At 42.9% G+C, this 70,671-nt stretch overlaps 3 protein-coding genes across 9 annotated transcripts; 2 read left to right on the plus strand and 1 right to left on the minus strand.

Moving 5' to 3' along the window:
- Positions 1-2,975: 2,975 nt before the first annotated feature.
- Positions 2,976-26,544, plus strand: CCHCR1 (coiled-coil alpha-helical rod protein 1). 7 transcript variants are annotated; one of them, XM_015888844.3, is made up of 18 exons: positions 2,976-3,082; positions 5,299-5,385; positions 9,146-9,350; positions 9,854-10,358; positions 10,544-10,686; positions 10,777-10,897; positions 11,330-11,440; positions 13,257-13,406; positions 13,677-13,787; positions 16,607-16,713; positions 18,143-18,255; positions 20,031-20,106; positions 20,785-20,915; positions 21,263-21,472; positions 22,551-22,652; positions 25,912-26,063; positions 26,141-26,246; positions 26,363-26,544. In XM_015888844.3, the coding sequence occupies exons 2-18, from the start codon at positions 5,316-5,318 to the stop codon at positions 26,461-26,463; spliced, it is 2,514 nt and encodes an 837-aa protein (XP_015744330.1). In that variant the 5' UTR covers positions 2,976-3,082; positions 5,299-5,315; the 3' UTR covers positions 26,464-26,544. The 7 variants fall into 7 exon arrangements, with proteins under 7 accessions (XP_015744330.1, XP_087990771.1, XP_087990770.1 ...); XM_088134645.1 differs by having other exon boundaries at positions 3,003-3,076; XM_088134644.1 differs by having other exon boundaries at positions 3,017-3,072.
- A 3,348-nt stretch (positions 26,545-29,892) lies between these two features.
- On the plus strand, positions 29,893-38,287 carry TCF19 (transcription factor 19). Its single transcript, XM_007432749.3, has 3 exons — positions 29,893-31,249; positions 31,859-32,495; positions 34,150-38,287. The coding sequence occupies exons 1-3, from the start codon at positions 30,976-30,978 to the stop codon at positions 34,382-34,384; spliced, it is 1,146 nt and encodes a 381-aa protein (XP_007432811.1). The 5' UTR covers positions 29,893-30,975; the 3' UTR covers positions 34,385-38,287.
- Positions 38,288-39,984: 1,697 nt separating this feature from the next.
- POU5F1 (POU class 5 homeobox 1) lies at positions 39,985-60,219 on the minus strand. Its single transcript, XM_088134804.1, has 5 exons — positions 59,596-60,219; positions 48,172-48,283; positions 47,192-47,322; positions 42,416-42,580; positions 39,985-40,269 (listed from the first exon to the last, which is right to left on the minus strand). The coding sequence occupies exons 1-5, from the start codon at positions 60,217-60,219 to the stop codon at positions 39,985-39,987; spliced, it is 1,317 nt and encodes a 438-aa protein (XP_087990930.1).
- Positions 60,220-70,671: the final 10,452 nt, after the last annotated feature.

Consider the following 70,671-nt stretch of genomic DNA (forward strand, 5'->3'; position numbering starts at 1 on the left):
CTTATTCATTGGCGTTAAATATGGGAAGTGTCAGAACAAAGGGGGAAAAAAGGAAGTATTTCACACTGTCAGACAGACTACACAACACATAATTAAATGATGGACCAAAGAACTGGTCTGCAGCCTCCCACCATTTTATTTTCTTAAATTTCCTCTGGAGTCTATACAAGGCCAGAAGCATGGTCGGAAATGCAGATAATGCTTGAAGCTGGTGTTTTGTTTTACAACACTGTTTTTCAAACTTGGCAGCTTTAAGATGTGTGGACTTCAACACCCTTTGGTCTGCCTCTACATTACCTACCATCACAGCTCACCTTATTCCCTTCAATATTCCAATGACTGTATCACTGATTTATCTTTGCTTCTAGGAGCAGGTGTGTTAATTGGCTACCAGCTTGCCCTGGAGTCAGCTGAAAATCTAGTTGCTGAGGCTCAACAGTGGAACTGTATGCAGCAGAAGTGGCTGGCTATCACGATGAGATCACACACTTCTCCCAAAAGGAACAGGAACTACAAGCTGGGATAAATGCCATGAATCAGAAGATCTCCCAGATCCAAGCCCAATGTGATGAGGTGCTTGCTCTCCATGAGGATGTTATAATGAAGCAGTCCTGGATCAGAAAATGCCTTGCGCTGCTGGATAACCTGGCAGGCAAGGTCCATGCAGCTGCAGTCATGTCTCAACATGCTTGTATCCCTGAGCTGTTGGTGGACATCTTACAGGACATTGCACGAGTGATGAGTGGGAAGGATGGGGAAGCATTCCTTGAGGATAAGAAAATCCAGGCTTCTGTTGTGGAAATAAACAAAGCAGTGAAGACTCTGAAAAGCAGGGTAGGAAAGAGCATGTTGCAAGATTATTAATGTTTCCATGGCCGCCTCCATGTTTTTAATTAACATGACTGTTTATTCATGCTATTTACCAGTTCCTTATATGGTACAAACATGGAACTAAACACTGAAGTGTACCTACCAATTTTATATATATTCTGCCAGCATGACTTTCCCCAACGTTGTGCTTTCCAGCCATGTTGGAATACAACTCCCAGATAGCATGAATGTTAATTAAGTTATATTGTACTTCAGAATGAACATTTTGCTAGCAGGGTGCTTCTAGATGAGGGTTTTTATTATGGAATTGCCCTGCCTCTTTGTCAAGGAGATAGATGCTGCTGCCTTCAATGTGGAATGGCCCATATGTTTTCTGGCCACTTCCACCATTTTTATTACAACAGAAGAATCCTTCTTAGGTGGGAAAGGTAGAATGAGTGCACAGTGTCTTTGCATTCATAACCCAAAGAGCCATCCATGTTCTAATTCACTTTTCCCAACCTTCTCCTTCCTGACTGAGCATTTCTGGAAATGCAGGTCCAACACTTCTGGACTTCCCTATCTGGAAGTAAAATTCTAATAAAAATATTATAGTCTGCACTTTTTGTAACTGAAATGTTACTGAACTCCTGCGTTTACTTTTTTCTTTGCAACCCTGTGAACACTGAAAATCAGTCTTCATGTATTTGTTGAAACTTGCACCACAATAAATGTGTTAGCTTTGAAGATGCCAAGACGACTTGCTGAAAATGTTGTTTTGAAAATTGCCAGATTTTGAGTGACAAGCTCTCTCCTGCTTCATGAACCCACATCCCTCTGCCTCACCTTCCTGACTGATCAACCCAGTTATCTTTAGATACAACTTTAACACTCTTTCAAGAGAGTAATACACTGTAGTTCCACATTTGGAAAAACTTTGTCAGGTACCTCAACAGGTGCCTCATCCCAAGCTCCCACCTACATTCATGAAGCCCACCAACCGCAAAGGAGAGTAATTAGTCATTTTTCCCACCAGCAGGTGATACCTGCTGGGAGGGGAAAGAAAAGAGGGCATCCACCCATTGATTTAACTCAGTGTTTTTCAAACTTGGCAACTTTTAAGATGTGTGGATTTCAACTCCCAGAATTCCCTAGCCAGACACTCAAATTTGTTTCTCCCTGTCAGCCCTCTTAGGTAACGGCATTCTCTCCCAGCTTGTCCTGCTCTAAATCAATAGCAACACCAACACTCTTAGGGAAGGAGACTAGGGTGCAACATGGTTTATAAAAAATTATATATATATATATATATATAATACTTCTAGCTGAAGGACTGGAGGAAAGCACATTAAAATACTTTTCTTCTAGCTGAAGGATTGGAGGAAAGCATTTTAAAAGGACTTCCTGGCTGTGCCCTAAGTGAGAAACTAGGCGTTCTGGACTATACTGAGTTTGTTGATCTTCTCTCCAAGTGCCAAGGACGTTCTTACTGACAATTATAACGAATCCCATTTTATCAAACTTCAAATTACTTTCATCAAATGATATCGAGCAAAAGCACTGAATAAACGATGTTAAACGTTGTAAGGGACGAAGTACTCCGATTCTCAGCAACGGAACTGTAATACTATTTTGCTGAACCTGTACTTTTATTGCAACGTGTTGCAACGCAACCAGTATGCCCATAGTGGATCTGACGCTATTGCACCTCACGGCGACAGAAGGCAGAATTGCAACCCGACGGTAAGGTGAGTCAAAGAGGTGGCAAGACGCATTCCTTTTGCAAAAACGCTTCCACCAGCAGCTGAGCTCCTTCCCTAAAGAAAACAAGCGGAGTCTGCGGTTCCACTGAGATTGCAAGCGGATAAGACTTCGGAATCCTTGCGCCCCCGACCAACAAGTCTAGAAAGGCGGACATTTCCCGCCTTCACGCGCCGTCTTTACGACGTTTAGGGGAAGAAGCCTCACGCTCTTTTCTCTTCATTGGCTGTTTTGGAACATGCCCCCCTGGAAACCGTTATTTAAATATAAGGTTCTCTGATTGGACGGAATCGATTAACTTTCACTTCAAGAGTCTCGCCCCGCCTATCTTGCGCCGTCTTCGCTTCTTCTCCGTTTTCATTGGCTTAGCGCTCGCGGATGGGCGCGGCTAGTACCTCCTTTCTTGGGAGCCGAGGCTGCTTTTGCTCGCTTTCAATCCGTTCGCGGCACTACGCGCATGAGCAGCTTGGATCCTCGTCCGTTGACGGGACCTTCGTGACCGTTGGTGAAGGTTTGAAAGGGGCGGGGGGGACCCGAGAGTAGGCGTTCCCTTCTGGGCGGTGGCAAATTGGAGCGAGGAACCAACCAATGAAAAAACAGGAGGATCTGGGGATCCTCAGGCGTTCTAGCAGTCAGCCAATCAGAAAACTCGCGGATCTTGGGTGCGCTAAAATTTGTGAGAGTTGGCAAGAGGAGCTGCTCTGACGGGCGGGCGTTTTTTTGACCTGCCATCTTTCGTTTCTGGTTGGGTTTATCTCCCATTAAAAGCTGGGTGACAAAAACTGAAAGGAGGCTGTCACCTGAATTCCCTCGTGCTCAGGTAGCTATGAAATGTACAGCAACGTAGCCAGGAGAAGCAGATTACTATTTAATGTGGGGCATTGGGGATGTCTGAATCGCAAATACTGTCAGGGAATCCTTGGCTTTAGAGTATGGTTTATGTTGGATTTGCCAACCAGGAAACTAGATTAGAAATATATAAGTTTCCTGCATTCCTGCAGTGGCATGAATGATGTTTCATCAGATTATGTTTTAAACCACTGAGAGTCATAAGATTGAGGAGGTTTAAAAATCTAATAAATGGGGGGAAAATGCCCTGGAATTTCCTATGTTGGAATTGAAACTAAGAATCATGTGGCTAAATGTGGAGACTGCAGCTCCCAGTCACGTGGAGCCCCATGTTGGTTGTACGGCCTAAAGCATCTGAAGTCATCGGACTGGGGAGGCTTGGTCTAAGCCAGTGTTTTTCAAACAGGGCAAGTCTAAGCTGTGTGAACTTCAACTCCCAGAATTCCCTGGCCAGACATTTGAATCTGTTTCTCCATGTGATCCCTCTTAGGCAGTGTTTCTCAACCTTGGCCACTTGAAGATGTGTGGACTTCAATTCCCAGAATTCCCCAGCCAGCCCTGGCTAAGGAATTCTGGGAGTTGAAGTCCACACATCTTCAAGTGGCCAAGGTTGAGAAACACCGCTCTTAGGTAATGAAATTACCTCCCACAAAGCCTGTCTGCAGGGAATAATAGGCTCAGTGAGAAATAATAAACTGGAATAGAGAGAGAATGAATCCAAACAAAATGAAGGAATCATAAGGGGTCATGATCTGGAAGATGGAAGCATGCTCCTGTTTCCCCAGAAAAAAAATGTGGTCTTGGTGTTTCAGGTTGAGTTTATGGTCAGTGCTTTTTCTTAGCTGCAACTGATTTGGTAGCTCCAGCCTTTTCTTGGAAAAAAAAAAAATCTTAAAACAATGATGCATCATAAGCTTTCCTACAAAATGGAATACTGCAAACTTTGCTACATATTGAAGTAAATATGCATACCACACATCTACATGTCATTTAGAAATTTCAGTAAGGTGGCAGATTTATTTATAGGGCTATTTAGGGGGAAAAAAGTTGATTTGTCTGTTCTTAAATAGTTCATGTAGATTTCTTGGTAAAATACTGTATAAAGCAATGGCTGTCACCTTAAATCCCCAAATAATTTAGGCTAATGTTACCCAAGAGAACACTTTTTTTATATGATCTCCATTGCTCATTACAATATCAGGAGAGTGTCCTTTTTTCTATAACAGTGTTTCTTAGGGTCTTGTTCTCTCAAGACCCTTTCCTACTTTTAAAATTATGGAGGACCCCAAAACAGCTTTTGTTTGTATGGGTTATATTTATTGATATTTACCATATTAAAAATTAAAATGATGCATTCCCTGCTGCTACCATTTCTCACAATTATTTGATGAGATTTTAATATTGTATTATTTTTCAACATAGGCTGGCAAATCATTTTGATTTTGTGGACCCCTGAAGGTCTTGGGGGACCCCCAGGGGTCCTAGGACCACATTTTAAGAAACACTGCTCTATGTCATCCTTCTCAGGTAATGGAATTACCTGGAAAGATACCCTTGAGGGCCATCAACTCATCAGATTGTGACTTGTGGTAGTCTTCTCAGTCATTGCCTCTAGGATTATGGAACATGATTCCTTTATCGGGGTCTAGCTTCTTTAAAGTCCTTCAAGAGAGCCTTCAAGATTCATCTTTTTAATGCTTTTTAATAATTCTAATAGATTTAATTAGTTTTAATGTGAATGCTATGTTCACTTGATAGTAATTTTGCTTTCATGTGTTCAAACTTTTAAATTGCTATAAGACTTTTAGGAAGGGGTGGCATAGAAATGAAATTATTATTGTTATTCAGTGATGGACAAAATATTTGTATATTTTAAAGAACTCTGAATTGAGACCATGGACAGAAGGAAAGATTCAGACAAGCACCTGGACCCCCCTGGTGTATTCCGGACTCCAAGGCCAACTGGTAAAGAATCAGCAAATTCCTTATTTGAGATAGCTGAGCCACAGTGTTGTTGCTACAGTTGCAACTTCTAAGCTGGCCTACTTAATCATTGTGTGTATTCTGTGGAAGTGTCTCTGAAATCCGCTAAGAACAAAGTAAATCTGCTGGAGTATTTCCTGGGACTAGCCACAAAGAGCATAACTTGCCAGTTGTTAAATGGTGAGGCTGATCCACTTCTGGTTGCAGTTTAAAATGTTGCCTATAAAGCCTTTACAGAGCCAGTTTGGTGTTGTGGTGAAGGCACTAGGCTAGAAAGCAGGAGACCGTGAGTTCTAGTCCTGCTTTAGGCACAAAACCAGCTGGGTGTCCTTAGGCCAGTCACTCTCTCAACCCTAGGAAGGAGGCAATGGCAAACCATGACTTGAAGGCAGATAGATAGATAGATAGATAGATAGATAGATAGATAGATAGATAGATAGATAGATAGATGTATTTAAACATGGGTAGATCACTTCTAGTCTTACTACCAGCCTTAGAGAATAAGAGCAAGGAAAGACCAGCCTTATGATAAAATGTAAATGTCTACTCACCACTGTTTGCTTTGTTTTGTCTGTTGTTCAACTGCTCACTCCCCCAACTTGCCTTTTCTCTCCATTTTTTTCCCCATATTTTTTTAGTTTGTGAAAGTGATGATAGAGCCCTTTTTCTGCTTTGGTTTGTGCACCGTGGCTGTTACCAATCCTCTCACATTTTCCACTCAAATGAGGTTCTCTGCTTTTTTCCCCCTAAAAGGTATGCTAGCAAATAAATAAACTATCCAGGATAAGAGTTAGTCCTTAAATTTAAACCAGACAATATGCACAGTCCTCATTTGTATAAGGAAAAGCTGTCATTTTTCAGCTACTTTCTCAAGCCATGATGATGTTATTAGTAGATCAATCTCTTAATAAACATGGTTTGAGAAAGAAGCTGAAAATAAAGACATAATATTTAGCTGCATGTTTTGCATGTTGATTTCTGCAAATCCCCTGTTGTTAAAAAAATATTACTGTACGCTGTAGATGCCTTTCTCTTCCTCTCATCACTTTTTCCCTTCCTGGTAATTTGTACTCTACTCTTCAGCTTGAAGGCTCTCAAATGAGGCTTATTAGACAATGTTTGATTTCATGAGATAAAAATTAAAAATGTTTACTATTCATGGGATCCATGAGTATATGAATAAGCTAGTTTAGTGTGCCACATTAGCAGTTTATAAACATGCCTTTTGCAGGGTGGAGAAAGGCTAGTTCTAAAAGTCTAGGTCAGGATAAGGAAAGTCTGAAAATAACAGCATAGTAAACCTGGTTTTATCTTATGCATGTTCAGTGGGACCAGGTTGATCTGCTGATTTCAACCAGGGGGCTCTCTAAGAATGTTTGCTATGGTGGTTGCTGTTATGTCTAGGCGGTCTGATGGTATAATCATAAAAATAATAATTTAATGATTTATTAACTTTATATGCTACCAAACTCCCAGCAACTCTGGACATGGTGGGTTTAAAGCAGTGCAGGCATGGTGCATGGGACAATTCTCAAAACACAAGTGAAAATTAGAACGAATATTAAAGTGTGAATCAGTATAGGGACATTTAATGTCCTTAGAGGCATTTAATATGTAGACCCTTTTCTAAGATGATTTGTTGGTATAAGAGATGACTGGGAGATAATTTAGGTATAAAGTATGAAGCAGGGCCTAGCTACTTCCTGTAAACAGTGGCAAGCTGTCCTCCAAGTATTTCTTAATGTGTTTGGTTTCTGACCTCTCTTGGGATGTCCCCAAAAGTTCAGTGTCCAGCTGCAGCAAAGCTCACCTAGCTTGTTTGCAGTATAGAGTTGTTTTCAGGTCCCATCCTATCTGCATAGGAGTGGTGTCTGAAGCTCCCTGCCTTTTGTGCAGTCCCTGCTCACATGTTGATAATCTAACAATAAATGACACAAGTAGGGGGAATGGGAGGGCAAAAGAAGGAGAAATAATACAGGGACAATTTATTCATGCTTTCTGGTTATGATAACTGCTAGGGGCCCTGTACTCCCAAGAGATGATCTTGCTGGCCTTCCTCACAGAGCTGTTGAATGTAAAGGACCAGGTTACAAACAGAAACAGTGAGAGGAAATAGCAAAAACTGTCTTCCTACCCATACATGCACAGATAAATATGCAGCATAATACAGCTAAAATCATATAATAATTTTCTAGAGGTGTGCAGAATGCCTCAATTTTAAATGTTTTGAGGCTGAAACACCCTGCTTTGTGAAGAAGGAACACAACACCCAAGAGAAGAGCCATGTTGATAGGCCCCTGTTTTACAAGAAAGAGGGACCCTGAACAATGGAAAAGCAAAGATGTTTACAGAAGTTGAGGGCTACAAGACAGGAAATCCTAGGGATCTGAGTTGCTGGCTAGTTTTGGGGAAGCTAGCAGGTCCTTGTCTGTGTACCTGGGATTAGTTCTATTGTTAGGCAAAATGGTCCTTTCAGGAGGACAGCAGAGCTGGGAAATGGAATGAAATTGTTAAAGGAAGGTCATCAACTGATAGAGGATGGAAGGTTAAGATTTCTCTAGGTTGCAGTTTCCTAATAAGGGCTATCCTTAGGCTGTATGGTGTCAGCCTTCCCAGGTAGACCAGACAAGAAACATGACCAGATGAGCTAATTCTACTTTATTGTAAGGCTACATTAACAGAATCGTGCAAGTCTGATAGTACAAATCTCCTGCCTTCTCTTTACAGCCTGAGAAGTTAAGGAAGTTCCTTTCTGAGTTTCTCTTTCTGTTATGCAACTGCAGGCTATGTCTTCTCTTATCTGAGTGTTCCCTAGGCAGCATCTCTTCCCCTGTCTCCCAAGGTCATTCCCACAGATGGTTACATCTGGTGAGGAGGCTTTAATTTGGTTTAGATGGGATTGCAGGGGAGCTTTGTCCGGGGCAGGGAGGGTCAATTTGAGTCTGATGGGATTAGGCAAAGAGGGGAACTGGTTTTTGACCCTGGTCATATCTAAAATACAGGGAGGAGAAGGGTGTGACCTCCATTTTCTTTGCTAGGTTTATTTTCTCCACTACACTTTGAGCCCGAAACAGTTGCTTCCAGTTCAAATTTATTATTCCACCTCACTAGAAATGTTCCAGTCATTCCAAAAGTGCTTGTGAAGAACTTTTCTGAGTTTGGCAAATAGTGAAACAGCATTTGAAGAGATATTTTGAACTTGAAATAAAATATTTGAGCTTGAAATGGGAAGTCTTATACCCATTTTGACTTTAACACATTTTGCATACCGCTGTATTCTTCCTCTCTGTATGATGTAGGCTTGGCTTAAAAATTGTCATTTATCTTGCCTGTATAAAACTAGGGTTCCCCATTCTGTGTTTTCATTAATTTTCAATTCTTTATTTATTTTTATTTATTGATCACATTTCTACGCCGCCCATCTCACTATATAAATGACTCTAGTTGGCTTACAAGTGAAAGAACTATAAAAATCTTTACAAACATAAAGATTGTAGTCTTCTTGTGTGAGGCATCAGACTGGTTTTAGAGTTGCTCGCTATATTTGGCTCAGATCTGGTTTAACCTTTGCAGAAATTTTTGGCAGAGTAGATACCAGTTATAATGATCTACAGTAATGCTACTTCCCTTTTGAGGTTTTGCCTAAGCAGAAACTTTCTAATTTTTCATATTAGCCTGCTCTTAAATTGCAGACTATATTTTAAATGTCTAGATGTTTTTCTGTGGTTGTTTTTTTCCATAGGATTTAGTGAATTGATTCCACCTTCACATTTCCAGAGCCAGTCAGCACCACCTCCAACAGTGTCTACTACTGTGCCTTGGGGGGCCACAGCTTATCCTAACTGGGAGGCTACTGAACTCAGGCGAGAGAATTTGCGGTTGAAAGATGAACTCCAAAGATGGACCACAAGAGTAGATAAGACAGAAGATACAAGAGAAAAAACCAGGTGAACAATTCTGGATTTTACTCATTTTCCCTGAACCTTTTAATTCTGTGTGCAATCAGTGAGCTAGGAGAGGAAACTATTAGAAGATTATTGGTTTGAACTATTTCTTAGCTGTACAACTGAGAGTAGCACCTTTTAGGCTCGTTTTTCTCTTGTTCTGTTATTTATCTTTGGACCCTCTACCTTGGTTTTATCTGGTATCTAGCAGTTCAACCCACTTATGGTCTCTTTGACTCATGGCTTTTAGAAGGGAAATACCGTGTATTCCATTGTTCATATTACTGAGTGAGCAGTTCCTAGAATTGTCCTTCCTAACCTAGATGCTCTTCAGATTGTATGGACATCAAATACCTGAATTCTCAGAAATAGACATACTGGCTGGAAAATTCTGTGAACTGCAGCTCACACATCTGGAAGGTTGCAATCAGGATGGGGAAGTCTACCTCGAGTATTCTACCTTGAGACAGGAGAACTTCCTGACATTTTCCTCTCTTCTATCCAAGGTCCTTGGATGGATTGGCTGAGCCCTCAAATGTGACCCTGGCAATGTCTCAACAGGCTGAAATCATCTCCCATCAGCTCCATGAGATCCAGCGGTTGGAGTCAGAACTTAATGCCCTCCGAGTTTCCTCTGCCCAACAGGAGGCAACAGTAGCTGCTCGGGAAAGTGCCTTGTCCAGTCTCCAAGGAGAACTAACATTATTCAAAAGCCAGAACCTCACTGAAGTTGCTGCCCTGAAGACAGAACTGGAAGAAGTCAGGAAAAGTAGTCAACAAGAGAAAGAGGCCCTAAGGAACGAATTAGAAGAGCTTAGGAAGCAAAGTCAGTTGAAAGCAGATTTCCTGAGGGAGGAACTGGAGTCAACCAAGGAAAGGAGCAACCATGAAATTGCCCTGGTGCAGGGGGAGCTACAGCAGATGATTGAAGAGGCAGAAGTGGAGCAGAAGAGGCAGGAGGCGAGGGTTCAGGAATGCCAACAGGCAGTGCTTAAAGAGTGCCAAACAAAGGTAACTGCTGAATGAAAAGCATGTTGAGAGATAATGTTCTTTAGAAAAGATATAGAATAAAATAACTTGCAGAGCTCTCTGGAAGAGAAGGCACTGGAGATGTCTAGGAGAGCAGTGAGTTTCAAGTAGAATAATAGAAATGAGCCTTTGTACCAAGTTTCCAGCCTCTTTTTTTCTTCCCACAGTTGAATAAGCTGTCTGAAGTCTATGAAGCTGAAGTTAGTTCCCTGAAGCATCAGATACGCGCATTCCAGCAGGATTTGGAAGCTCAGCGTAAGGAAGCCAGCCAGTTAAGGGAGAAAAAAGATACACTCCAGAATCAGCTCAGGTTGATCCATTTCTTCATCCCCTCTTCACACCTCTCCCTTAACTGGTACTGGGATTTTATCCAAGATAGTCTCTGGTTTCTTTCTTCCAGTGTGACTGAGGCAGAACTGGCTTCCCAGAATGCTTTGGTGCTGCAGTTAAAGACCTATGTGGGGGAGCAGAAGTCAAGTAAACCTGGTTTTGAACAGGAGCAGCTAATTAATCAAATACAGGTGAGAACATAAGCAGGGCTGTGCTGGATCAATCCCCTGGCCCATCTAGTCAAGCAATCTGTTCTCACAACCAATTCCATAGGGAAGCCCACTAGGTAATCACACTGCCATTAAAGCTAATAGCCATGGCTCTTCTTGACTTCCATGAATTGGTCCAACCCTTTTTTGAAGCCAACCAAGCTGGTAGCCAGCACCACATCTCATGGTAGTGAATTCTGAAGTTGAATTACACGTTATGTAAAAAAATAATTCCTCCTGATTCTGCCAGGACCAGGATTCAATTTTATTGTGTGACCTCTGGTTCTAGAGAACTGGGAGGAGAAGAGTGTACACACTGAATGAGCAGGTCATGTTCTTTTTTTGTCTGAATTGATGAGCACACAACACTTTTTGTCTTTCAAAACTGAATACACCATTTTTCTTTTGTTTCAGCAACTTGAGGATGAGAAGGAGGCTCTGAAAATTACAGCTGAACTTCTGCAAGTTCGTGTGGCTTCATTAGGTGATATCTTGGCTGTACAGGAGACAGAGCTTGGCAAAAAGGTGATTTCATTTGAGCACTTTGGAAGGTTCTGCTTTCTTATCTAAATGGGGTTTGGAATATAATGATCCAGATAGGATTGCAGTAGTACTTGTAACAGGATATAAAACCCTACAGAACTTACGATCTGGATACCGTATATAACTGAGTGCCTTCTCTTACACATACCTGTCTGTCAGCTAAGATTTAGGGAAGATGGCCTTTTGCAGGTACCCCATGTGCCAGGGATCCACGTTGTGGTGACCTGCAAGAGAACATTCTCAGTACAAATTCCCAATAGAATCATGGAATGTAAGGGTTAGAAGGGAGTTTGTAGTTTTTCTAGCCAAACACCTGCTCTATGCAGGAATCCACTTCAACTGCAGGTGGTGGAATTTTACAGTTGTGGAACTTCCCCTGTTCAGGTATGGCTGAATCCTAACCTTCTAAGCTTTTGGACAAGTTGAGACATAATTGTTCATCAGGCTTTTAGTTAAATTAGCACTGGTCTGGTCTGATCTGATCTGATCAGGTGTTATTATCCTGTTTTACAGTTACATTTATTAAGGTTCTGTTGTTTAACTATTTTAAATTGGTTTACATTTCTTTTTAATTTTTAATGAACTGTACCCAACTTTAAGATTGCTTTTGATTTTAAAAAAGCTGGAAGTTTTATAAATAATAAATGAGCGTGCAGAAGTGGAGTTACTAATTCTGGAGGAAACTTCATTGTCAACTAAAGGAGATAGTATCTTTGGATTACATTTTGCCCAACCCTTTGGTTCAGTGGTCATGATGATCTCCTGTTGTCTCCAAAGCACTATCCAACTTTCTTCTCAGAAGGCCCTTATTATAAGCACATCCCTATTCCAAGAGTGGTGCACAATCTAGGGGTCCCCTGCACTCAGAGCTCCTGTTCAATGAGCAAGTAGTAACTCTGGTTGAGAAAGCTTTTGCACAACTCCCTCTGGTGTGTCAGTTGCACCCTTTCCTGGATTGGAGGCCCTTCAGACAGTCACTCATGCCCTAGTCACCTCATGGCTTGACTGTTGCAACATGCTGTGCATAGGGCTGTCCTTGAAGACTGCTCACAAGCTTCAAATGCTCCAGTATGCAGTAGCATAGACAATGATGGGCATGCCAATATACCCATGTGACACCTCTGCTCTGTGAGCTGCACCGGTTGCCGGTTTGCTTCCAGGTGCAATTCAAGATGTTGGCTATGATGTATAAAATAGTACATGGCATAGGGCCTGGTTATCTGAGGGACCACTTATCTTCCAGGTGTCTGCCTGGCTGGTAAGAGGCAATAGGCTTGGCATGCTCTGGGTCCCTTCAATTAAACATAGTCATCTATCGAGACCCAGGCCTTCTCTATTGCGGTGCATGTATTTTCCCCCCAGCGTTTATAAACAGCGTGAAACAAAACACTGGACGATAGATGCCTGTCATGTTTACCATCTAAGAAAACATACAGAGACAACAGCAGTCTTGGCAACAGTGCTGGAGACAGACATTTTGCTTCTCATTTTTAATTACACAATTTTTTAAATATAAAAAGTCAGATGGGGTGGTGGGAGCCTGGCAGACTCTAAGGGAGGTATCTATTTGCATACTTGTCTCTGGTTTCCAGGAGCTTTCATATCTGGATAATGTTTGAGTTGTGTGCGTGTGTAAGCCTTCTTGTGCATCCTGAATGTATTGATCTACCATTTGTGAGAACAAGACTTTGGCTTTTTCCATATGCCACCAATGGTGTGTTTGTCCTTCCTGGTATCTGTGGTCATTCCAAGATGATGAGTACATTGGATGTCTGATTTTGTGCTTTTATCTTCTCAGGTGCATCTCCAGGACCCTCTCCAGTCTGAGTCATCTCAAAAAGTTCAGTGCCTGCTGACGAGATGGCGGGAGAAAGTATTTTCTCTTCTGGTGCAGCTGAAATCTCAGGAGCTGAGCCACAGGGATGGCACTAAACAGTTGGAGAAGAGGGTATATCCATGAATAGGGGGTGGGAGCTTGAGCTGGTGTAGTGGCTAAGAGATTGAATGTGAATCAGGAAATATGTAGTTCAGATTTTGCCTTTAACCATGACTTACTAGATTTCAGCCTCAGCTCTTGCATCATCTGCATTATAATCCTGACTAGTAGCATTATATCTGGCCTTATGTATTTTTTTTTAAAGTATAAGCTGCCCACAGTCTTTTTGGAGTTGGGTGGCCTTGAAACCCAAGAAATAAGCAAATAATTCTCTGTCCCTAGGTGAAAGAACTAGAAGAAGAAGTAGAGTTTAAAGAACAGAAAGCAGTGCTGTTGCTCCACAGCCTTGAGGACAAAACTGCTGAAGCTCACATGGAAAGAGTGAAAAACAAGGTAATCCATTCTCATGCAGCTCCTCTTAAAATAGAAAGATTTGTGACAACTGTATTATTTGGAAATGATAGTCCCTGGAGTGACTGATAGTAGTTGGTAGTTGATGGAAGAAAATAAAAGGAGGAGGATTCGCTGTGTTTCAGGAGAGATTTCCTCAGTGAAGGAAAAGACTGTAAGAATAACCACAGTAGAGAAGGGAAGGTAATTAGGAAAGGGGAGGTGGCTTTAATTTTGATGAAGTGAATGAACATGCAGCTTCTGACCCTGGGGCTTTCTGCTTTCTTCTGAGCGGTGGCCATTCTCTTCCCTCAGAATTTCACCTCTAATGTTCTCTGATGTTCACCAAAGTCACAGTCAGTTCAGCAACGGTGGGCTGGGAGGGGAATCTGTATGCACACAAGGCAAACTAGGGGCAACATTTTTCCTCAGGAACATCCCATTTCTTCCTGACCGTTGCCTCTTCCCTGGATGGAAGTGCCATCAGGGAGGGCATTTGTTTCATCGCTGCTTGCTATGAAAGCTGGATTGAGAGCGATGTCTAGTGCCATTGGCACGAAACTGAGTTAGCTTCCTTTTTTTTTTTTTCTTTTGTGGGATCAGTCCCCTTCTCCTTCTTTTGAAGAGATGAGGTAAAACACTCGGCAAAGAAAAGAAGGAATTACTGGTAGGCCTCAGAGTCTTCTGGCTTCTTTGATGATGTGGACATTTCTGCCATAGGAAAAGCCATAACAAATCCTTGGTGCAGAGAACTCAGTTGCAGAATTCAGCAGGTCTCAGATGGCAGTGATCAACTCATTAAAATGGTTAACTGAGGGCAGGACTTTTCCTTCTCTCCAGAGATTGTTTAGTCAGCCTTCTCAGAGACAAGGTTTGAAGGATCTGGGGAGATCACTAAGTCCAGCATTTTTCCTGTGGAGATTTTTGTTCACATGTCCTCTCAGTAATAGAAAGAGCAGTGTGAGGCTTGGGTAGAGTCAGTCAATGTCCTCTTGAAAAAAGATTTTTTTTTCTGTGTCTAAACCCTTAGAGAAAGAGATTGGCATATTTAGATTCTGAGCTGTTTTTGTCTCCTTTGCAGACCCTGATGAATTTGCAAAGGAAAGAGAATTTGCAAAGGCAACAAGAGAACTTGTTAGTCCCTCAACTTGGTTGCAGTTGATCAGTAAATATATCATTGATTAAGCATGGGTCCTTTCCCACTTTTGTGTGTGTGTGTGTGTGTGTGTATGTATCAGGAGAACAGGAGCGAGTAGCTGTGTGTCCTGTTCAGTGAATTAGTGCTTTCTTTTCCCCTAGGCCAGTGTTTCTCAACCTTGGCAACTTGAAGTTGTGTGGGCTTCAACTTCCAGAATTCTCCAGCCCTAGGCCTTCAGAAGTTGTGAGGCAGTTCCAATCTGGGCAATCACAAGGAGAGTCTTTAGGTGCTGTAGTAGCTACAGTTAATTAAAAAGGAATAACTAATAAAGATTTTTTGCTGAAAGAATTCTAGGTTCCCGTAGCAGATGAACCTGGGATTATGTTAGTTTCTGGCAATATGTTTCAGAATTGTGGATAAAATCAGCTCAGCTTTATCCATTTAGATAGCTGTCTTTATAAGAGAGTTTCAAGGTTTTGGCTTGTAAAAGTCCTGAATTGCATACCCCAGCAGCTCTTAGTACTCTATAAAGTTTTTTGGCTAATGAGCATAGACTTCTGTCTTTGATAATAAATCCAAGATTAGTTGTCATATACAGTGGAACCTCGGTTTATGAACTTAATTCGTTCCGTGACTCTGGCCACAACCCGAATTGGTCGCAACCTGAAGGTAATTTCCCCATAAGGTTCAGTGTAATTACCGTTAATCCGTTCTGGCGTGGAGGACAGGGAGGCGGCTATTGCTTGAAGGGAGAGTCTCCCTCCCTACGACCACGTGTCAGGGGCAGAAAATGGCCGCGGACCACGTGTCAGGGGCGGAAAATGGCCGCGGACCACATGTCAGGGGTGGAAAATGGCCACGGACCACGTGTCAGGGGCGGAAAATGGCTGCAGACCACGTGTCGGGTGGAAAAGTGGTCACGGACCACGTGTCAGGGGCGGAAAAATGGCCGCGGACTGTGTCATGGGAGGGAAAATGGCCGCGTATCCTGCTCGTACCCCGAGGCGGAGTTCGCAAACCAAGGTAAAGTTTTGCGGCCGGAGCTGGTCGTAACCTGAAAAGTTCGTTAGCAGAGGCGTTCGTAACCCGAGGTACCACCGTATTCTTCGGCCTGTATCTTGGCAGTAGATGTAATGAGTTAAAATACAAAATTGTAATATACAGAGGGTGAGCAAGTTCATTGTCTGAGTTCCTAAATCATCATTAGAATGCATTAAAACAATATTTTGTATGCTTGCCTGAACTGCTGTCATCTCTACAACAAAAGTAAAAGGTAAAACAAGTTGCTGTTTTGCACAGGAGAAAAACATCCCAACCAAAACAGATGGCAACCTGCCCATGAATAAAAAACTGCTGTGCCAGGAGGTACCTCTGTGTACTCTGCATTGGTATCTGCCTAGGCAAAGGTGTTGGGAATTCTTGGTAGCCAACAGAAGGTAGGAGGTAAATCAGAAAAGGATAATAGAGTTGATCTAGCTGCTGTTCCCACGTGCACCCTCAGAAACTCAGGTAAAATTGGAACCTAGAATGAGAAAGGGGGTTATTTAATTCTAAAATATGGCTTTATAAAAGCATTAAGAGCTTCTCCCTTATACGATATGTTCTGAAGAGATCACAAGAAAGAATGTTCAGACCTATCCTATTCAGCAGGCCACATTGGTCTGGAATCTTCCTTTTCTGACAGACTCTGCAAACAGAGAGGTTGCGCTCAAACGAACAAATGCATGGTCTTCAGCAGAGGGCAGAGGCTGGTGAAAAAGCCCTTCGGGAACTGGCAGACTTTGTCAGCAGGTACAGTAATGGGGAGCAGAAGGCAAAAAATGGATCCTTGGCTTTGCACCAAATATCAGTTCAGTTTGTAATTCTTTGCTAGCTCCCTTACTCCCTTTGCCCCTACTTTATGCTGCAGGATGCGTTGCACTCTCTCTCAGCTCCTTCCTCACAGGATTGTTACTGAGGCAAATAACGAAAAGGAGACCCCCCACAGAAGTCCCTTGAGATCCTAGAGGAAAGGCAAAATATAAATCTAAATAATAACAACAGTTAGATTAGCGACCTTCAGCGGCACCTCTTTCATTTGCGAGGCACTCTGTTGGCACAACAACCAACAGTACAGGATCCACTGTGATTGTTACTCCATTTGTGTTTGGTCCTCTCCCCTCCCAAGAGGGCTCTTGGGATTGTGCAACTGGCTCATCTAGTTCAGTTTTCTGTGTCAATATTGGCCAACCAAGTGTATCTGGGAAATTTACAAGCATGGACAGGAGGGTCTAGCCCTTTTCTTTTGGTACATCATAGCAACTGGTATTTAAAGTATGGTTATGATTCTGGAGATGGTAAAGAACTATCAGCGTAATCTTTCATGAATTTGTCCAGTCTCTTTTTAAAATGATCTACATTACTGTCCATCACGGCAGTACGTTCCACAGTTTAACTATTTTTGGGGAAAGAAATGCTTCTGATCCAGGTGATTCTGATTGTCCCTGCATTTAGTTTCAGTGGATTATATAAAAATCTAATATTGTGAGAGGGAAATCTTCCTACCCACATTTTCCATATCTTGCATGATTTTATGCACTTCAGTCATGTATCCCATTCCTGCCTTTACTCCACACTAAAAAAAATGTCAACACTAGTTGTTCTTCATTGGAGCACTCCCTAGCAACTTTTTTTGCTTGCCTTTTTGCATCTTTTCCAGCTCTGCAGTATCCTTTTTGAGGCACTGGCAGAATTGATCCAATATCTATGTTCTGTTTAGTGCCAGTTAAGCTGGAGATGCAAATTCAGCTTTAGGAGGCTGCAAAAACCCAAAATGCTGAAGGGCCCAAATTCCCTATCTGGATGATTGTCAGTGTTGGTGCGATGTCTGCTGCACACTGAATTATTTCACTCACTGAGTGTTTCTAGGGAAATATTGCAAGATTAGAGTAAAACGAAGGGGTCAAAAGGATTCATTACCATACATTCACTTCTGGTATCTGCTGAACAGGGACAACTGGTTAGGTAATCAGTAGTCAGACTGTTTTTAAAAGACAATCCCAGTTAATTAGACACTATATTTTGAGAAAATTAATTGATTTTAAATATAGATAGTACTAATTTAGAGCCTTGGTGTATATTTCTGAGCCCTTTACTTTCCAAGTTAGAGAATCTAAACATTTTGAAAAGTTTTGATGCTTACTCTTGATGCAAACTGAAACACAAACCAATTGCTTCTTAGGCTAAAACAGCAATGGATGGGTCAGGAAGAGACATGGAAGGCAGCTTTATCACGGCTTCTGGGCCTGGGAAATAGAGTCAGTTTTGCAACCAAGAGAGTTGATACCATCCAAGGTAAGCTATTGAACAATCTAGATTATCTTAACTAAGCTTGTCTGGCATGTTTTTCCCCAATTATTATATTACCTCCATATAAGAAAATATAATTCAACAGTAGCTTTACAAAACTTTTGTTTTGACTTACTGTTTTAAAGCAAGCTTCCTGCTCTTCTGATGGTGGATATTATCTGCAGATATTGTTTGCTGAAAGTTGTGGCACGCAGATGGACATTCTAAGCAATACTCTTGGCTTATTCCTTATTAATACTAAAGGAAATAAATAAAGGAAATTTATTTTCCCTTTATACTTTGTTTCTGTTACAATAGTAATGAGTACTGGAACAAGTTTCACAGAGAAGTTCAGAACTATTCTCTATCACTACAGAGGGCAGAACAGGAGATAAAGTTTAAAGTTGTTTCCATCTGAGTATTAGAAAAAACTTCTTAAGCATCTGCAATTAAACAGTGGCTCCACTTATCAAGGGAGGTGGTAGGCTCCCACTCGCTTGGACATGTTCAAGCAGAAGTTTTAATTTGGATTCCTGTATACATGAATAGTTTTTGGTGCTGAGGGCTAGTATTTGTTTGCTTTTAAATTCTGGGTTAATTTTATTAGACTGATTATTTATTTGGACATCTGATTTGGTAAAGTCCTTAAGGTCCTGGACTAGGAGCAGGGAAGCCATCTGGTGATTTTGGGTCAGCCATTTCCTCTCAGCACCTAGGAAGAAGGTGAGGGCAAACCTCTTCCAAAAATGTTGCTTAGAAAACTGCATGGATTTGTCCTTGTAATCACCAGAAATCAAGTCTGACCTGCACGCACACACACACACATACATACATATATACATATGTATGTATGTATAAATACATTTGTACCCTGCTGCAGTGTAACTATAGTCGGTAACTTACAGAATATACAATACTTGTAAAAACAATTAAAACATTCATGGTATGATATAAATTAAATGATATCATAAAACCCCAACAGAGACAAGAAACAAACAGGGACAAAAATAAGACTTAAAAGTGGTGCAGTGCATAAATTAATGCTCTCCAGAATAGTTATTGTAGCTTTTGTATCACACCTTAGCAGAGGTGTGAAATAAAATAAATAAATTCAACTATAAGTCTTGCCATCTTTACTAAGCTATAGTTTGTGGAAGCCATGATATGAAACTGATATTAAACAGATGATGAACTTGTGGTATTCCAGAAACCTTTCCCTTGTTTAAAACCATTACAACTGCTTGCCTACCACTTCTCATCCTGTTATTGCAGTCAGTGATCACTGCCAAAACACAACTCAGTTACTGGGATAAACATATTGTACTTATTTTTGGAGCTCTTTATTTGGGGTATTTCCTTTGTGTGTTGGGGGCAGGGGGAAGTAGGCTTATTGCCATTGAAATGATCACTATTTGTTGTTTCTTTTCATCCTAACGCTTTCAGACTTTTGTGTATTGGAGAGGTTGGAGATGATTTTGTTTTAATTAAATGTAAAAATGTTGACATTCTATTCATTGAGTTGTGCATTAGATGACTTCCTGCAGTCTGGTATTTCTGTACTCTTTCAGATAACCAGAGATATTTCATACAATATGCTTCTTCCTACACTGCAATTATGTACTTACGTTCATGCCAGCTTGAGCAGTTTATTTCTGCAGAAATTTGTGAATAAACATTTAGTTCCCCATCTAGCTTGGATAGGATCTTGCCATGTTAATGCCTTGTTAAAGTGCAAGATTTACAGTTCAGTTAGTTTCTATTTTATCTATTTTGCATTCTAGGGCTTTTATGCCGGAAAGTAGCACTGGCAAAACTTCAGCAAGAAGAAAAACTCTGTGTTGCAGGAACAGATCAAGAGTAAGTTCAAAATTCCAAATCTCAGAATAAGTAAAATGCAGGTTGGTTGAGCCCTTGATAATTCAGTATGTTTCTTTATTTAAAGGCATAGTGCCAATTACTTTCCTCCACACGTTTGAATATTACAGATTATTCTGGCTCAGGTTTTACATATGGGTATTGAGGCTGATAAACTACTTCCCATAGCTAGTTGGTGCATTAATGGCTCAAATGGTGTTTGAGTTCCAACCAAATGCACACTTTTCTGCAGAGAGTTCATGCAGCCCTGGACTAGGGTGAAATTTTTGTAACTTCTGTAACTCCCCAGAGCTCCCCTCTCCCATGCAAAAATGCATCAAAAAGTCCCCACCTGTTGACTTTTGGTGATGACTTCAAATCATCCAGATCCCTTTACTAGACCCCAGGTAGGACACAAAGATGGTGGAATCTCTAAGCCCAAAAAAGGTTTCCCATTCGTGGTCTACATATTGTGAATTATATCAGAGAGAGAAAAGGCTGGAATGAATGCCTCCAGCTCTCAGGAAAAAATATTGGAGCATTATAAGGTAGAGTTAGAAGCCAGAACTTCTAAGCATCAGTGCGATTAAGTTACAATGTGTTTTTTACTGGACAAGGCAAAAAGAGAAAGCCCCAAGTATGATACAACAAACATGGCTTCTGCTCACCATTTCTTTCCAGGATTCAGCCATCTTACGAAGACCTGCAAGCTGAGTTACATATGCTGCATGAAGAACGAGACCGACTCTCTGTGGAGCTTAAATACGGGACTCAACTCATAGAAAAGAAGGTGGCTGAAGCAAGAGAGAGAGGTGATTTCTGTACTATTGCATTTCAGACAGTAGGTACAGGCTGGCAGGATATTCCACACAGATCAAAATTCCAGAAAATGGGCAAGTCAGAAAAAATGCCATTTTAGCCTCTTCTTCACCCAGTTATACAGGAAATCTTTTATGTGGAAGAGAATTAATCTGTGTCGACAGCTGCAGTTTGAAGTAATATGGCAACAAGGCCTTGTTCACTCGTTGATGCTTCCCCAGTGCTTAGAGCTGAATTGCGCAGCTTTTTCCGAGCTCTGGGGAGTGAATGTAGCAATATTGGTTTGCTGTGTCCTGTACTCTTTTTGACTCTTCCTGTTCACTCTTCTTCTGCCCTACAGCGGAGTCTGATCTGAGCAAAATGAGGGAGACATTGCAGAGCCTGCAGGAGACGCTAGAGGCAAAGACGGTGGTAGAGCAGGAACTGAGGCAACAGTTGGAGGCCACAGAAAAGCAACTGGAGACAACCAGCAATGAGCTCCACAGGAGTGCAGGCGCTGCAGATAGTTTGAGACAGGAAGTGGCACAATTGAGAGGAGAGTATGAGAGAGGTATGTGAAGTCCTTCAGAGGCAGGAAGAATTTATTCCTGGAGATACGCAAGCTCTTGCACCTGAAGGGTCTTTTTTTTCCTATTGTGAAATAAAGTATAGTTGCAGGAATGCAATTACAGCACACAAGCACATATAGAGAGAGCTACAGCTCTATATTAAGATTTATCTTGTATCTCAGGTACATTATCTATAAACTGAGTTTTCTGTGATGCGTCAGAGTCTTACTCCTGAAGCAAAAGTTTCCTAGAATACTGAATCAGCTCCTTCTTTCCTGAATATTAACAAAAATGGTATTTTTTAGCTTAATGACTAAGGCTGGGTTGCAGAACCAGGAGAACTTGGCTTATGGCAGTTACCACCTGAGATAGGAACTTAAAAAAAAGGTTCCTATCTATTTGAAGCCCCCTTTAATGGACAGCTGGTTTATTTTTCCCTACTATTCCTTCTGAGGCAGCTAGGTACATTTTTCCGGCTGACAGAATGTGATCAGATTAGAGGACTTCTGAAGTCTTTTCCAGCTCTTTCATTTACAGTATACATTCCAACCTCTTAGATGCAATAAGATTGTCAAATAGTATCACCAGCAATGTAAAGACAAAATGGCTATTGATATATTCAGGTGATGGATGCCCCAGCAATACTTGATGGGCCAGTCATCGCTGGAGTCCTTAGGGGGTGTACCAAATGCCAAAAATCTCACTAGTTAAAATATAAACATTGTAAAATTGAGGCCTGCTGAACCTGTGATTCGACTGAAACTGAAGTAGCTAATGGCCACCAGAGGCTTAATGCCTGTGAGTGGGGGGCAGGGGAGGGTATAATTAATGAATCTCTGGTGAGCTACTATGCATAACAAAAGGACTCCAGTTTGGTTTGGTAGTTGCATTTACGCATGGAGAGCTGGCAGTGGCAGTGGTCAAATAAGAAATGGGAGGGAGCATTTACCAACAGCAGAAATCATACAGAATCCAACAGGGTGTATTAAGAAAAAATAAAGGTTAAAAAAAAAATAAAGGTTAGGAAAAAAAGCAGGAGTGGGAGACATTTTAGTTAAAGTCAGTGCCCTTTCTTCACAGCCCTGCAGGAAAAGGTAACAGAAGTTGAGACGCAACTGCGGAACGATCTCTCAGAAATGGAAAAAGCACTCAATACAGCACGGAGAGAGCACGCCAAAGCAGGTAAGAGTAACATACTGGTGGCAAAGGAAAAAGACCAAAGAAGTTTTGTTATCTGTGACAGAAGCCTTTTTCTTTTTTAAATAACTTTATTAAATTTTAAAACAGAAACAGTAAAAACTATCAAGAACTAATATAAAAGAAAGAAAGTAACAAGAGGAAAGAAAAATTAGAAAGAATAGTCAAGATCAAAAGTGCAGAAAACAAGAAAAGAAGCAAAGAAAGAAAAAGAATTGACTTCCGACCCTCCTCCCAACAGATATGTAGCAGTATACATCAAACTCTTGCTCTAAGTTTACAATATAACTTTCATTATTTCTATTAACCCATATTATTTCTAATAATCAAATCCATACAACATTTTTTTCTGTTTCCTGCAAAAAGTCCAAAAAAGGTTAAATTATACCTTGTTTAAGTTTTTTTAAATGATGAAACACTTTTCTTCTCTTATGTGAAGCATATGGATTATAAATGGCTAGAGTATATTCCACTCTAGCCATTTATAATTCATAATTAAGCCAGTAATTTAGAAAAGTCTATACCTGTGGCATCCAACTCAGTCTATTTTTTCATCTTCCTCCTGGCTCTGTTTAGCTTTTGAAATTGTCTTCTCATCATCCTCCATTTGAATCTCCTCTAAATCTCCTTTGAATTTTTCCAGAAATTCTTTGGCTTTATGAATGGAATTCAGTCAAAATCTGTTTGAAAGTAAAAATCACTCCCTCCAGTTTACCCCAGTGAAACAAAACCTTCTGTTTCAATATCTCTGTCAAAAAGTAATCCTTTCTCTTATGCAAAAATTTGGTGGGAATAAATTTTAATATAATTATATCCACATTACCAATCTTCAATCTTGTATTAAAATGCCATTGCAAAATTTGATCTTTGGTCCTTTTCTTTGCAAAATGTACTAGCGCATCCCTTGGAATATGTCTAATTGCTGCTGAGCGTGAATTTACCTGGTACACCTTATCAGTTTCATCTTCAGTTTTTCCCCCTCCCAGTTTAAGAATTCTGCCAGTGCTTGAACAACCCGTCTTCTAATATTTTCACCCGGACTTTCCGGAATAGCTCTAACTCTCACAGTATTCTCTCTTAATTTCAACAAAGCCATATTATCTAATCCTTTCTCCAACTCACGATCTCTGGTTTCTGCTTTATTCTCCAACAATTCCATTCTTTCAGTAACCTGCTTCATTTCACCATACATTTGTTTCATATCTCCATCCATCTTATCTAATCTTCCATTTTTTTTCCAAAGCCATAAATTTAACTTCAAGGGACTGAGCCAATTTGGCCCCTAGTTCATCAAACATTGGCTTAAGTGAACTTAAAGGGACCGTTTTCTCTTCAACGTTTGTTCTGTAGAACCTCTTCTCATTTCCTTTGCCACCTTTCTTGTAGCCACTTTTTTTTCTTTTTACAAAGCGGGCTAAAGGATATAGTATATATAAGTGAAAGTAAGCAGACAGTTCACGCCCTCTGGTGTCTTTCAAACTAATTGCAGGCATATGCCAACAGGAGATACACATAGGGTTCAAATTACAATTCTTGTTTTTAAAAATTCAGCCAATTGATCAGGATGGCAAAGGAAAACAAAAAAAATCCCAAGGAAAAATCACGTTTGGTTATTACAGATGGAGATGAAGAATTAAACTTTTAGCTGATAAATCTTCTCCTTTCACTGTAGTCTTTTTAATATTCTCATTATCATCCAGCTTTTTGCGACTTATTCAAATTACATTAAAGCTGTAATTCTTCCTTTAAATGTATTTTTATTTTTTATTTATTTAAGCAATTTATATGGCCGCCCAACTCACTCATGGTGACTCTGGGCAGCTTACAGGAATAAAAATCCCAAATACAAATCCCACTCCACCCCCTGGCGACAACAGTATATTTACACTAGCCATTTGATGAGCTCCATATCAACCTGGGATCCCCAGGCCCGCTGGCAAAACCATGTCTTCAGGGCCTTGCAGAAGAGCATCAAGGTGGGGGCCGGTCTCATCTCTGCAGGGATGATGTTCCACAGGGAGGGAGCCACCATGGAGAAGGCCCTTCTCGGTCCCGCTAGATGGACCTCCTTAATAGTGGGGACCTGTAACATACCCTGCCTCCCCAATCTGGTGGGTCAGGCCAATGAAACTAGGAAAAGGCGGTCCTTCAGATAACCTGGCCCCAAGCCATGTAGGGCTTTAAAGGTGACAAGCAGCACCTTGAATTGGACCCGGAAGCAAATCAGCAGCCAATGCAGCTCCTGCAAGAGAGGTGACGTGTGCAAATCTAGGCTTGCACAAAACTATGCAGGCCGCCGCATTCTGAATCAACTGACGCTTCTGGATACTTTTCAAGGGCAGCCCCATGTAGAGCACATTACAGCAGTCAAGACAGGAGGTGACTAGGGTGTGGGTGAGTGTGAGTACCACCCCCTCCCCCAGAGAAGCATTAATCACTGCCAGAACCCACCCACGTGTCACATCCTGGGAGGCTTCCACCAACCAGGAGAGGCACGGGTTTAAAACACAGGTGGTTGCACTCATGCTCCCTAGGATCCTGTCCACTTCCTCAAGAGCAACAGGATCAAACCATTCCCAGATAACCAGGCAAGAGCCTGGCCTAGGCACCTCCACTGGACCAATGCCATGCCGATGTCTAACTGGGAACGAATCTTAGTGACCTTGTCTTCCAGAAAATCAGCAAATGCCTCAGTGCGCCCCTGCAGGTAGACTTCTGCATTCTCCTTCCCCAGAAGGAAACGGGTCACCTTAAAGAGGGTCTCTGGGTGATTATCTGCAGATGCAATTAGTGCAGAGAAGTATTTATGCTTAAATAGTCTCAGAAATAATGAAAAACACCAGGAGAATTACTTATTTGTTGCAAAGGAAGATCTCTCTTACACTGAAAAACAGTTATAATCCAAAGTGATTTAGAAATGAGGTTTGGCCGGCTCTGGTGTCCATATTAGGGCTGCACCACAGCTGTGAACAAGGTTAGATCTTCCGTCTCTGCGGTGAGCTTTTGAGGAACAGCCATCTGGAGACTGAATGGGTTGATTTGATGGGGAAAACACATTCTACACAGAACTCTTACACTTAGCCTGGAATGACCTTTACCTGAAGTTCCAAAGGGCTGCTGCCATTCACGGTAGATGGTATGCATCAGCTGACTGACCCTACGGCAGTCAGGCACATGACGGTAAGAGCCTTGCATTCCTCACTCAGCAATATGAATCCCTCTGTGAATGTGCTTATATCCGTAGTGGTTGCCCTACGGCAAGCTGAGCGGCAGGCAGCAAGAGACAAAGCAAGGAGTGAGGAACTGGCAAAACTTCAGGAGTCTGCAGCACAACAGGAAATGGCACGGCTTGAAGGTCGTCTGCAAGAGCTTGAGAGGGACAAAAACTTGTTGATGGTATGTTCGAGCAATAAGGGGGAGTTGTTGCCCCATGGGTGGCTGTTTTCACTAAGATTGCTTCCTTCCTTGTACAGGCCACCTTGAGGCAAGAAGGGCTATTAGCCCAGTATCGGCAGAATCGCCTGGCAGCCGTCCCAGCTAAGTCAGCTGGAAAGACAGGAACTAGTCCTCCATCTAAAGGTATAGATTCCTTCTCCCAGAACTCTATTGTTTCTCTTCCTGTGCTATCTCCAGTTAACGTAAGTGTCCTTTCTGCCCCTATCACATCATGTCCTTAAAGGTGTCTCTTTCCACAGAATCCTTGTTTGCTGTGTTAGATGACCTGCAGACTCTGGGTGCTGCTATCTTGGAGGAGGAAGAGGCTAATAAAAATACAAACACCGTTACTGACACTTAAAGACACAATGGGAAGGTAAAGTCTTGGAGAAGCACGGATGAGAGACGAGATAGATATTTGTAATAAAAAAAAATGATGTAAATAAGCATATATTTGAAATGCTCTTTTTCTTTTATCAAGTTCTGATTTTCTCATAGAGACTATCATGGATCTCTCACATTTTTGGGTGGGGGGAAATAATTCAGGGCCTCTGAAAATCATACCAATTGATATTGCACGACATAGCCAGGCTCTAATTCCTTACTATATACTTCTTAACATTGTATTTAGTATGTAGCATACAATTGACACTTTGTTTGCAGGACAGATAAAGCAGGAAAATAAAATGTTATGCTATTAAGGGAACTTACCAGTAAGACCAAGGAGAACCTGTCACCCTCTAGAAAATACAGATAGTACAGAGTGCCATTTGATTTCTTTAAGAAAACATCCAGCTTTCGGGGTTCCACTTCTAAGGGAGACTTTGTGCTTCTGAAGCAAACCACCACACTAGATCCCTTGTTTTTAGAATCAAGAAAAGGAATGACCCTATCAGGTTTATCAGTTTAATTGTATGTATTGATAAGCCTTGATTGATGCTTTTAATAATGTAATGCTTCATTTGCTTAATAATGTCCATCACCTTTTTGAAACCAAGCTATTGACAGGCCATTGAAGATCAGTTCCAAGGTGGTTCCTGTGCCCTTGATTCACAACTGATGCCAGTGTTTGGAGCAGTGTTTCTCAACCTCGACAACTTAAAGATGTGTAGACTTCAACTTCCAGAATTCCTATGCTGGCTGGGGAATTCTGGGAGTTGAAATCCACACATCTTCAAGCTGCCATGGTTGAGAAATACTGGTTTGGAGGATTAATTCTCTTTGCTTGGACCAACATGTTTCTCTCCTGTCTCTTCCTCTCTGCTTAGTGTGAGCAAGCCAACTGGACTTATACTTAAGATCAGCATTAGAGCAGGACTGTGGGTAGCTAACCTCAGGTTCAGATGTACCACTGAATCCAATACTCTCCTTCCAAACAAATGGTTAAACTGATATTCAGCCGTAAACTAGATCAGCTTTACCCATAAAGGGAACTTCCATGTATAAGGGGTAACTGAAGTTGTATCCAGAAAGTTGCTAAGAGTTGGAGTTAAGAGCTGCTTGCTTTTAGAAGTGTTGTGTAGCCACTGCATCTTTCTGTTAATGTGTAGAACTAGTTCTCTGCTCCAGTTCAGTTTAGCAGGGAAAAGCAAAGTCTGCTGAGAAGGGCAGGGAAGATGCGTCTCTGAAACAAATTCATTAAATGCTCTTGATGAAGATTTGACAAGCTAGCATTGTGGCTACATGAAATGCTTAGTTAGATAAAGCCTTGGTTTCTTTCTTCCTAAGGATGTATACCCTGGACCAGCTTAACTACGAACCGTCTGCCATGTGATTGTTTTCTGAAATTTTGCCAATATCTAAAACTCTATTGTAGGTGCCAGACCAAAGTGTTCTAACATACTCTTCATAAATCGCCATGCCAGAGAGAGAAGTGTTCGGTTTAGTTGTTACAGGACTCTGCAACAGGGAAGGGAACAGCGGTTAACGCGTGATAGGAATCTTCATGCTCCTCAGTGTATGTGGCAGAGTCCCTGCTAATGTGTGGCTGATGAGATCTAACTGTTTATCCTAGAAATGACTCCTGTAGTGGTTTGTGCATTACAAAGATTTGGATACGGCGAGCCTGCTGTGCTGCGTAGGATGAGCTGCATATTTTATTCTTGCTGATCTTCTATCATTCCTCTGGGTCATTTAGTAATTTGGGCTTCATTCTCCCCTACTGTATTATCCAAAGAGGATGAACACACAGGAAGAGGCAACCCCTCCCATGCTTTTACAGTGGGGGAATTGGGAACTGCTTCTGCCTGAAGACAGAATGTCCCCATTTACCTCCCCGTGCTCACCCTTTCTCCACAAAAATACCATTTGAGACCAAAAGGTGTACTGCCTAGAGCAGTGATGTCAAACCTTTTGGGCTTCACGTATCAAAAATTCGGAAAATGCCTAACGACTCTGCTGGCGTGTCACCCCCCCCCCCGAACAAGAGAAACAATTCTTTACATATTCATTTATTTTAAAAAATACAATCCACTTAGTCCAATGATGCGTGGTGCTATGTATTATATAAAGAAATGTCAAATAATTACAAAAATGAAATACCAATAAAACAAACTCAGTTTCTTGGGTTTGTTATTATCAGGCAGGGAGAATAGTTGTCAGGTGTTGATGAATGCTGTGATAGGTTTGCCATCACTGGCCTAGTGTTTCCATATGAGCAAATTTATTCCACATAAAGGCTTCAAATTATAAATCTTCCCTCTCTGACCTACTCCACGCCTCCCTCAGTTTGTTTTTTTGAGGAATTCTTCCCCCTTGCTGGGGGAAAAGCTGAAAGACTTGGCAGGGAAGGGCTTTAATAGAAATAGGGGACTGGAGACACTACATCCTGCCACTTCTGCCAGGAGCATTGGGAAGAGGGGACTCCATCCTGCTTCTGCCTACTAGAGGGATTGGGGTACTTCCCTCAACCATAAGAAAAGCAACACCTCATCCTTGAGCATCTCTTGATGAACTGGTTTGAATGGTGGAAATGTGTGTTCCGGTGCCCTGTCTTGCTTCGGATGATTTCGGTGTGTTAAGGCATGAAGCGTAACATTCAAAGGCTCAACAACAACAACAACAAAATACAGAGGTGGTTCTCGTTTACCTCCAGAACGTACATCCAGTATTTATGACACCTGTTTTATTTTAAAAGTGCCCGAGCCGGCGGCTCCGTCCGCCTTTTGGACACAACTTTTATGCCGGAGTAACTCGCTGTTTGCTAGGAAGAGGGCGGGGTGAGGCCGCTCAGAAAGGGTTGCCCAGCTGGGGGTCCCCCTCTGCTGCTTGCTTTTTCCAACGGAGAGCGTGGGAAGAACAGAAAAGGGCCGTTCTTTTGCGGCCGCGTTCGGCTCCTCCGTCAAACAAGCGCTTTCTTTCGCGGATTCCCACGCCGCGTCACCTCCCTCTGCCCACTTCGAGGGTATCCTCGCGTTGCCTGTACTTGGCCGCTGTCTACCTGAACAGCAAAGCACGGAAGGCGCTCGCCGCGCATCCCGCCAGTCGCTGCTGCTCCTCCTGCCCGGCAAAGGGCGCGCCCACGCCACCCAATCGCCTTCTGCCGGCCGAACGCGCCACGGCGCCGAAGCCCACCCTGACGCTCCCGCCAATCAGGGCCTTCCTCCGGCCCGGCCCGGCCCGGCCTCGACCTCGCGCGCTTATGCCCGCCGACCGCCCCTCAAGCCTTTCAGCCAACGGGACAGCAGGTTTTTCCTTCCAGTGACCAATAGGGATCGGAGGCTTTGCCCTTCCTTCTTCCGCTTGTTTCAGCTGGGCCAATTGGGGGCCAGCGCGCGCCGCTCGGAGCCCGGGGAGCTGCTACAGGAGCTGCGACCGGGTAAAGTCTCGACTGGAGTGTCAGTGGTCGCGCCTCCCCGCACCATTACCGCCACCTCGGCAAGGAACGAGACGGCAGGGTTCTAGAAGAGCGTTCCTAGGTGATCCGAGGCGTCTCTTCGCGTTGCCAAGGAGACGGTGGTTCAAGAGCCCTCCCCCAGGATCGTGTTACTACGGCGATGCCCAGGTTCTGGAACCACGTTGCCTAGCGGAGCGATGCGTGGGTGTTCCAGAATGCTTCCGAGGAAGGGCGGTCATCATAGACTTCGTTGCCGGGGAAACCGGAGAGACTGACAAGAACCTGCTGCTTGGGCGTGAGTGTAAATCCGAATTCCTTCGAGGACCCTCGTCTTCCGAGAAGTCGAGCCGATTCCAAGCCGGTCCGTCGAGAGTTGCATCCTCCTCCCTTTCTGAGGACGTCCGAAAGGCCTGGCTTCGCTGATTTCCGTGAACTCAGGAGCTGCGGATTGTTTTAAGGGCCACGGTGATTTATTTTCCTGCAGCAGATGCCTGAAACGCTCGTGCACTAGCGGCAGAGAAAAGACTTCTGCAGACTTCCAAAGGCAATTTGCAGAAACGGGTATTTGCACCCACAATGCGGGTCACGAGTCAGTTGGACTCAAAGAGCTCTTGAGGAAATTGTTCTTAAAAGTCCGAAGTCGACTTCCAGCTGGGGGTCAACCATTAGCTTTCTGGAGTTTCATGATGAGATGAAACCGGTTGCATGACAGAGGAAGCCTTGTTTTTTCTTTGTAATTAAGTCAATCAAGGTTAATATGAGGGAGGCGTGCTGATGGAAGTACCCCCAGCTGCCCCCTTCAGGTAGAGATGAGCCTGTCACTGCACAGCCTGTGCTCCGGGGCACTCATCTGGTTTTTGTAGCAATCTCAGTTGGCCACTGACCATATACTCTTGCATCCGGTGCCTCTGTCTTTCCATGTACAAATTTGCTGCTGTCACAGCTGAAAGTCAAGTCGGTGGCTTGTAGTGGAGTGAGTGAACACTGCAGACCTGCTTGTCATCTGACCGCTGTCTTGGAAGCCAGAGAGAGCTAGCCATGCTTTCTGAAGCTCTGCCCTGCTTCCAGTTACTCCGGATGGGCCCGGCCTCTTCTGGAGATTTGCCAAACCGGGATCTGTACACCTTCCGACCCGCCAAGCCCAGCTGCATTTATCGTCTGGGTCGCCGAGCTGAGGTTTGTGATGTCATTCTGGTGTCAGAGCAGAACCCAGCCTTGATCTCCCGGGTCCACGCAGAGATACACGCGGAACGGGATGCTGACAGCACGGCTGGGGAATGGCGAGTGGGCCTGGTGGACTGCAGCACTTATGGTGAGTTCCTGCAAATATTACGCTGCTGAATTCTGGCCTAATTGTTGCTGAGGTATCAAAGAGTTCAGACACTTCTTCCTAAACTTGTTGAACATGTGCAGGGATGGGCTTTTGAGGGTTAAGAAGGACTGCTTTTGAGGGCTTCAGAACAAAAATCCAAAAGTCAGAAGTTGAATAATTGCTAATACTAGTACAGGTAACATTTATACAAGGGGGCTTCAACCTTTTTGCAGAAATTGAAAGTTTAAGATCATTCCTGAAGGAAGAACACTACATTCCAAAAGGCCTGATCTGAAACGAACTGCAGTAGCAGTTAGTGTACCTAACTGATACTGGCCCATACACACTCAGAGGTTGAGAGGGAGACTGCAGGCTGCAAAGGAGTCGTGAGGGCCTCGTGGCCAGTGGGCTGTGAGTTGTCCATTCCTGTCATTAAGCATTTAGGTATCTTGTGTGAAGAACAATTTCCCTTCATAGGTCTTGCCCCAGGAGACTTGGAATCCTTGCATGTACAGTTCTAATGCACAGATCTGCTTGTTTGAAAAAGACGATGCTTTGGCTAGCTGACATTTAAGTAATACCTTTCCTCCTCTCCGATTATCCTTTCAGGTACATACATCAATGCCCTCCGCATGTCGCACGGCCAGCGGGTAGATCTGAATGATGGAGATCTTCTGACTTTTGGCCATCCCAGCCCAGTGCCTGAGGGCTGTGCATTGCCACTGCCTCATGGCAACTCCGAGTTTTATTTCCTCTTCCAGAAAGTCCATGTTCGGCCGCAAGACTTTGCAGCTATCACAGAGCCCAAAGCCCCGTGGGCTTCCTCCTCTGGTTTCCGGCCAGTGTTGCCTTCCGGCAACCATCGCATCCGTCCGCTATCCCGTCATTCGCCCACCTCCCTCTCTTGCCGCCCCAAAGCCACCCTCATCCTAAGCTCCATTGGCAGCCTTAGCAAGCTGAAGCCACAACCGTTCACTTTCTCTTTGAGCCGGAGCCAATGCACAGATCCTCCCACCCAGCCAAAAACATCCCGCAGTCGCCGCAAGTCAGTTCACACAGTGCTTCCTGAACTAGAGGATGAAATCGAACATCTTGAAGAGGAACAGCCACCCCCAGACAAGGAGCAGCGCTTGGGCACTTACCGGTGTTGCCAGAGCAACAATTTGCGGCTCCAGCAAAGAGGGCTGGAAGGGAGCAAAAACGTCCAGGAAGATGTGGGACCAAAGCTTCACATCACACCGAGTGGGTGAGTCCCTTTAAAGTCTATGTCAGTGTTTCTCAGCCTCAGCAACTTTAAAATGTGTGGACTTCCAGAATTCCCTAGCCAGCCATGCTGGCTGGGGAATTCTGGAAGTTGAAGTGCAAACATCTTAAAGTGGTTGAGGTTGAAAAACACTGGTTTGTGTGATATGCAACCTTGCTGACGTCCAGTGGTGGTAGTTTGCTGATCTGAAAGAGAAGAACACATTTTAAAGCCATCTTCCACTTTTCATCTGGATGAGCAAGCCATCTTCTGTAAGAATCCTTACGTAGAAAAGACATCCTTAGCAGAGAGATGCAAGGCTGAGATGTCCATCACTTAAAAGGTCCATAGTTTAATTTCTGATGGTCTGCAGTTCAAAAGATTACAAACTGCAATGCTGGGAAAGATCTCTGCCTCTGAAGCCTAGTAGAACAGCTGCTTGTCAGAGCAGACTGAAAAAAATGATGCTGAAACAAAGCAGCTACTGAACGTTAAGTACAGTTCAGTTTCATTGATTAAAATCCAGAGAATTATGAAAGGACTTTGAGAGGCCAAGCCTAGACATTCCTTCACCTAGCATTGCTAGCGTGCTCTCTTTCCCTTTTCCGTGTACATGCCGTCAGTGGTTTTCCAGATATCAAAATGTTGATGGCTGCTGAATTGGCCTATAAATGATGGTGTGGGGAACCAAACTTTAAAAAAAAAAAAAGGCTATACATGTAAATTATACTCAGTTCTTTTTTTTCTCTTTGTTTTGATGTTCCACTTAGTTTTAACTAGATGTGACCAAGAGAAGCCTTGCTTGTCTAGCATTCTGTGTTCTGCAGTGGGAAGGCCATAAGCAAGATACAATAGCCCTTTCCTGCTTTTGTTATCTGGTGTATGGGAGGAAGGCTGTCTATCATCCTAGAGCAGCGTTTCTCAGCCTTGGGAACTTGAAGATGTGTGGACTTCAACTTGCCAAAATTCTGAGAGTTGAATTCCATGCATCTTCAAGTTCCCAACGTTGAGAAACACTGTCCTAGAGGAATATAACAGTGGTCTAAGCAAGTGATTATCACCAATACTTGTGGCATTGAGTTTCATACATTTATTAAGTGCTTAGTGACAAAGATCTTCCACTGGTTGGTTCTGAAGTAGCTTCCAGTCAAAGAAAGCCCTAATGCACCTTAGTCTTTCCTTGTAGGAAATATATAATAATACCCTATTTATTTACCTTGGTTGCTCTTTCCTGCATCTTCTCCAGTTCTGCAACTCTACCGTCTCCCACTGCCAGTTTTGAATCTGGGAGCATGAACTCTCTCTTGAATGACATTTAGACAATACGATTTAGCATAGCAAGTTGAATAACAGAAGATGGAATGGTAGATTCTCAGACTCATAAAAATACAGGCGATTGTTTTGTTAATAGCCAGATGTAAGCTTCTCTGTTTTCAGTGAAAAAAATTTGTCTCCTTACCAAATCATAGGAAGGTGGTTAGAAAAAAAAAACCCACCCTCATGCCTAATATACATGAGAATAAATTGGTTCTAAATGGGAAACAGTTCACTTGCTGATATTCCGGAACAAATCTGAGATGATCTTGACTAACTAAGGAGTGTGGTTGGGTGATGATGAGAACAAATGTGGTATCCTTATTTCAGTTTTTTTTTTCAGGAAGCGTCGTGGTCGGCCCCGGAAGAATCCTCTGGGAAGTGCTGGCCAAGTTTTCTCACAGACGCTGTCTACCTTGGAGCCATGTGCGGCTCCCCGGTGCCGCCTTCCCCAGGATGAGATGGTGGAGTGGGTCCAATGCGATGGCTGCGATGCCTGGTTCCATGTTGCGTGTGTGGGCTGCAGTTACAGTGTGGTGAAAGAGGCAGATTTTCGATGTGCTGCCTGCCGTTCATAATGTCAGAAAATTCTCCACAGAAAACGGGTCCCATCAGTGACTTCAAAAAGAATTTTTTAACTAACATCCCTGATGGACATATGTGGACTACTGAAAATTTGCACAGGGTAAGTCTTCTTTCAAGGAAGCAGATATTAAATATGGTGAGCAGTGGGTACGTGCAAAGGAAACCCCCTAGACAGAATGGTGTGAGCAACCTTTGACATGTGAAGGAGACAGACTCCTAAGTTGTCAGCTCCATTTTCTCTGGAAACCATTGCCTTGCTGAGAACATGCAAAGCAAGCATTCGTGAGAATGTATCAGACTGGCTCCTATGCTCTAAGCTGTCACCTGGTGACCATCTGGAGAAGGTCGGTAAGAGCCTGGAGATAGATGCAATGGACTCTTGGTGCCGAGGCCACTCCTAGAGTCTTTCATTCCTCAAGCCCTGCATGGAAGAACAATCCGTATGTCAGCTGACTCAGGCAACAAACTCATCAAAAAAGCCGAATATGTCAAACTCAGATTGGCACCAGTTTTTTGACCATGCAAAATGGTCTGATCACCATAAGTGCCTTATAACAGAGAGGGATAATGCTGTTGTGTGAGCAACCAGCTAGCCAGTTGCTTTCTGCCTTTAGAGCAGTGTTCCTCAACCTTGGCAGCTTGAAGATGTGTGGACTTCAATTCGCAGAATTCCCCAGCCAGCCAATGTATAAGCCTGGCTTCTGTGCTCTAAGCTATCACCTGGTGACCATCTGAAGAAGGTCAGTAAGAGCCTGGAGATCAGTGCAATTCTGGGAGTTGAAGTCCACACATCTTCAAGTTGCCAAGGTTGAGAAACACTGCTTTAGAGGGTCAGCAGTGGCAAAAACACAGAAGCAGCAAACTTGGGAAGGCAGCTCCAAGAATTGCATCTTCATGAAGCTCTCCAGACTCACTAAGTTCACGTGGAGAAAGAGTGGGACCATTTTCCAAGAACAGGATGTGCTTCTAAAGATGACACCTTCTGCTTTCTCAAGCATTTGGGTGGTGGGATGGCAGACAGAGAAGCAAGCATGGGGTTAAAAGGTGAAGTAAATGAAAAAAAAAGTATTACATTCCAGAGAGATGAACAGGCTTTAACTTGAACTGATGAGGCTGTTGCTTGTAGTGTTCGTGATCTGCTTTATCCGTATTTAGAAGCATGTGTGTCTGCTTGAATGTTAACACCAAAAGAACATGGAGAGACTCTACCATCTGTTTCTTGCCTCCAGTACTGGGCTGGAACTGGTGGGGAACGAAAGAGAAGGATTTCATTCTTTTACCAATCCCTTTTTGACTTTTTAAAAAAGCTTCTTGCACTTTATAAGCAAATAAGGCAGACATATAATTGAGCGCTCCTTCTGATTTAACTTGGTTCTCCTTATGTGTTAAAAGCAACAATTGTAGCATCTTGAAGGCAAAGGGGTTGCTTGCGATAGCAGAGCCGGTCTCAGGAGGTTCCTATGGCATTATCCTCGGTGTATATTGTGTATATTTGCAGATAGAGAGTGGAGCTACTCTATAAAATGAAAGGCAGGTGGGGAGCCTGGTGGTCTTAAACGGAGGCCGAATCCGTACGCCCTCGCGGATCAACTGATATCGCAGTCCCTTGTCTAGCTAAGAGGGCCAAATGCCTGTAGGCTGCAAAAACGTATGCTCCCATGAATTTGTTGAGCAGTATTTTTTTTTTTTTTGCCTAAAGGTGAAGGGGCACATGAAGAAGGTGCAGGGTTGCTGTTTTTAATCTTTCTTGAGAATGCTCAGTAGCCTTGATTTCTAGCATAGGAGCTGAAATCGTGTTTAGTCTGCCCGTAAGCAGCATGGCTGGTAGGTTGTCCTAAGAACACCCAGATGTGTGTAGATGTGTAGGCACAAGGCATCCCAGATAGATAGGCACTTCCCCTTACTGGAGAGAGTGTGAAAGCTGAGGAGGTACCATCGCCCCTTGGACAAGTGGAATCCTGCTTCCACCTCTACAGATCACTGCCAAGGGACAGGGAATCCACGCTTGTCTAGATGTTGAGCGGCAGGTCCCGGCCTCTCTCACCACTGGCGGGGCGTCTGGGGCTGCACATCTGGAATGAATCATCCAGCATGGGAGAGAAGACGGAAATGGTCAAGCCACAGAACGAAAGATCTTCAACCTGGGGAAATGCTAGCAGCAGGCTGCATCTCCAGGGAGTCTGCTCAGAAGCCAAATACAAGTCTTCTGCTAGCAAGAGACGCACCAGGAGATCAAAAAATTAACCCATTGAAAAAAAAGAGGGCATTTGCTGTAAACCATAGGTTCTTCTGCCCTAGCGGCCGCCTTGCTTTCTCAGGCAGCGTGAACTAAAAGCACTTTGGCAGCTAAAAAGGAAGGTTGGCTCTTACGCCAATCCTGTTTCTGTTCATGCTGGGTTTGCTTGCTTTTGCTGTCTCTAGCGAGTAGAGGCTCAAACTGGGAAACCTGCCTTTTAATATGCCAAAATCAAACATAAGCTACTCCTGTAGATCTACAGGGAAATTTCTGTCACAAAAGCAAACAAGAAAAATCAACCAAAGACTCCTGTAGTTTAGGGACGAGACATCAAGTTTATTCTCGTGCACTTGGCAAGGTGGTTTTGTCTTTGGGGGGAAGGAAAGAAAGGTATCCTTTTCCTGTAACAAGGTATTTCTTGTCTTGCAACAGGCCTGACCTTAGTATTGAAATAAACCTAAACTGCAGACTTAGTGGCTCCATGAATGTTAAGAGAGAACGCGTGTTGACGCTAGCTGTGTTCAAACTAATTGTTCTTCCTTGAAAACAATCCTACGACAGCAGGCTTTGTGGCCTGAACAGTGAAGAGAGTGCTCAGCGTTCTCATTGTGATCTCAGATATCACAAAGTTTCTGGTAAGAAGCTTTAAAAAATGGACAAGCTTTTGAGTGCTTGTCCTGTTCCTTTTTAGCTTCCTCTTTGGTAATGAAATGGCTCACGTAAGCAATGGCAATCTAGCACATCCTGCAGGAATTCTACAGAAATTCTCCGTCAAATATGCCAATGTAAAAAACAGGTTCTGCTTGAAAGATTTGCCAGTGGAGAGAATTCCTTTTGCATGACTTGGTTCAATTATGTCACTTCCATTTCTTTCACCCAACTTGTCATTCCACCTGTTGGACACATTTAGGCCTCGTTCAGCTGTTTCTTCCTACCCTAAACCCCATTTCCCAGCTTTGGCAACTGCTAGATGTTTGGACTTCCAATTCCCATAATGCCCCAGCCAGTGTGGGCGTTTGCCGAGAATGCTGGGAATTGAAGTCTGCGGATCCCAAAGTTGGAAAATGCTGGGAAGAATTCCAGAGTTTTTGTGCCACTGAAATCTTTGGAGAGGTTAGCAGCGAAGGCCCTGCGCTTGGAAAAGCAGTGCACCAGTAAACCGGCTAGAGTTGCTCATTGCAAAGGGCAGTGACTAAATTTGAAATATAAATAAAATAAATATAGGATGCTAATGGCAAAACTGCAGAAATATAGTAGGGAGATCAGGCGGCTTTATATGAGAGATGAGGAAAATTAGATGAGACTAAGATAAAATGGAAGCTAAATTTGATCTTTGACTTGAGTTGAACAATTTGCCAGGTTCACACAGTATGCTGAGCCCAAATCAAGTCATGGTATTACCTTGTGTTAACTTGGCTTTTATGTCAGTCTTCACTTGTAGAAAAAATATCAATGCCTGAACCAATAATTTCAAGAAAAACCTAAACTAGAGAAAGCTAGAACAATAAATGAAGTTCTAGATTGGATTGATAAACATAATTGGGTAACAATGATGCCAGCAAGCAAAAAATACGTAACCATTATGTAACTGCGGCCAATGAAGCTTGCTGGGTGACTTCGGGCTAGTCATTTTGGCCAATCTATCTTGCATGGTGGTGGTGGTGGGGAGAGGGGAAAAAACCAGGTTAGATATATGAACATGCCAAATAAAAAATATTAATGCTAAAATATTACCATGCCCCCAAGAGTGATCTCTCTGCAAAATGACTGGTAAATGGTCAATACTCAAATAAATGAAGCAATCCTGTGATAATAGGAAAATCCCCTTATCTGTTATTGATCAAAAAGAGAAAGAATGGACTGGGTATACGTGGCTGTTCTCATTATAGGAAGCTTTCAAACAGTGCACACTGTATCCCCCCTCCCTCATAGAGGCCTTGGGATTCAGAGAGATGTGGATGAACAATGAGGTCAGTCATGTTTACGGACAGCACTATTATGGATGGTGTGGTACTGTCATTAGCCATAAATCATGGCCACAAGAAGCTTTAAACTATGGTTTGAACAACCCCTAGTGTCCTGGTCTTCATGTAACATTGATCCATAACAAGCACTAGTGTTGTGTGCAAACTAGGCCATTTGCACTAGCATGTGCGAACTAGTCCACTGAGCCTGAAAATAAAAAGAGGAAGAAAAAGGTATCGGGTTGGTTTAATTGCGGCCAACACATTACCTTCAGCCTCCTAGGTACAAGGATACTCCTGGCTTTTGCAAAGGAATCACATTCACGCCTACGCTAATCAGTCAGCAAAATTTTTAATAGAGGCCTCTTATGTCATGCATACAATTGAGCACGTTATGAAGATCAAATACAGAGGTAAATCATTATGGATTTATGATTATAAAAAGAATACAACCACCAACATTCTTCCCCCATGTCAGATACACTACTACATATGAAAGACAAAGAAATGAGGAAGGGGGTATGAATTTCGGCATTTCTGGCTAGATGCCATTCCATGTTTTGTTTTTCCTTTAACCTACTGCCCTGTTTTTGAATTTGTGACATGGTAGGGAAGAAAAAGGGGGACATCTGAACCCCTGAAAGAATATCCTGCTTAAAAATATATTTTGTATCATGCATTCTAGTGTCTAAGATCTTGGATTTTCAGAGAGGGAGAAGATTTCTGCCTGTCTCCAACCCCATCGCAGGTCTACAAAGACAGCGTATCCTGGTTTCAAAACCTCTTTCTCCATGTACTCAGGAGAGGAGGGCAGTGTCTAAAACGTGACAAAAAAGAAACCCAAATCCCTTCTATCTGCAGGGGAGCTGTGTTCCACAAAGAAGTGAACTTCCAAGTCTCATGGCTTCGTATTGGGCATTTATGAGAACAGGGCCTGCTCTTAAGCCTTTATAAGCCCTACTGGTCTCAACATGCGTCAATTAAAAATGGGCAATGCAGTCTGATTATGCTCGGTTCCCCAAAGTCTGTTAGATTCTTTGGTCTTTGGGAGACAGAAGCATCTGGATTGTGTGTGCATGGATGCATGCCAAACTAATAAAGATCAGCTGTTACTGATCCTGTAGAGACAAAAAGGTTTGGGAATGAGAGTGAGTTCTAGCAGCAGATTTTACTCTGAAAATATAAGGGAAATCATTTTGGAATCATTTAAAATCATGATTAAAAAAGCATTACCAAGAAGTTCTGCATCCCTGAGCGTAAAAGTAAGATGGACAAAAACCTAAGGTTTTGCCCCTCCCTTTCCTAAAGGATGAAAGAGTGAAGAAATAGAAAGTGGCTGGAGGACCTCCCCAAGATTAAAAATTTAGATGCTGAGGTTTGCAAAACAGGCTCCTCAGCTTGAATGCATCGGGTGGCCCATCACTGCTGAGCTTGAGGTGGGAGGAACAAAAGCATCTCCTTCATGGAACTGGGGCAGGTAGACAGCAGCAAATGCAGTTGTGTTGTAGCCCTGTGCCGGTGGAGGCAGCTGGTGATGGGCAGGGCCAAGCCCAGGAGCTTGGAGTGGGCCATGAGGACACACTTGGGGTAGAACAGGACCATCGCACTCATCCCGAGGCCCAGGTCCTGGGTTGCGCTTGCCCTTCTGACGGCGGTTGCAGAACCACACACGGACCACCTACGAAGATGAGAGACAAGAGAAAAAGCACGTGCAAATTATTGTCAAGCCAATATAATGAGGGACAGATGACTGTGTGCTAACGCTCACCACAATGGTCTTCTCTTCATAGTTTCTTGCACAGCCCATCCTCTAGAAGTGCTCTGCATGACCTGCCTTTGAATGTTGCAACAGCAGAGGAATCTATGGGACTAATTGTGCTTGACATCTCTGCATCTAATGAACAATGCACTCTCTACACTCTCAGAGTTAGTTCCCATCCTTTAAATGGGAATAATGGGAGATTTTGCAGTAGTTAAGTATTCTGTATGTTAAAAGGGTGTGTGTGTGCAAGCAAGTTAAGAGACAATGTAGATAGTGACATCCCAATTGGGTTCACACATTGCAGTCAAGCATGGTTTATTTCACCGGGTGGTTCTTGGGTAAACCACTGATGATTCAGTTCACACCGGCTAAGCAGTAATCCATGGTTTCCAAATGCCAATGGCAGGATTCACACAACACACAATTGTGGTAATGATAAAAGACATGCATCACATACAGACAAAAAACATTTGCAGCTGTGGCTCGAGTACAATGCCATTGTTGAGTGATCAACAACCACACAAGAATTCCAACTGATAACCAAATTCAAGAACTCACTGGGCTGTCCTTCCCTTGCTTGAGGATTGGAATCCAAATCACCAGGGACAATAGCAAGTTGGGGAAAACCATACATCTGAAAACAGATATCCCTGCTAACACCCAGGTATCACTTACAGGGCCTAAATTATTTGTGAACAATGAAAGAGAGGATCTTGGGAATCAAAATACAAAAGATTTTCGTCAATTCAAGTGTCTTGTGGCAGTAGTGTCAACATTTAATTTTTAATTAGCATAATGCCAGCACATAAACGTGCTTAGTGCAGCCACTGTTGGAATACTGTGGACAGTTTAGTAACCTTCTAGATAACTGGCAATAAGAGCTGGAAAAGAGTACAGGAAGTGGCAACAATGCAACCAAGAGACTACCCTTAATTTCACTTCCTCGATAGGACTTCCCTTATGTGTAGAGCAGATACCTGGAAACATGAGCAAGAAGATTCTTTTGTCCCCATATCTTCCTTAGTATCTGGCTGGCTATCGTGGGACATCTGATGCTATGCTATATGGAACCTGAACTGATCCATCAGGATTGCTCTTATGTTCTTACAACAAACATTGTGAGAAAAGGTTGCTGTGGTCCTTATGTGTTTCCAGAGAATCTGGTTGATGTTAGTAGAACACAAAGTCAATAGTCCCATGATGAGTTGTGAAAGATGAGCCTGAGGTCCATATATAGGCAATCACCACAATATTAAGAGCCAGAAGCAGGAATTCAAGTGAATATATCTAAATATAAACAATGGCCTGCAGAAAAAAATACTTTCTGCAATTAAATAAAAGTCTTGGCATCCTGGCTTAGAATTATAGAAACTATAATCCAACACATCTTACTTCCACCAAGTTGGTGAAACCTACATCAGGTATTATGGAACTGTAACTCAACAGGCAAACTTTTTTTTTAAATTAAAGTGGTTAGGGTTACTATGATGAAAATGAAGTTGTCACTTGAGTTGTAGAGAATGTTCCACATTGACATGTTGAGTGTTCTGAATTCAGAAGAGAAAGCATCATGTTCTGGCATTTTGTCCTGAGTTTTGACAATATGCCAGAACATCTTTGTTCCATGAGTTCCGCAATAGGCACTCTGTTCCCTCGCTTTTTGTCTTATGACTGAAAAAGAAGGTAGGCTGGTGATCTGTGCAGCGTACTGCTTACCACCCAACCTAAAAATCATCTTCTAAACCAGTTTTTCTGTAAATTAGCTTGTTGGAAGTATTCAGAATGCACTATTACCCTACCTTCTTCTTTGGCCCCAGGACAGAAAAAGAGTTTTAAATTCCCACTGCTTCCTTAGGCAAAAAATAAAAAAAATGTTTTGTTCTTTTGGAATGTAACCTACTCAAAACCTTCAGCCTTATTTCTTCCAAGCGCTGAGTAAAAAAAAAAAAAAAGTTTTGTGCACACCCCGCATCAGACACCAAAATCTGACCCTGGAGAGCAAGGATTTAGTGCGGCAAGGCGGCGGACGCTTGGGGAAATGGAATAAGAGGGGGTCACTCACATCCTTCTCCAGGCTGAGGTCATCAGCAATCTGCGAGATCTCCTGCAGGTTGGGCTTGGGGCAGCGCAGGAAGTACGACTCGAGTGAACCCCGCACGTTGTTCTCAATGCTGGTACGCTTGCGTTTCCGAGCCTGGATCATGGCCGACTCCATGGAGCACAGTTGCTGCACAGAGGAGGAGAGCTATGTTTGGTGTCACTGCTTGGAGATCACAACCCCATCTGACCCACCCAATAGAGAGCTCCTCCTCCTCAGTTTATATTTATCACAGCCACAGAGGCGCTAAAAGATTTGCTAAGTACACAGGGGTCCTCAAATTTTTCTAAACAGGGGGGCAGTTCACAGTCCCTCAGAATGTTGGGGGGCCAGACTATAGTTTGAAAAAAACATGAACAAATTCTTATGCACACTGCACATATTTTATTTGTAGTACAAAAAAAAAACAGGAAAAAAACAATACAATATTTAAAATAAAGAACAATTTTAACCAACATAAACCCCACCCTGCATTGGTGGTCAGTGTCAGTAAATGTTACTCTCCCCCCATCCCATCCCCCCCCCTGCCCCCACATTATTGGTTCGTGCCAGTGGCCATTCTCCTACTTGAGGGGCAACCACACAGCCCAAATGGAGAAAGTAATAGGGTGCCCTGGACCCTACCAATCACCCTGCACAGAGGATCCCTCCTGCGGAGTATGAGGAAGTATGAGTTGAAGTGCCCCGGTGGTTGTAAGTGTGGACGGGCTGCCAAATGCCCGAATTTTGATCATGTGACTGCAGGGGTGCTGCAACAGCTGTAACTTTGGGGACTGAGCATAACTACTGAATGAATGGTTGTTAAGCGATGACTACCCGTACAAAGAATTTGAGATGATGGAACAGGTCTGGGCAAGGAAGAGGAGTTTGGATATAAATGCAAAGAACAGAAGAGAAGAAAAAATGAAACAGAAACTGAGTACAATGCTTTCTGCGGTCCTGATAATTTGCAAAGAAGTAGGCTGACCTTATTTCCAAAAATAAAAACTTGGATATACGAATATTTTAAAAAATGCATACATGTATACAAATTAATCTACAAGTCAATTTCCCCAAAATCACAGGCAAAAATTACCAGAAAAAAAGGACACAAAGATGTTTAGAAGAGCTTCTCTGGAATGAAGCAACTTTAAGTAGTTCCAAACATTCCTGTTCCCTGTTGTGCTTTTACACTCTGTGAAAAATTATTTCCAGGCCAAATTAATTTATTTATAATTAATTTAATTTAATAAATGACTAACAATCAATTGACCACTCTCTCCATCATAAGGCTATCAGACCTGATCTGCAAAAATCCATTAGTTGTCAACAAAGAGATACAGGAAACACTAACTTTGCTTCTTATTCTGGATTTCTGCAGACTAGTACTAATCAATCAGCCAGTAAAATGGATAATGGAATAGCTTCATTCCCATGTTCCCTTCCACCATAAGGTACCCCGAGACTTGATGAGTAATGGAAAGACATCATTTCTTTGGTTACTTGTTCCCATACTGTTCTGCCTGCTCTACCTTGAGCCCTCCCATTAGTTCGAGGATGCCTTCTCCAAAATCAGGACGGTCCCTGTAAAACTGGAATTTAATCTTGGAAATAAGTTTCAGGCACTGATAGTGCCTTCTGTTGACTAAAACCTAGTCATGGCAGCAGGTTATTGGGAATATTTTAATGACATTCCCAATGAAATCCATTGTGTGGGTAAAACAGGAAGGAACATAAAATGCAAACCCGAAGCACCATGAGAATGGGGCTCCTGTCATTCTCCAAATAGGGCACCTGTACTCATGAGACCTGGGGAAGATCAGATGGTTTCCGAAGGATTGCAAGAACAGGGTGGGCAACTGGGAGAAAGAATGACACAAGCAGCTTGGAGAACGACACACTGATCACCCTGCACAGAGGATCCCTCCCACGGAGTACGATGAGAGGAGAGCCGCTGGACCCAGCATACCTGTCACGTAGAATAGTCCAGCTCTGCGATCTCCCTCCTTGTGCATCGCCTGCAGCTCCCGACACAGCCCCGACAGACAGCAGCGGTGGCCAATCAGGCGGGCGGGCCAGATAAATGACCCTGGTGGGCCGTATCCGGCCCGTGGGCCGTACTTTGAGAACCCTTGTTCTAAGGCATCCTGAGCCGCTTGAAATGACTCCAGGGTCTACTGTACTCCTCTGCTACTTATGTGGCTAAGCAATGCTATGCTGTGATCTGTCCCATTCCAAGAGTCTAAATGTCTCCCGTGGGTTTTGTCTTTTAATCCTCTTCTCTACCTCTCTGGGTATCCTTCTCATTTCTGCCTACTAGCACCCTAACATTATCCCATCCATCTATTCAAACCTGCTGCCATCTCCCCCATTTTGAAAAGCCTTCCCTTTGACCCGTATTTCAATGAATGACAGATCCAAACAGGGTATTCCTTTTACCTCCAAACTTATGAAGCTTTCTAATCACCAACTTTGCATCCCTCCTCCCAAATTTGTGTACATCTTTCACATGTCAAGACAGAAGAGCAACCCTGCTAGATTAAGTCCAGTCTCACACAATGGCCAACCAGATGCATTCAAAAAGCTCGCAAGCCCAGACAGGTGATTAATTGCCTTCTTCTACTGTTACTCTCAACCAGCTATTATTTAAAGTCTGCTACCCATGATTCGGGAGATAGTAGACAGCCATAAAGGTTAGTAGCCATGGATAGCCTTGGTCTACTTGAATTTGTCCAGTCCCCTTTTGAAATTATCTAAATTGGTAGCTATCACCATATCTGATGGTGGTGAATTTCACAATTTAACTGGATGGTGACATGGTTCTGAATCTGTCTGCAATTCCTTTCAGAGGGTGACACTGACCCTTTCCTAGCCAAGGAATATCCATGTGATTTTCACACTTTTTCCAGCTCTAGAGTTTACTTTTGGAGATGTAGTGACCAGAAGTGAACGCAGTATTCCAAGAGCGATCTTTCCATTCATCATTAATTTAATTCTAAATTCCATTCTCAGTGATTCCAAGCATAGGATGTCCCCTTTTACCACAGCAACACTGTGAGTTAACATGTTGTCCACCATGATCCCAAGATCGCTGCCAGCTCAGGTCTCAATGACGTACATGCAAGTTGGATTTTCATGCTGGCGTGCCTCCTTTTGCATTTACTTGTATTGAACTGCATTTGCTTTTCTGACAACCATTCACCAGCCTGGAAAGATCCTTGTGGCGTTATTATCCTGAACAGTATTTGATATCATCAATGAATGCGGCCTCCTTACCTTACTGTTCACCTGTAACTCCTGAACGCACAGAAACTATTTAAAAAGCAATCAATCCATGAAGGACCCACTTTGAACATCTCTCCAGTTTGAAAAGGGTTAATTTTTATTCTTCTGTTTTCTTGGACAGCATCCCCCCTCTTATCTAATGGCTGTTGAATTTGATTAGGAACTTTACAGGAGAGAATTGTCAAAGGCTTTTTGAAAACTCAAGTATGCTGTCTACTAAATTACCCTATCTACATTTTTGCTGACATCCTAAAAAAAAAAAATCTAGTAAGTTAATAAGGCAAGACTTTGAGGAAGCCATGTTAGTTCCTCTTCAGCAAGACTTGTTCTTCTGTATGTTTAAATTATTTTCTCTTTAGTATTTTCTACATTTTATCCAGAATGGACATTAAGCTAACTTTTTAATTAATCCATTAGGTTTATCACTTCATCTCTATCTCAGTTCATCTGATTTCCCTCTTGAGAAGGCGAAGTTCTACATCCTCAGAAATGAAGACAGAAGCAGATACTTTCTTCAGTTTCTCTATAATTTCCCCTCTCCTCTTTTAGCACCCCTTCAAATCCCATCATTCAACGACCTATTTATTTTCCTTTCCAATATATACATAATTTTTGCATTGGTCATTATATCTTTCTGACAATTTTTTGCAACTTTTATGTAATGCTTGCTTTTTTATTTTTTGCTATTTCAGTTTTTCATTCATTCCTGCTCACCTCCACCTTAGAAAAGATGCAAAATATTGTTTAGGGAAGAGTCCCTCCTCTTTCTGCTTCTTCTTCCCCCTCCTACTTAGTATGAAGCTCTGAGTAATAACATACAGAAATGAATGATAGGGTAATAAAAAAGTGTGTATTTTACTGTTGTAGTAGCATATTTACAGAACATTCAACTGAGCATTACTGAGGAATTAGTGAGCACTATTAGGGAGTTTTAAATATTGAGATGGTAGAGAAATATTAGATTGATCATCCCCCAATATAACCATCCTGGTCCAAATGAATGAATGAATGAATGAATGAATGAATGAATGAATCAATCAATCAATCAATCAATCAATCAATCGAAACGTTGAGTGGAGAAAGCTTATCCACATATTCATTAACCAAGCTGTACCTTTGTGGAGCAATATAGCAAAACTTCTCCCCAATTTTCTTTGCCACTGCAGCTAAAACTCGGGCTTTGCAACTTTCTCACCAGCCTGCCCTTCTATGCCTCATTTTATCATTCCAGTTCTGAACCCTACTGCAAAAGGTATCCACTAAGGATATGCAAAATGTATCAGTTTGAGAAAACAGAATATTCTGTCTTTCTTTGGAACCAATCTGACCATTCAGGAGTTGCTCTGAAAAATTTCCAGTGGTAAATCTTTTGAAATAACAAATTGTTTGTGGGATTCTGGACCTTCAAAATTCTGAAGGGTGCCTTATACATTAAAAACATAAAACAAAACAAACCCTTCGGTCCTAGGAACTCACCTCCTGCAAATTCTCATTACTGTCAGCCTCTTGAAGCCAACGCTGAAGGAGGGGCTTCAGTTTACACATATTCTTGAAGCTGAGTTGCAAAGCTTCAAAGCGGCAGATGGTGGTTTGACTAAACATCTTCCCTGCATGAGTAAGTGAAAAAATAAAGCGGATTGATATTTAGAAGAGGAATCTAGTAGGTCAGAAGTTGACATGCAGTGAGCATTATTTAAAAGAATCCTATAAATATCTACTCAGAACGCAATCTCATTGATTTCCAGGGGCTTTTTGAAAAGCTTTTATGTTCTGTAGTAACTAAAGAACAGTAGGGAATATTCAATATTGCTGTCAACTAATTTGCTAATAATTCAAGAGTTTGAACAGCCTTTGAAAGTCATCTAGGCCAACTTCTTGCCCAGTGTTTTCAATACATTTTATATTCAAACGCACAACTATTTTCAGTAGAAAACCCAATAAAATTAGGATCTCTGTTTCATTTTATTTCCACTGCTGAGACAAAGAGGAAAAAATTAAATTAATCAAGGCTCCAGGTTACAGAGAAATCCCTCCTACAAGAGCAGGCAGTGAGAAATGGCCCGTGGAAGTGTGGCAACATGACTGAATTGATTAGATAAACCAAAACCCTTTAAATAAAAAGGTTCCCCGTAAATCAGGAATGTCACTTGTTAGATAACAATGCATTTAAAGAAGAGGTGCTTCTCACTTTGGAACTACTGTTTCAACTCATGTGCCGATCTCATCAACAGATCAAGATTAATTCAATTCAATACAACACATCTCTGACTCAGCCTGCTTCTCTCTAACTCTTTTGTGCTACAAGTTCTATCATCCTGAGCCAGGACTGTTCAAGGGCCACAGAGAGACTCTTAGTCAAGTCTGTGAAGCAAAAGTTAAGCTCATCCTAGTAAAAAAACACCCCCCAGGTATTTCTTTGATATTTTATACACCTACAATCCATAGCTTGTACCCACCATAGAGTAAACCCAGGGCCAGTCCCACATCTGCCTGAGTGAAGCCCAAGGTAATTCTTTTGTGCTTCAGTTCCTTCGCAAACTGTTCCAACTCCACTGAGGTGGTGGTTTCCTAAGGGAAAAAACAAGGAAAAGAAACATCTTCAGAGACCTCCGTTTCTTTGTGGGAAGACAGCAGTAAGACCTCCCCCATGCACACTCATTTTTTCAGAGAGGAAGTGACAACTTTTGGCTATTACTACCTCATCTTGGAACTCGTTTTACTGATTTTTAACTTTTTGCCACTTCCACCTCATCTGGAATGTATGTTACTTATTTTTAAAATTGTAAAAAGAAAAAGGCAGGTTCAATTCCACCCTCCCGTATAGAAGCTAACTAGATGATTTTGAACTAGTCACTATTTCTTACCGATCTCACCGAGCTGTTGTTACAGGAGGAAACTTGGAGGAAGACAGGATATACATCTAGCCATTAAACAAATAAATATCATTGGGAGAGAGAACTTTTTGTTTTCACATTAATCAGGATAAGACCATCCAACTCAATCTTGAGGGCCATGGTTTTAAGTCTCATGCAGTCATCAGTCTGTTTAAGAGCCAGCTGTTGAAAGAGACTTGAAATGATTTACTGCCAGAATACGGATAGCTTCTAAATCAGAAGAATCAGATGGATTCCTTCGAATCACTGGAAATCAATAACTGCATCCAAGAAAGGTCCAAACTCAACAGACCTCAAAGCCTCCTCACACTTCAGCTTCTCCCCATTGGAAACTTAGAAATCTTGTTCAAGATCACACATCACTTTCATTGTTTCTAATCTGTCTTCCTCACTCCTTTGAGCATTTGTAGTAGATAATCTCCAACAGACAATCCCTGGTTTCTTGACACTTATGATAAGAACAGGAATCAAACCAACACGCTGGCTTTTTGTGTTGCTTCTAAAAATAGTAACCAGCCCATTTTCCTAGCCTCAGGCCATGTCCCTACTTAATTGCTCATCGGAGTTCATAATATGTTCTCCAGAAGAAATCTGCAGGGTTTTTTGTCCCCTCAAGCTCACATTCTTAAAGGTCTTCCCCCCTTCTTTGTAACTATCTTGTTTCTGGCACAAATGGCACTATTGCTAGAACACAGTTTTTGCCTTCTTCATGGTCTGGGGAGAGTGAACATGTTTACAGAGGGTATGGCTCCTCCAAAGATCTATTCAGCTCCAATTACCTCTTGCAGTAGTTAAACCTGCCTTCTCCAGTTGGATGCCCTCCAGAGGTCATCCTGGTGTGCTGGCTGGAGATTGTAAAAGTTGAAATCCCACACTTGGATGATTCCAAATTTGGAAGATTAAGCAGATAAGCATCCCCAGAAGCTTAGACGCTTTAGAAATAGTTATCATGCGCCTTCCCCCCAGCTGATGAAAACTGAAGCCCCCATATAGCTGTCATGCTTCATAGCCATGGATTGTCCTGTTTACCCATTAGGGTCCTGCTGGGTGATCCCAAATATTGACAAACCTACAAGGTAATGATTTATATTTATGCTCAAGTTTTTAAAACAGTTTACAACTGTTTTGATCAGTGTTTCTCAACCTTGGCAACTTTAAAATGTGTGGACTTCAACTCCCAGAATTCCCGAACCAGCATGCTGGCTGGGGAGTTCTGAGAGTTGAAGTCCACATATCTTACAGATGCCAAGGTTGAGAAACACTGGTTTAGGTCATAAATCAGAGAATATATCTAGCCCTTTCCCTGCCCCTCTTCAATAAGTTGTGCACAGTTAGTACATTACATTATGTGTTAATCTTTCCATGTGTTACATTTCATGGAAATTAATTTACAGAAGACCTCTTACTGGCTGGAAGTCTTCAAGCAGAGGACAGGCATTATTCTATTGGGGTGGGGTGGGCGATTCAAATGCTAGGTCCCCTGCACCACACAGGAAAGTGACAGAGATGGTCTGTAAGACCCCTCCAATTCTACAATTCTCTATATCTCAATAGCAAAAATGCCAATCCTGTATTTATCATTGTATCCACTTGAGAGAAACAGAAGATGCATCCTGTTGCTGCAAACTCTTTTTAATCACCCATGTTGGCCATGGGATTGAACAGAGCAACAACACTGCCCACAGGCAGAAGCAAAGGACAGTGAATGTGTCCCAGGTAGTGCCTAGTCTTAAGTTGGGAAGAGATAGCTCTAAGGCAGGTGTGAAGAGCAAGCCACCATCCAAGCTCCAGATTCCTTCCACAGGCTGGAGGCTAACCACAAAGCCTGCTTTGCCCATGGGCAAGGGGGCGAGCTCTTTCAAGGCAGCAATGAGAATACTTTGAAGTGACTTAGCACTACAAATGGCTCTCCAAAAGCCTTAGCCAGACACTACTGGGGGAGGGTGGTGGTGTTGGAAGCCCCTGGGGAATGTCACTTCAAGTGAGGAGGGGTGGGAGAAGGAGGGGTCTTGACTGAAAACCCGAAGGGCAAGATAGAACAGACAGGATGGAGCAGATTGCAAGCACATCTGCAGGAGCTGTGGGGCAGACATCAGATCCACAAGGGGTGCAATGTTTGTATACGTTGCAAAAAAGGGAGAGGGAAGCCACAGCAGATGCTCCTGATCTGGCAAACTTGCTTAAGACACAGGCTTAGCTTGCATTATTCTTAACTGGCATATGGTTTTGGCTTACTGTGATGTGAAAACTAGATACTGTATAAACCATGGTTTATAGCTTAAGTGAACCAAGATGCTATTGTTTGTTCAATCAGCTATGGTCTTCAAGCGCAGGTCCACCCTCATCCAGGGAAGCTCACTGTATAAATTTGAGCCAGTTACTGTCTCTTAAACCAAGTTCTCTCTAAGAATTGTTGTGGGGAAAAACTGGAGGAAATGCTATTTACACCGTCCAGAGCTTCTGAAAGTCTGGCAGGATAAGAAAGAAAGAAAGAAAGAAAGAAAGAAAGAAAGAAAGAAAGAAAGAAAGAAAGAAAGAAAGAAAGAAAGAGGGAGGGAGGGAGGGAGGGAGGGGTCTTTCCTGACATGTGTTGGACTACAACTCCCATACTTCCTAATCAGATAAGAAGGTCAGTTAGGGATTATGTGGAGTGCAATCCAACACACCAGGAGGCCATCACTTTGGGCAATTCTGGATGAGAATATTAGAGTTCAAATGCTAGCTCCTAATTAGGACCTGGGGATAAAGGTCCTCCAGACCAAAATATGCCATGACCCAGTCTCAGAATTCCAAATCTACCCATCCCAAAGAATTGAGGACTTTTGCAAGATAGATTACTTCATATCTGCTTGCTGTTAAATTTTATCTCCATCAAATTTCAATAGCAAATAAGAAGGGTCTTCCATAACAGAATAGCACCATCTTTTAAATTTACAGTTTTTAAATTTGCATTGATCTTATCCTCATTATTGTCTATGGCACTGTTTCTCAACCCTGGCAGCTTTAAGATGTGTGGACCTCAACTCCCAGAATTCCCCAGCCAGCCTGCTATGGATGTTTTAATATTTCCCTTATATTGTGTGAGCCACTGAAAAGTCTCCAGATTGCAGTAGAATATAAATGCAGCAAATAAATAAGCTGCTGTTGTCTCATTGTACTAGTGCTTTATTCAAAGAAAATAGAAGTTTGAAGGAGTGCTGCAAGAGCTACTCATGTTTGTCCACACTACTTGAAAGGTACTATGGGAATAAGCTTAATAGCTGCATTACTCTGTGTCAAATATTCTGCTGTGATTATAGCCTGGTCTAAGCTTAACAATAGGAAGTAGCCCCAGGTAGCCAAGTTATAGTATTATGAAAAGGGAACCAATTGTTAGCAGCATATTTCTATTGCCAATTTATTTAGTTAGGTCAGGAATTCTGGCAGTTGAAGTTCCAACATATCTGGAGAACACCAAGTTGGAAAAGGCTGACCTCCACAGCAGAAAAACCCAGATATGGACTTTCTTGGTAACCGAAGTTACTGCTCTTCAGATATGATGTAAGTGCCCCTACACCCTTCATCACTAGGTGATCCCATCCATAATAGCCTGGACAAAGTTGTAATCCAATAGTGAGGACTCCTAGCTAGGAAGATTAGATAAGTGGACACAGCTCCAGACTAAACTGAGATTTTGTAGAACTCTGCCAAAAAGTGCATCACCCATAGGTAAGTGTAGCTTGTATTCCCCACCCCCCCTTTGCCCATGTCTTTGGGATTTGTGATTGGTAAGAGCTCTTGCGCCTAGTAAAGATTGTTACTCAATACTTAATGGATTGCATTGGATTATTTTTTTAAATTGGTTATTATCATTTCTGGTGTTGGCCAATTAAATAACTTCATATTTAGGGGGCCCAGGCCATCAGATTTATTCAAGACCTCCAAAAGACATTTTAGTATAAAGGGTCAATCTGAGTTGACTTCAACTCTCCCATTGTCTTTTAAGAACAGCTTGGAGTGGCACAGAGATAAATGACACGCTATGGCATGAAGGTTCAGCTGAACTTTTTTATACAGCTGAACCAGTTACACTGTTGAGAGCTCATATAACGTTACAGAAATACAGTTCTGTTGGATAAGGCCAAGTCCCCTCTTAGTTCAAATGCCTCTGAAATATTCACAACCAGGTGATAGAGACAGGCCCTCCTGCTGTTGTTCCCCTGCAACTGGCAGGTGGAGGCACAGGATACCCCCAACCCAGAGATAGCCTTAGGTCCTCAAGACTAATCGCCTGACCTCCACATATTGATCTAGTCCTCCTTTAGAGCTCTTACCACATCTTGTGGCAATGAATTTCACAGGTTAATTATGGTATGTGAAGAAAGTAGCTTCTTTTGTCTATTCTAAATCTCCTTCATGAATGAGCCCAGGCCTAACACTTTAAGAAAGGGAGGGGGGTGTTCTTCCTGTCCCCTTCCTTTATGCCATTCGTGATTTTATTCACCTTTATTTATTTATTTAAAGCATTTTTAACTCAGATGTGATTCTGGGCAGCATAGAAGAGAGAGAGAGAGAGAAATACAAGAACACCACATATTATAACAATCTACTAAAACAGTAACATGGTGACCAGAACTGAAATATACTGTAATTCCTCTGTTGGGAATTCTACTCATCCTGACCTAAAGGCCTGGGGAAAGAGCCGGGTCTTAACTGCCTTTCTAAAGGCCTGCAGGGTCGGTCCCAATCCTGCAGCCAATGGTGAACCCTTCTGCCTCCTGTCTAACCCAGGGTTTCTCAATCCTGGCAACCTGAAGATGTGTGGACTTCAACTACTAGAATTCTGGGAGTTGAAGTCCACACGTCTTCAAGTTGCCACGGTTGAGAAATACTGCTCTAACTTAAAAATCCCCAAATTTTCTAGCCCTTTATGGAAGGTATTGGCGCTCCCTGATCACATTTGAGTGGATTCTTCCACACGTTTCAGCTCTATGATATCCTTTTTCGAATGTGGCAACCAGAACCATGCATAATAGTCCCAATACGGATGTATTCTAGATTTAACAGGATTACAAATGTTGGCAGTTCCATTTTCAATCCCTTTCTTAATCATCCTTAGCATGGAAATTTGCTTTTCACTAGTGCCAGGCCAATGTCATCTCTACTGAGTTACTTACTTGGATTCTGAAAGTTTTTCCTGGTTACTCTCTGATCCCATCACTTTATGTGTGAACTTGGAAGAGAGGGGGGAGGTTGCTCCAGTGTGATCACTTTCAGTTAACTGAACCACATTTACCATTTAATAGTCCATTTAACCAGTTTAAAGAGATCCTTCTGGATTCTTCACAATCACTATCGGTTTTCATGACCCAGGAGAGTTTAGTATTATCTGTAGACTTGGCCAGCTCATTGCTTACTCTTAAGTCAAAATCATTTATAAATATATTAAAAAGCACCAGACTCAGCACACATCTTGATGATCTTATTTTCTTCCAGTGAAAAAATTACCCACCTATTTTTACTTTCCATTGTTTAATCCCTTAGCAATGTAAGGAGAGACAGGTTTTCTTATAGCATCACAATTAGGTTTCTCAAGAGACCTACTGCTAAGTTTACTGGAGAGACTTTGAGATGCAAAACTGCAGCTCAAGATAGTGGTTACAGAATAAAGTGCCTCTGAGCACATGCTCAACCCAGGAATTTGCATTTAGTGCCAGAACAGAGGCTATCAAATCCAACCCCTGCAAGATGTAGAAAATCCAGAGTGACATTATCTCCAACTGATGGCTCTCCAGCCACTGCTCAAAGTCTTCCTACCTCCGTAACGTTTATTAATGTTTCCTGTAATGTTCATCTAAATCTGTTCTGTGATCCAGGTCCAATTTATCTGGAAAGCCTTCTCTTTTCTTTGTACAATCCTTCAGATATTTGAATAGTGTTTTAGTTTCCCAGCTAATTCCCCTTCACACTTGTCATCTCCCCTCTAGGCTAAACACACCATCTGTCCTTCATCCTTTCTCCATAGAACATAATTTCCACACTGGTGACCATCTTCATTGTCCTCCTCTGTATTCATTACAAATTGCCTCCATCCATTTAATAATGTGGAGCCAGACCAAGACACAGTATTCTGGATGAGGTCTGATTAGTGTAGAATAAAATGGAACAATTCTTTTTAATTTGGAAACTACGTGATTTAAAAATTATAGTATCCTTAAAGCAACCTTTTTTATAGTTAGACATTAGCCTTTTCTGTAGTTAGATAATTGTAGTTAGCTGTAGATAATGTAGTTAGCTGATCCACATTTAGCTTAATAACAATCCCAATATTTTTCCTATAAACTATTTACAAGTATCCTTCACCCCATCCCTGCGCATTTGATTAATTTTGCTAAATACAGTATTTTGAACTTTTATCTGCTGAACTTCATTTTTTAGTTGTTTTTTATTTTAGCAAAAACACAACAGCATTCTAGTGTTCTGAACTATATTTAGCAGGCCAAGTTTGGTTTTTGAGAATCATCTAACTCACCCTTCTCCAACACATGTTTTGAATTACAACTCTCATCACCTCACCCAGTGATCATGGGTGAAAAGAAACTACTCCAAAACACCTAGATAGCCAGATTGAGGAAGAGTAACTTAAATAATTGGTAGAAACACTGAATAGTACTTTCATTCAGAGCACCTAAGTTTCTCACTCAAAATCTAGCTCAGATCTGATGTAGAACCCAGTAAATCCACCTTATTCTATCATCATCAAAGACACATCTACCCAACTGGCTAACCAATGCATAGGGGGCAGTGGGGAGACATATTCTCATTGTCAAACATTTGTGCTGCATTTTTAAAAAGTACACCTTTACATTCCCAAAATACATCAAGTCAGAAATGGACTCATAGGTTGGGATCTCCTGGTAGTTTGGGGTTTATTTTACCTAGATGAATAAGCATTACTTCTCAAATATTTATAAACTTTCACTTTAAGGGTATATTTTGATGCCTAAGGGTATATTTTGATGCCTGACTTTGATTAGATCTTGTATTCAAGCAAAATTCAGTGGATGTGAGAAGACTGGTCTTCTGCCTGGTTCTGCAGCAAATAGTAATCTGATTACAGAAAGAGGTCTGGCAAGATTGATACCCGACAGGCCAATATTGGCTCCTTCCAGTTTTTCTATCATTAGCAAGTTGCTTGAAAATTGACTATCAGCTCTTCTAGTATCTGCCCAGAAATTCAAGTTGGATTCCCCCTGTAGATCTTGGGGTGGGGGATGGGGAGGGATCTGGTTGCTTCCTCTCTCTGGAAACTTGATCCATTTTAAAGAAATACTGCACAATTGTTTTCTCTGGGCATCATCTTTGAGAGCAGCGAGTTTCTTGATTAATGGTCCCCAAGGACTGAGAACTTCAGAAGACTTCTACTTGATCAGGCCAAGGGCTGATCTAGTCCAGCACTCTGCACCTCACAGTAGGTAGTCATACACATTCAAAAAAGCACAGAAACATGAATAGGAGGGTGAGAGCCCCCCCAGGCTGTTGCCCCCCAGCAACTGGCATTTCAGAATAGCAAACGGCCCGGAAGACCAACAGCTGTTGATTATCCTGCCTTCCATGGATTTTTCCAATCCTCTTCTAAAACAATCTACACTGAGGGCCATCACCACCTAATGGCTGTGAATTTCATAGTTTTATCCATGCATGGTATAAAAAAATTATCCCATTTATTGATCCCAAATCACCAAATATTTGGTTTCAATGGATGACACAGAATTCTAATACTGGAAGAAGGGGAAAATCCCTTCTCTTTATCTACATTTTCTATGCCATGCATTGATTTTTACATAATACTATCATGTATCATCTTCAGCCTAAAAAAAACCCTCACAGGAAAGCCTTTCTAACCTCCTCTTTATTTTGGCACCCTTTTCTGCACTCTTTCTAGCTCCACAATAACCTTTTGGGGTGTGGTAACCAGATCCAGCTGGGTGACTTTGGGCCAGTCCCTCGCTCCCAGCCTAACCCACCTCACAGGGTTGTTGTTGTGGGGAAAATAGGATGATGGAGGAGTATTAGGTATGTTCACTGCCTTGAGTTATTTATAAAAATTATAAAGGTGGGATAAATAAATCTAAAAAAACCTATACACACTACTGTATTCCAAAAGCAGTATCACCATGTAACAACATTGTTGTACAGTATTGCTAGTTTGACAGAAAACCGACATGTATTTCATCCCTTGCTTTGCAATACACATATAATAAACTACGAACAATTTGCAGTCATGTCAAAACTTCCCATAATTCCCAGCCAGGAGGGCACCAAGCTGGGGAACACTGATGGGATCTCGTGTGTTAGCATGGAAGAGATTTCTCCCACTGCTGATATGCAGAAGTAGAACACGGTAAAAGCTAAAAAAAATCCTCAGTCTGCTTGGAAAAAACACCACTTGCTGTGGTCTCTGAATTTCAGGAACAAATTAAGAGCTGTGGCTCATTAATTTACACCCAGTACACAGTGTAAAGTGTGACCAAGTACACAGAAAGGTCACTTTGCGCACAGCACCACGGGTGGCCAAGTACACAGAAACATTGGGTTTGTGCATCACTATGTCAAAATGTGATTTTTAACTTACCAAGTTAGGCAAACCCAACCAAGTACAGATTGCTATATTGTTTATGTACTGATCAAATATTAATGCAATGAGTGAATTCAGTTAATAATGACTGAGTAAAACTGATCAAGAGCTGTGACACAAAAGAGCAAGCAAATCATCAAGAAATCCAAGCCAATGGAGCATCTTTGCTGGGAGGAAATCTTAAATGAGCTTTTTAGTTTAAAAGGGAAGTTGGCCCTCAGTTCCATCAGAAATCCAGAGTTCTGCCCATTAGGGGTGAGAGAGAAAAATATTTTCTTCAGAAGTTTATTTTATTTATTTTTTCAAATTAATATATGCTGCCCGTCTCACTATACAAGTGACTCTAGGCAGCATTACAGATAAAAACTATAAAATCATATTTTGTGTGTGTGTGTGTTAAGACTACAAAAGGTTAAATTAAGCCAAAAAGTTAAAACTACAGTGCAAATTAAAAATTAATTTCCAATTGAAAAGTTTATAAGAAAAATATTTTCTCTAACTTGTTCAGAAGTTTATAAGCTCTGTCAATCATAGTTCTATCTCTTGACACTATTCATAATCAATTTTAGAAGTTGCCAGGACAATTTGTAACAGCAGCTGTTGAACTAGGTGACTTTAAACAAATTGGGAGGGGCAGGTGATTTTATGGATCTTATTTAACATATTTATATGCTGCTTCCCATTAAAAATCTCAAAGCTGCTTATAACATTCAACACATTCTGGAAGTGGATGCACTAATTAGCTAGAATCGCCAAGTTGACCCTCCTGATTGCAGAGCAGTATATCTGAATACTAGTTCTTGAATGGGGAAAAAGGGGAAGCTGTTAGCTTTACTCCCTTCTTAGCTACTCTGGCAAAAGATGCTTGAGTTGATGGATGTAATCTGACACAGCTTTGCTACATAATTACTTTTAGAAGAAAGAGGCAGATTTAGAGGTTTATCTCCAAAGGTTCAAGTCTGTAAAGAAACAGATCAGCCTATCTTAGGAGGAAACTAAAGTAACCTTTCTCAACCTGATCCTCTGATTTGTGGTCACAACTCTCATAATCTCTGCCTGCTTCTACTTCAGGGCACCTTAAAGCAATCATGTATTGTGGCATGACCTTTCATGCACTACAGTCTGCTTCCAGTGTATAAAACATGAACCTGAATCATCGTTTTTCTTCAATTTCATTTTTTTTTTCAAATCCCAGAATACCCACCTATCATTTATCTATCTATCTAGCCAGCCAGCCAACAGGGTTGGGTGTGGAATTGGAAAAAAAAAAATGAAATACAGAAAATACAGATCTGCACAAGTCCATTCTAAAAACATCTTACAGCACTATAACTTCCAAACACAGATACCATACTTGGTTAGTATTAAACTCAGTTAGAAATTTGGGGTTTAATATGTTATGCATAACCAGCAAAACTGGTTAGTTTAAGATTCAGTGTCTTGTGTGAAGCCCAGACTAGGTTTAATTAAGTAACCAGATTTAGAGTTGTGCGAAGATGGTCACTGAGCTACAAACTAATCATAAAGTCTCTGTTCACACAATACAACAGGCAAAGACAGGGTTGGCTAGTTTGTGATTCAGCTTGCAAACCCAACCACAGAAAGCTGGTTTATGTTTCAATATACACTTAGACTCTTATTAAACTATGACAGAAAGAAGCAACATCAGGAAAAGAGACGTTCTTTGCAATGATGAAATGGTGGCACTTCACAGCATTATCTCCTAGTACATGATGCTGAGTTGGGATCTAAAGTCCTGGCTGCAGATCTTCCAGAGACTTCATGGACTCCATCCTCAGCACATTTTTTACCCGCTGGGAAATCCATCCCTTCTTATCAAGGGAAACAGAGATCATGGCTTATCTCATTTTATCCTGTCCAGCAACAATAACGCACACCCACAAGCAAGCAACTTAATATTACGTCCCAGCGCGCTGAATACAATTCCTCAATATTTTGTTAGCTCCCTACTCCATCCTAGAGAGCATTTGCCTAGCAGTCCCCAAAACCAGAAACAGTAGGACTATGCTCAAATGAGCAGATCAGACCCAGGATTGTTACATGAATGTGAAAAGGAGGCGCTTCCTCACGAGCGCAAATCCGTGGCTGAAGAGGAAGAGCATCCTTTTCGTGGCAGGCAAGATGCATAAAAAAAAAAAAAAAAAAGAGGAACCGCTAGAATGGCCTTCTCATCTTGAGGAGGCAGGAGGAGTTTTAGAAGCAACTCGGCAGCCTGTAGGGGAGTTGACCAACTCTTAAAAACTGGCGAGGACGGTGGAGAACAAGCTCGCCCTGCTCGGAGAAGGCCCAAGCGAAGCCTCCCTCGGTTGGCCCAGTGCATGCCCCAGCCTGGGTCAGCCCGTGCCTACCTCATCTCCGCTGGCCGCTTCTTCCTTCACCTCTTCGGAGGCCATCTGCTCGCTGGGGCTCTGACTGGCATCGCTCCGGGGACTGCTGTCGGCGCTGTCCGCCTCCTCCACCTGGCTGGCGGGGCTGCTGGAGGGCTGGGGGTCCGGACTGGGGGAAGCGGCCTCCTTGGTGCTGCTGCAAGAGGCAGGCCGGGCCGCGGCGGGAGGGACCAGGCACGCTCCTGCCCAAGGCTGCCCTCCTCCGTAATAGGGGCCCGGCTGGTCGAAGTCACGCTCCACTTTGATGTCAGGCTTGGATCCCTGGCAGGCTTCCCCGGGCTGAGGGACCGCGTAAGGCCCCATCACGACCCCAGGAGGGGGGTTCCAGGCCTCCCCCCCAGCCGGAAAGGGGTACCAGCTGTGAGAAACCTCGCCCCCGCCGGGATAGGGCTCCACGATCCCGCCCTGCGACCCATAATCTGGCTTGAAGCCAAAGGCCTGCCCGGGAGTTGCCCCGCTGAAGGCGTCGGGCAAGAAGACGCCGGAGGTTTCGTGCTGAGGAACGGCAGGGAGGTTGTTGAGGTGAAGGCCCTGGACGGGGAAGGGGTAGGGGCGGCCCAGCTCTCTCCGCAAGTGCCCGGCCATGGTGCCCCGCGGGCGAGCGGCGAGGGCGGTCAGGAGTCCGGAGAACCGCGGCTCTGTCTTGCTTCAAGCGGTTTCGAAGGTGCCTGGGAAGGAAGGGGGGACGTCTCGCTAACTACCTCTCGGAAGGCTCGTGCTGAGCGGGGAGAAGGAGATCAGGCAAGCTAGAAGGCGTAAGGGTCAAGATCTCCTTCCCCGGACGGCTCACCGGGCCAGAGTCTCCTCTTCGAGTTGGGCAACTACCAAGCGGAGCGGCCCCTCGAGAGCCTCCAACGCCAGCCCAGGGAGGCCAGAGAGCGCGGAGCAGCCGCCGCTGTCCCGCCGCTCAGGAGCGCGCGAGGGAGAGCCTCAGGTCGCCGTCCAGCGGGGCCCCCCGGCGCCCTGGGCGCTGCAGGAGCCGCCAAGTCCAAGGGGAGGGCTGAGCCCTTCGCCCAGGAGGGAAGCCGGGCCCGGCCCGACGCCCAACGAGCCGCCGAAGGCCAACGGCGGAGCAGGGAGCCCCGCCGTCCCGCAGAGAGAAGCCCGCTCTCCCCGAGGCGCTCGGCCGGCTGGTGATGCCTTTGCCAGGGGTCGAAGCCATCCTCCGAGCGGCCCGCCCTCCGGCTTAAAGTGGCCCTGACCACACCTCTCCTCCAGGTATTGGCCAAAGGCCCACGGGAGGCCCCGGCCTTCCCACCTCTCGGGCCCGGCCCAGCCCAGCCCAGCCCAGCCCGCCGGCGCCTCTTCAAAGCCCAGTCAAGGTTGGGATCCAGGGAGCCCCCTCCCCACCCGCAGCCCTCCTTGCGCAATCGGTCTCGGGCTGCCCCGGGGGAAATCCGGGCTGGAGATGGCTGGGCGGGAGCGGGAGGACGGGGCCAGCCCCACGGAGGGCTTCAAAGCCAAGGGGGAAGCGAGGGAGGGGGCAGAGGGGCCACCGAGGGGCCTAGATCCCGGGGGCGGCCCAGCCCCGCGCTTGGGGTCCCCGGGAGGGGAAGGGGCGCTGAGAGGGTTGCATCAACAGTAAAGTAAATAAAACAGAAGTCAAGAATAGCGGAGCCTTCGCTTGGGAGCTCTGCGCCTCCCGCCCTCCTCTGCCCGGTGCCACCTTCAGAGTTGGGCAGCGTCGCCGACAGTCGCCTCTTTCTTTCCAACCGTTCCCAGCAAGCAAAGCTCCACGAAGAGTGTAACCAGCGGGCAAGGGCGCATAAATGAAGCCTTTTCCAACTGGGCCTGTGGCTTCTCCGGAGGGGGGGGGGGGGCGGAGGGGCTGCATCTGTTGGATACCTGCCTGTTGTGCAGCAGTGAAAAGCAAAAGAACCTCGCAAGAGAGGAGAAGGTAGAGCAGGGCAACCTTAACACCCAGCTTTGAAAGAGGTAGGGAACAAGTGCTGATTTACATGAAGGATAAGGCTCTTTCTTTTATTTATTCACAGAACTTCAGCATGGGGCCTCCTCTCTCATATAATAAACAGCTCACAACTATCAATAAAAACAAAACCACCCTATTTAGTATATTTCTCTGTTTCCCCACTGAGATCAAGGTAGTGTGTATTTTAGCCTCACAACTATCCATCCAGTGAGGTCCGTGAAGAAATGGTAGGTGGTCCAAAATGCCAAAGCTGTGGGAATTTAGACCTGGTTCTGCCTAGGCCAAGTTAATTGTTGCAGAGATGATATGGATTATAATCTCTAGGATTATATGTGTGAAGATCATTTATAAGCCTTCCCTAGTACAGATGTCTCAAAGCCTGAGATGGTGCAAATTAACATACCTAAACACATCAGTTGCACCTCACTCAGCACAGGTGGCTTTACTTTAAGCTTTCTTTTCTCCCCTCCTCATATATTGTTAATTTACTTACAGCCCCATTTGGTCAGTGGAGCTTTCTAATATCTAACTATATTTAGGGTGGGACACCAGCTCAATCTTCGGCAGATCTGTTTTTTTTCCAATGCAATTCACTCGTGTAACCTTATGGATTTAGCCTAATTCTAAGTTTTTATTCAGAAGTAAGCATCAGTGCCTTCTACGGATGGGGCTTACATCCAGGCAACTATAATAAGATTGCAGCCTTAAAACTGCCTTGTATATTTCTTCTCAGAAGTAAGCCCCACTGAGTTCCATCATCCTTACTCCCAATTAAAAACGAATGGATTTGCACCTTTATTGTTTGGGATCCTCCTGCATTGCATTCCACATAATATTTGTATCACTGTTTTTCCAGAAGAAAGCCCGAAGTGACTTAACAATAAAACAAATATAGTACTATCTTACAAAATTATCAGTGTGGGGAAGTTCATCAACTTGAATCAGTTGGTCCCATCAGAGCAAACATTCCCATTGCCATCATCATGCCCAATCGTATGTGTAGTTACTGAGAGGAATGTGCAGCTTGAATACAATGGCATGCACTTTCAATAATACCTGTGGAATCCCTTGTGGGTTTACTTTGAAGTTGGGCATATTGAATTGAATAGACCCTTCATTTCAGTGAATACAATCCTATTTATAGTCTGGAGGTTGAGTCACGGCAATGGGGCTTTTCTTTTGGGTTAGGGTTTGTAGACTGAAGAAGCCTCTTGGACAAGCAGCGAAACATATCAAACCAAAAGAAAAATCCAGTTGTCATGACTCAGCCTCCAGACAATTCCACCTGGATGACTGAGAATCTTCATCAACCAATCCTATTTATACTGAAGGAAATAATTGATTCTGTGCTATCAAGTCTGCGTTGACTCTTAGTGACCACATAGATCAGGGTTCCTCAACCTCAGCAACTTTAAGATGGGTAGACTTAAGATGGGTGGACTTCAACTCCCAGAATTGCCCAGCCAGCCATGGGAGTTCTGGGAGTTGAAGTCCACCCATCTTAAAGTTGCTGAGGTTGAAGAACCTTGACAGATAGATTTTCTCCATGATGATCTGTCCCCAGTTTGGTCCTTCAGGTCTTCCAACAGTGCCCCCACCACTGCTGTAACAGAGTTCATCCATCTTGCTGCTGGTCATCCTCTTCTTTCCTTCCACCTTTCCCAGCATGAGAGCCTTCTCCAGAGAGCTAAGTCTTCGCATCATGTGTCCAAAGCAGGATAATTTGACTCTGGTCATTTGTGCCTTGAGTAAGAACTCTGGGCTGGTTTGTTTGATGATCCATCAGTTTGTTTTTTTGACTGTCCACAGTATTCTCAGCAGTCTTCTCCAACACCAAAGTTCAAAGGTGTCAATACTCCTCCTATCCTGCTTCTTTAAATTCCAGCTTCCGCTTGCATACAGTGTCACAGGGAACACCATGACTTGTGCGATTGTAGGTAAAGACACATCACGCATTTGAATATCTTTTCCAAGGCTTTCATGGCTGCTCTACCAAGTGCTACGTGCAGTGTATTTCTTGACTGCTTGTGAAGGAAAGAATTAACTCTATAAAAATGATGTGAAGCAATACAAGGAATGTTTATCAGATTATGCATAATGTAAAAAACTGGAGGAAGAGATCATTTCTCTGCCTCTCCTTATACTAGAGATCCTGCTCTTATTCCCAAAGAAATCCTTCAGGAGCATTCTCCAAGATCAGTGCTCCACATAGGGGTTACCATTCTCAATCTCAGTCAGCCACCCTCTCATCCTTACCGCAGCTGCCCTCCAACACGCCTGAAAGATCCCAGTAATGCCATAGGTGCTTACTCCAAAGTAACCCATTGAATTTAGTCATTTACTTCCAGGAAAGGGAATGAGAGGCTGAGGGTGGGTTTGCTCAGGTAAAATTGGTCACAGCTGCTCTGAGTTTCAAGAGCAGGAGCTGACTCCAACCTACCTAATGCTTTGAAGATCCCTTAAATTAGAAGCTCAAGAGAGATTCTGAGTCCCTCTGGAACATTTTATGCTTATTTTTCAGCAAAGTGCAAATAAAAGTATAAATATATACTGCAGGAGTAATGAAATAATATAAGAGAAAACAAGAAATGGGGGAAAAAAACTCTGGAGAATTTAAGTAGCAGTTGAAACTTGGACCCAGTGCTCAGAAATTTTCTATTGGTCGACTCCCATTCTTAAAAAATCCACGGTTCTCAGTATCTTGATATGATTTCAGATACTGAGGATCTTTAAGAGACTACAATTGATTCAGAGTCATATTAACAAATATATTAACTTGTGGAGTCATAAAAGTTATAGTTCACTTCACAAAAAGTGATGAAGTGTTTAATCTGCACTTCCAGAATCCTCATTTTATCTTCTATCCTCCTTCCGGACATCTCTGAGCAGTGCATAATGTGATTTACTTTAATGTTTTTCCAGATAATAATTTTGTTAAGTAAGTGAGGTTGAGGGAGAACAAAACTTAAACTGAAGGGTACTGCAGAAATATTTTTTTCTGCCTACTTTCTCAGTTTCGTTACATTTTTTTTTTGGTAATGGTTTCTAACCTCTTTTTAAAAAATGTTTTCAATGTTCTTTCAAAGGCTGTAAACCATTCTGAGCGATGCATATGCACTACAAAGGAGAAATGTGGGAGATATAAATAAAACCCATGCTTTTATAGAAACAAAAGTTTAGAAAGGAAGCTCTTCGTATGTCCTCAAACCTTGCAGGTGAAGCAAAAGAGTTAGTTATTCTCTCCTTTTTATCTCCCACTGTGTCTTCAAGAAGATCAGAGGAAAACCACTTTTTGTGAAGTGGGATAGGCTGCTGAGAAAGGCTTAACTGAAATGTCAGGACTCAAGAGAACGATTGCAACTGTGTCTTACCAATAATGCAATTCAATTTCATTAATTTTTATATTGCCTTCCCTACTGAAGGTATCCCCAAGCATGGTACATGGTACAGGGGTTGAAAGTGTTGGACTGGGACGGGGGGGGGGGGGGAATCCAGGTTCTAGTCCCCCCCCCGGATGATTTTGGACTAGCCACGTTCATTCTGTCCAGCCTACCTCGCAGGGTGGTTGTTATGGGAAGAATAGGAGGAAGGGGAACTTGTGGTCCTGAATGAAAAGCTGGGGATAAAACAAATAAGTAAAATAGTGGAATGTTATTAAAATAACAAGTAGGTTAATACTGAGTACTGTTAAAGACATTTAAACTTCAAATGCCTGTATATATGCCACTCTGACTATACTAGCCCTTTATTGTAGTAAACCACAAAAATAAGACAAGTAACAAAATAATGTTTTGCCTCAGTACTGTACTATCTCCGGGCTGATCTTATGACTCAGAGTGCTATGGGATCAAGATGCAATGAAATCATCTGTGGATCTAGATTGGATTAACGCCTCCTTAATTCTGGCAGAGAACGAAAGGTTTTTTTTCTGCCCCTGTTTCTATTTCTCTCCTTGCTTTTAAAAAACTCATTCTCGCACCTACTGTTGCGAGCCTCAAAGACAAGTTTTAAGTTTCACGGCAAGATTTCGCTTGGGGAAGGCAGAGGAAAGACCTACTGTAAAACTCATCGGCCTATTTTTGCCTGCCATCAAGATTAATTAATTTCATTTCAATTAGAGGGACGGATTGCGTTTTAAGGCAATTAAAAGAACAGTGATTTTTACGGGCATCCGTAATGCAGGGTAGTATGTTTGCTTTTAAATAAGTCCAATATCAATTGCATTGCCAAACAAGCCTTGCAGAGCACCCAGAATTAGTCAATTTAAGGAACAACCTATATTGTATTATAAAATAAAACACAGTGGATATAATTAGGCCTTAGACACGAACAGTCATCAATTTAGCATGCCATTCGGGAAAGAAAGCTAATTCCCCAGAGAATTAACAGTAGATGCAGTCACAACTGCAATCCACGCTATATTTTTATGGGACAGTCTATATTTTTAGGGCTTACTCCTGACATAAATGCAGCCTGCCTTCCCCACTACCAAAAACCCTCCTCCTTTAGAAATATCCCAGTCTTCCCCAGGGGGCTCCTACATTGTTGCCCTAACCAGTAGGCACCATGGCCCTCAGACATCCCAGCAGAAATGACAGGGCTGGTCTGACTTGATGGTTAGTGCTCATCAGGGCTTATAAAGTGATAAAACCCCAGCGGATAGCTGAGAGATAAAACCACAGGAGTCAAGGTCTCTCCCTCTTTTCTCAGCCCCTCCCTCCAGGACAATGTATCAAAGGGCCTTCAGTCTCCATTATCTTGCTAAATGGGCTGTCAAGTTATCAATTGCTTTTCCCAGGGCCTTGATGGCTCTCCCGGTGGGCTGGTTTCCTGCACTCCCATTTTCTCTTGCCTACAGGGGCTGCGGCCTCCCCCCCTGCCCACTTCCAAAAGGATCCATCAGCTTCCCCCGACAATGAGGTATTCACACCTCCCTGCTTTCTGACACCGCCTCCTCCCCAAATTGATCCAACTGTAGTTGTAAACAACCTTCCTCCTTTGTATAGTAGAAATCAAGGTCATCTGATCCTGCCAAGGAACCAAGCCGGGCTGTACCCATTCAGGACATTTCATTAGTTTAATTTTGATGCGGACAAACGGCTAAGAGACCGAGTTACAACAGTTACAACAATCAGATCGTGGTCTGGTGGTCTTAAGCAAGCCGGTCTCTTCTGAGATGAAGCCCACCCATCTGCGAATAGACCAATATTGGTTCATTTGGGCGAGGTGGATGGATCACAACTAGATCCAAATCATATTTGCACAACTTGTTAGTTCGGTTGGGTTTAGCCTTAGTGTACTGAATTAACCCAGCTGCCTGGTTTGCGCAATGCCCTGAACCCTAAAATGAATTACAATCAGTGGGCTTGCGCAACACACACTAAGCTACAGAAAAACAACCCAGGACTAAAACAAATCAGGCGTGTGTGCAGACGTGCGAATGCAGCCGAGGAATATAAAGAAGGGAGTACTGTTCGGTGTCTTTCACCTTGAGCTGGAAGAAAGGCAGGATATGGATCTTAAATAAATAGGAAACACTCAAAAGAACTCTAGGCATTTCCAGTGTTCTTATGATTCAGGTTGCAAATCTGCATTTCATTCAATATGCAGCTTTATTTACCAACCTTACCAGATGTTCCATATTCTAACACCTGAAGCCATCTGTGTGTTGAGCTGTGACCCTCCCAGAGTCGGTAGCTGGAGTGAATGGATTGTATCCCAATACCTGTGAATGCTGGTTGGAGAACGACTGGTTAGAGTGGCTGGGGATGATGGGAGTTGTAATACCATGCCCTGGGGTGGGGTGGGGGAGGCAACAGGTTAGGAAGGCTGACAACTTCTTGTTGTAGCATTTGTGCCTGGATTTGAATCAATAAATATAGAATATATGAGGAGGGGGAATTCATTTAATTATAAAAACAGATCTTTTTTTCATCTCAGTCCTAAATTAGCTAGCAAGATGGAAAGAAAAAGGTGTGGATATGGGTGTTCCCCCATCTTTTGCTTTATTAGCAGAACTTGTTTCAAGCCACAACAGCAACACACAGCAAAGTTGGTACAGAATCTTGTGTCACTAGCCTGAAGAATGACTAGAGCAGTGTTTCTCAACCTTGTCAACTTTAAGATGCGTGGACTTCAATTCCCAGAATTCCCCAGCCAGCAAGGCTGGCTGGGGAATTCTGGGAGTTGAAGTCCACGCATCTTAAAGTTGACACGGTTGAGAAACACTGGACTAGAGTATTAACATCTAATCAATGCATGGGGAGGGGGTATCCTTAGAAAGAAGGATTATGTAGGCAGGATAAGGTCAAACAAATAATTATAAAATTAGAGTTGTGAAAGGTGAGGAGGATTAAAAAAAACAAAGGTAGGGGGCATATTGCCTGAGTTGGGTTTTTTTTTTTCCCCCAAAGTTTCCATACCTTTGATGCAATAGGAAGCTAGAGCTTGCTTCGGTCTTCAGCAACTCTTAGATACCTGAATTCTACAACTATAAAGCCCATCTTATTAGGTGATGCCAAGTTCATAACCCAATACCTTGGAAAATAGTCTGGCGGTGGGAATGCCACAGACCCTTCTGAGGGATGTTGATCTCCATGAATACAGACAACGGGGGTGGGACACGTGTGTTTTGATGAGACAAAATTCCCTACTTCGGTCATCCATTCAGGGCAACATTTTTGACATTTTAGGCAAGGCCACGACCTTGACACCAAATGCTGTGAGATGGAATTCAGGAAAAAAAACCATTTTTTGCCCAGCCAAATTGGCAGACACGTGAGAGCACTTTACAGAGGAAATCACACAATAATGAACAACGGAGGGACACGTTGGAGTTTGGGCTCCATATGTTTTGTGAAGGTCCTCTTAGCTCCTGGGTTGGAAGAGTCAGGACAAGAACATGACTTCATCACCGTGGTTTGATGGTAAACCTATCAGGCTGGAACTGGTAAAATCCAGGTTCAAATCTCGAATCACAAGGTTGTTATGAGAATAAAATAAGAGAGGGAAAAGCCATGTGGGCCACCCTGATCTCCTTGGTAAATAAGTGGGATAGAAATGAAATAAATCAATTTGGGCAGAATGAAGAGGTAGGTTTTGTGGACTTGTTTTCAGTCCATTCATGACAATGAAAAGTGAGCGGAGGATATTTCTATCTGCAGACTTTGTTATTCAGTGGAAAAACAGAATTAAATATTTGGGTGTATTGTACTGTATTAATTCTACAAAAATTAAACATTTTTTTTTAAATCAGTGTTGATCGGTAACATTACTAATTTTCTACAATGCTGAATTGTCTTTTTCTAAGTGTCTCCTGTATTTCTGACATTTCCAGCAATTGCTCAAATACTTGCTTCCTTTTATTCATTGTGCACGGGTTTGGGTGCTCCTTTATCATAATTTCTCCCAATACTTGGATATTTAAAGAAAATGTGAGGCTTACTGACTCTTCTTCCACAAACTTGGCCATATTTCCAGCTGAATATTGACTTTTTTGTGTCTTTTCTCTTTTCTTTGTTTTCTTTTTAATGAGAAATAATTATAGAACTTAGATTAGAAGTAGACAATCTTCTGGTGCTAGGGGAATATTTTGGATTTTGAGACCATGTGGTGAGCACACTCACAACATGATTGCCAGGGAGACTTTCTGTCTACAAAATCTCTGCCAGTTGGGCATGGCCAGTCACAAAACACCCATCTACCCTTGAAATAGCCCCCTTGGATGATCTCTTCCATGCTAAGAAGACTTTCGTGAGGCTCAAAAGCAGGTGCTTGTGCAGATAAATATGGGATTAGATGCTGACACTTTGTTTTGCTGCATCCTAACTTTCTATTTAATTTGTAATTAAATCAGATGGAAGATGCAGCTTAATTCCAACCCAGGGTAGTAATGGTGGACAGGGGATCATATACAGTTACTGCTTTCTCTGTTGCTAGACATCTTCAGACAAAGGGCTGCTGGATGAATATCTGACAGAGATGCTCTAGTCAATCCTGGTTAGTCTAATGTTGAACAGGAGTTTGGATTTTTTTTTTTTTTTTGTCTGCGCTCAATCATTGCTGACCCTGCAGTGACTACTTGGACGAGTCCTTGCAGTTTTCAAGGCAATTGTGTTTTTTTTTTTCGGAAGTGGTTTGCCAGAGCCTCCTTCCTAGGGCAGAGCCCAGCTGGTGTGCGCAGGAGGTGGGGTTTCTGTTGCTTCGCGCCCTTTTCGGGCGCGCACGGTTTTTCGCGCTTACCGGCAACTGCTCCCGACTCCTTTTTGCAAGGCGCCGCCAGCATTTTTCCTCCCACCGGAGTGAGAGTCCCCATTTATCTACTCACGTAAGTTTTCGAACTGTTGGGTTGACAGGAACTGGGGAGGAAACAGGAGCTCACCCTGTTAACGCGAAGGCTGGACTCGAACCGCTGAAGCGTCGACCATTTCTGGCTGGCAACTTTCAGCGTCATTAAGCCGCTGTGCCACCGCGTCCCCCGGAGTTTGGATTAGAGGACTTCTATTAAGTTACCTTCCAGCTCTCTGATTCTATGATGTGTTGTCTCCATTTGCCTTGGTTAATCAATGTTCTTCAGGCTGATATCATGGGTTCGGGGGATGACAATCCCCAAGACACTTACACCAACTTTCTCTAGATTTTAAGATCCCTAATGAGCATCTTTAGCCATGCCAACAGAGAATTCTGGGAGTTGCAGTCAAGCAAGTCCTTTAGGGTGGGGAGGCCAGAGAGGTGGACTAGGGAGAAGATGGGGGAAGATGTGAGAGAAGTTGAGTCAGATACCACCACTACTACAGTGCAGCAACAGAGCACAAAAGGTGATGTACCATTGATGTAGCACTGGTTCCACTCCTGCATCAGGGATGGCTCTCTAACCACAGCTGAATCCAGCACATCTGGAAAGTACCAGTTCAGAAACAGCTGGCTCTTGCCAAAGAAAGGCCAAGCTATCTCCATTTTTGCTGTCTTCCCACCATTCAGTGCCCATTCCGTGGGTTCTAATGTAATTTTTTTATTTAATTCTTTTCTTTGCATATTTTTGTGGACAGCATCACTTTTATCGGAAAAGTGGTCTATGACTTAGGAAGTAGACAGACTTTGAATCGTTT

This window comes from Python bivittatus, unplaced genomic scaffold, assembly GCF_059951505.1.
Source record: "Python bivittatus isolate LINGU-HERP-01145 unplaced genomic scaffold, Pbiv_v1 ctg000080_np1212, whole genome shotgun sequence".
Classification (NCBI taxonomy): domain Eukaryota; kingdom Metazoa; phylum Chordata; class Lepidosauria; order Squamata; family Pythonidae; genus Python; species Python bivittatus.

Bases quoted from the DNA above. Each gene is read 5' to 3' on its own strand.
- CCHCR1 (XM_088134643.1), top strand. From the start codon at position 6,054: ATGATAGAGCCCTTTTTCTGCTTTGGTTTGTGCACCGTGGCTGTTACC. The intron at 18,256-20,030 runs GTAAGCTATTGA...TTTGCATTCTAG, and splicing joins GAGAGTTGATACCATCCAAG to GGCTTTTATGCCGGAAAGTA. The intron at 22,653-25,911 runs GTAAGAGTAACA...TTATATCCGTAG, and splicing joins GAGAGAGCACGCCAAAGCAG to TGGTTGCCCTACGGCAAGCT.
- TCF19 (XM_007432749.3), top strand. From the start codon at position 30,976: ATGCTTTCTGAAGCTCTGCCCTGCTTCCAGTTACTCCGGATGGGCCCG. The intron at 31,250-31,858 runs GTGAGTTCCTGC...TTATCCTTTCAG, and splicing joins GGTGGACTGCAGCACTTATG to GTACATACATCAATGCCCTC. The intron at 32,496-34,149 runs GTGAGTCCCTTT...TTTTTTTTTCAG, and splicing joins CTTCACATCACACCGAGTGG to GAAGCGTCGTGGTCGGCCCC.
- POU5F1 (XM_088134804.1), bottom strand. From the start codon at position 60,219: ATGGCCGGGCACTTGCGGAGAGAGCTGGGCCGCCCCTACCCCTTCCCC. The intron at 48,284-59,595 runs GTAGGCACGGGC...TTTTTCCCTTAG, and splicing joins AAGCGGCCAGCGGAGATGAG to GAAACCACCACCTCAGTGGA. The intron at 47,323-48,171 runs GTGGGTACAAGC...TTACTCATGCAG, and splicing joins GGCCCTGGGTTTACTCTATG to GGAAGATGTTTAGTCAAACC.